Consider the following 60,948-nt stretch of genomic DNA (forward strand, 5'->3'; position numbering starts at 1 on the left):
GCCTTCTACATGGGTCTTTGACATCTGTGGTCTAGACTCAAGAAAGTAATACAGAGGGCCAGCTAGGTGGTACAGTAGATACAGCACTGGAACTGGAATCAGGAGAATCTGAGTTCAAATCCAGCCTCAGACACTTACTAGTTGTGCAATCCTGGGCAAGTCACTTAACCCCAATTGTCTCCCCCATGCCCAAGGTGAGAAAAAAAAAGGAAGTAACGCAGAAGTTAATGATACAGATTAAACTTAATAGTATGTCAAACGTACATTTCCTCTCAATCCCAGATAGCTGGTTGTTAAATATTTGCCTGCACACTTCCAGCTATATCCCATACTGAAAGATCCCTTTTATTTTGTGCATTGTCCCATAAACAGCTTTTTCCAGTTCGGAAAGTGCTCACTTCAATAAGGAGCTGTCCTTATTTGAATTTCTCAACATGATTAAGAGGGAATGGGGTTGGGGGCAGCTAGGCAGCACAGTGGATAAAGCACCAGTCCTAGATTCAGTAGGATCTGAGTTCAAATTCAGCCTCAGACACTGGATACTTACTAGTTGTGTGACCCTGGGCAAGTCACTTAACCCTCATTGCCCTGCAAAAAAAATGTTTTTAAAAAATAAAGAGGGAATGGGGCTAACTCCAGGACTCACAGGGGCACAAACTCAGTTTTTGTGCCAATTTAATCAATTTGGGAGGTATATCATTTGCACAAACACAAACCCATTTAGATACCCAGTTACTTGCATTCTTGCCAGACCTTCAACCATGCTTGTCTATTTTGCATTTTGGACCCCAAAATTCAAACACTGCTGACCAATATTTCTGGAACTCAGACCCAGCTTCTGCTGCTGCCCTCCCTGCCTGCTTTCAGACTGCTAATAACTGACTAGGTGATATTGCCTCATAGAGCTTTATTTTGTCTCCAATCTTTTCATAACTAGGGTAAGTGGTTTCATTGCTTGTTTTACACATAGGAAGAATATGTCTATTTTTCTTGGGAGAAGGGACTCAAGTTGTCACTGTCTTATTGGACATTAAGGGACATTAGCCTCTACTGGACACAACCTTGGCACATCTTTTGCCTGGTTGGAGGATGAACCTCCCTGAACTATCTATTGATTGAAAGGTTATGGAGTTCTCAGAAGATAGGGATTTTACTTAGCTAGATTCCCAGAAGATTGGCTTTGTCACAGGGAAGGGAAAGACGATGATGGGAATGTTTTTTAATTTATGAAATAAAACAAACATTTCTATAAACACAATACAATAAAAAAGATAATTGCACATGAAACTACAAATCTACTATGTATAACTTGCTATTCCTTTCAAATATACAATAAATTATCATGTAAATTTCTTTTTTTTCTTCCTTTCCCCCAACCCCCACCCTAGAGATGGCTACCATTAGGCAGAAATATGTATGTTTGTGTATATATATATATATATATATATATATATATATATATATATATACACACACACACACATACATATATATACGCACATAAACACACATATATACACATTTTATATATATATATGTGTGTATGTGTGTGTGTGTGTCCATATTATTCTATACATACTTCTATTTATTGGTTCTTTCTTTAGATTCAGATAGTGTCTTTCTTCATATGTCCTTCACAGTTAATTTGGTATCTGTGGCTTTCTTGGCACCCTATCAAAGTCTGCAGCTATTTCAGGTGACTCACTTTATACAGCCTCTGCTTTCATCTGAGGCCCACTTTGGTCAATTCTGCTTACCCATGGCCTCCCATGATTGCTGTATCTTCTCCTCTCAAAGTGCTCATTTCCTTGGAACACAGTACCCAATCTTAGACTTCCTTTTTCTCTGCAGAAAGTTTTCACACCCTTAGAACTTAGCACAGTATCCGGCACACACAGGAGATTAATGAGTGCTGAATGACAGATTTTACCCATCACTTTTCCTTCTCCTCTCTAGGTCCCATCTATCTACCCTGCTTCCTTTACAGAGACATTTGCAGTTATCTCTCTGTCTTCCCAGAAACCATAGGCCCATCTATATAGTTTCCTCCATGAAGGAGAACCTAGATGTGACAGCCTGGCCAACAGAGCAGAGAGTGGAAGAGAATTATGGTTACCAAGTAACTAGCTTTAAACCTACCTCAAAGTCCCCAGAAGCGTAAGTGTCCTGGGGATGAGTTGATGGCCAATGTGCACAGTCAAGTTCCAATCAAAATTGTGCAGGCTCTAAGTCCAAGCAACACCAATCTCATTGGAAATAGAAGCAATGCATTGCTCTGCTCTGCTCTGCTCCTATGGTTCCAAAGTAAAAATAGCCTGGGTGATTATGCATGCCAGCTCTGTTACATATTCCAAAGGAAGCAATGGAGAAGTTCCATTTTCCATAAGTCCTTTAGGAAGTAACTGCTCCAGGAAACAGTGGGTAGAAATTCTATTGATGGATTACTTAGATGAGTTTAAAAAGTTTGCTACTTGCTGTACTATTTCTGTTTTAGGACCGTGGTATAAAGATATACAACTAAGGATTCCCTCTCTCACCAATGATAAAGATGTTGCTTAGACATAGTAGCACAAAAGTTAGATTCTCACTTCTAGGGCCTACCAGAATGCCTATGTAGGCTGTGATGTTTAAAATCTATATTGTGGTCACCTTAAATTAGAAGCTTCAGCACCAGTCTTTGGGCATTAAACATTTATTAAAACATACAGATAGTCCCATGGAGTTCAGAAAGTTAAGAAAAAAAGCCTATTTAGCCTAGAGTTCCAGCCTTGTCTGGTTCTTCCTCAAGTCCTCTGCCACAAGCCTGCTTCAATCATGAACTCTCTAGCAAGCTGATTGTGGAAGCTTTTTATAGTCCTTACACACTGCTTCAAGCTGATTGGTTGGTATCATCCAAATCCATTGGTTCTGAAGGTGTTCTCAAGGTGTGATTACAATCCAGTTAACCTGAAGTAGGCTAATCAGCAGTTAATCACTCTCACTTGATTCAATCAGTCTAGATTAATCTCCAGGTGGGTCTTTGAGTATCTGCTAAATCTTATTATTTCATCACAAGGCCTTCTAAAAATGCTTGCTGAATTTAGTCAGAATATATCAAATATATTCTAGAGCTAGAGGAGACATCAGAAGCCATCCAGTCCCACCCTCTAAGTTTACAGATGAAGAAACTGAGGTCCAGAGAAGCTAAGTGACTTGCCCAAGGTCACACAGGTAGTAACCTTGACAGACAGGATTTGAATTTAGTCCTCTGACTATAGGTTGAGTCCTATTTCCACCACAGTATACATCAAAACAAATATGCATTAGGCCATTTTCTCTTTCCTTCAATGAATCAATGTGGCAGTATTGATAAAGGATGATAAAGATAATGGATTTAGAGCCACAGAAATTAAGTGACTTCCTCAAAATTACACCAGGATTTGAACCAGGATTTTTTGAGTCTGAAGTCAGTCCTCTATTGAAGGTACAGATCAGCACTTGTGCATAATTTATAGTTTTAGAGAGTTGTCTAAGAGCAATGAGAGTTTAGGCAACTTAGTCATGGGTTCATTATGACTATAGTATTAGAGGTAGGATTGGAATCCAGTGCTTCTTAGTTCTAAGGCCAGCTCTCTAGCCACTGTATTGTGCTGCTTCCCAGAGATTAAATTAGCTCTCCAATTTAGTTGTTAATTGTTTCAGTCATGTCCAACTCTTTTATGATCCCATTTGGGTTTTTTTGACAAAGATACTGGAGTGGTTTGTCATTTCTGTCTCTAGCCCATTATATGGATGAGGAAACTGAGGTAAGTAAGGTTATTAAGGGACTTGCTCAGGGTCACCCAGCTAGTAAAGGTCTGAGGCTGGATTTGATGTTGGGTCTTCCTGACTCCAGGCCTGACACTATGTCCACTGTGCCATCTAGCTGTCACAAATTCTAGCCAATGGATTTAAGTTGACAAAATTACAAGTATCTCAGTGCTTCTCAAACTCACTTTCTTATTCTTTCCTTTAGCCTGAAGTAGGAGAACTGGTTTTGAAGTCAAGGAAGCCTGATGCTGCTACTTGTCACTTCAGCCTTTAGCAGATCACTTCTCCTCTCTGGGCTCTCTCTCTCTCTCTCTCTCTCACACACACACACACACACACACACACTCACAACTTAATAAACTGCAACCAATTCTCACCTACTAACAATCAGAGCAGTCATGGTCCTACACTATTCATCTGGTTATAATAATAGTGTGTCTCTAAAATATGATTTTAGGGGCAGCTAGGTGGCGCAGTGGATAGAGCACCGGCCCTGGAGTCAGGAGCACCTGAGTTCAAATCCGGTCTCAGACACTTAACACTTACTAGCTGTGTGACCCTGGGCGAGTCACTTAACCCCAATTGCCTCACTAAAAAAAAAATAAAAAAGATTTTATTTAGCTCTCTACTAATGGGTCTGTCAAACTCCTAGGTGAGAGAAAGAACTACAGTGGAAAGTATAGGATTTTAGCTAGAAGTTAAAAGGAAAGTTAAAAGACAGCTGGTGAATAAAGGGTTATGAACCACCAAGCTCTGAAAAAGAAAAACAATTTGTTCTTTTTTTCTTCTGCTAATGTCTGAGTGGATGTGATGCATTTCCAAGAATTATACAAAGTTTAATTGCAGTGCAAGTCCCCTCAACCATTTTGTTGCTTAAATTTTCACCTGAGAGGAATAATAGTGGTGTCCTATTGACTGGAAATTTGGCTTATAAATAGAAGACTGGCCCTTGTTGCCCGTCATGCTATATTTCCTAGGGGAGAGATTTTGGAGGCTTTAGTTATAAGATATCTAGTGACACTGGTCAAAAGGGAATGGCTCAGCAATACATACTACTATTGGGAACATCTATCAAGAAAAAAAAATATCATGGGGATTAAGTATTATGGGATATTATGCCTTCTCATTTCCCCAATCCCTTAGGCATTTGGTAATTAGCAAGATCTGGGTTCAAATCCCAACTCTGACATTGTTGTATGATCCTGAGAAAAGCCATTTATTTATTTATTTATTTATTTGGATCTCAGTTTCCTAATTTGCAGAATTGGAAGGGGGGCGGAATTGGACTCATTCATCTCTAATCTTCCTTTCATCATTAAATCTATAATCCTAGGATGTTATGATCTCATGAGCATGTTACATCCTGCCTGGTTATTTGTTCTATTGCCAAATACATATGAGGCTTAAGAATATATGTCTATACACATTGCTAAGCTCAGGTCATTTCTTATCAGTAACTGCTGCTTAACCAGTTCCGTATCAACTTCCCATAGAATTACACATGGACAAGCATAGAATATCCCACTTGCCCTGGGATATAAGGAGAAGGGAGGGAAGGGAATAATGCATAATATACATCTCATATATTACCTATATATTTATTAATTATGTTGATTATGTAACATATATATTATATGGAGAGATTTTATATATATATAATGAGATAGCATTTGTAAAGTACTATGTGTATATATATATACACATATATACATGTGTGTGCATATATACATACGTGTGTGTGTGTGTGTGTGTGTGTGTGTACACATCTAACTTGTTTTCCCTGGGCCTGAATCCAAGACACTAGCAAAGAAAGAAAAATTTAGTCTCTTGAGGGGTAAGGAAGAAAGATACTGGAAAGACACTAGATGCTATAGAGTCAAATTCTATGAAAGGATCAATCCAAACATGTATTACCCTTGACCTTTAGAATTTAGAAATAGCATTCCAGGGGGGCAGCTAGGTGGCACAGTGAATAAAGCACTGGCCCTAGATTCAGGAGTACCTGAGTTCAAATCCAGCCTCAGACACTTGACACTTACTAGCTGTGTGACCCTGGGCAAGTCACTTAACCCCCATTGCCCCACAAAAAACAAACAAACAAAGAAATAGCATTCCAGAATAAGACCAGGTTATTCATGATGAAGACAGGGGGAATCAAACTGGCTCTTATAAATGCAATTAGGATGTTGTTTCTGGATGTGAAAGGCAATTTCTTTTTTGCATAGCTGAGGTATGGAATGCAGACCTCTGTTTTCAGATTTAGAAGTTGTTCTCAGTTAATATAGTTTCTCCTGTTGCTATTCAGAGACTATCCTCAGATGTTAAAGGTTCAACTAGTTGTCATATTTTCACTAAGGACAGAGTAGGATGAGGGAAAATAACTTTGTAGAAGAATACTGGATTGGGAGTCTTAGGGTCTACTTTTATCTCTATCTCTACTTCCAATCAGCTATGTTACCTTGAATAAATCTCTACTTCTCCCTTACCCGCCAGGTTTTTCATGTGTAAAATCAAAGGTTGGACTAAATGATCTCATGATCCCTTGTAGCTCTAACATGCTATTTCACAGAACCTCAAATATGGAAAAGAGATCCCCAAATCTACTTAATCCAATCCACACCTGAACAAGAATTCCCTCTACAACTAATGGTCTTCAAGCCTTTGTAGGAAGACCTCCAATAAGGGGCAACTCCCTAAGGAAGCTCGTTCTATTTTTGTATATCTCTAACTGTTTGACATTTTTCCTCACTTCAAACTTAAATGTATCTCTTTCCATTTCCACCCACTGTTCCTATTTCTACATTCTCAGACCTAACAGGACCTCCTTCACATGGCAGGTTTTCAAATGCTTAAGAATACCTATCAAGTGCTTCCCCCAACCCTTGCCTCAGTTTTCTCTAAAGGCAAAGGTTCCCGTATTTCTTCAATTTAGCTTCATATGGCATAAGCTTGCAGTTCTTTACTACATAAAACCCCAGCTATGGACTGACCAGGACATTTCACAGCCTTACTATCCTCCTCCTCCCAGGTCCTAGATGCTATGTTTATCTTAGGGTACCCATGATTTTATTGGTATAAGGAGCTCCTGGTGGAGGAAACTCCCTCTGTCACTATGGGTTAGGAGCTTCTCTGCAATTTTTAATCTTAGGGAATTTTCTGGAGCATTGAGAGGTTAAGGGACTTGCCCAAGATCACATGGATAGAATTGTGTAAGAGGTAGAATTTAGGGGGCAGCTAGGTGGCACAGTGGATAGAGCACCCGCCCTGGAGTCAGGAGTACCTGAGTTCAAATCCGGCCTCAGACATTTAACACTTACTAGCTGTGTGACTCTGGGCAAGTCACTTAACCCCAATTGCCTCACTAAAAAAAAAAAAAAAGAGGTAGAATTTAAAACTAGGTCTTGTTGGCTTCCACACTAGCTCTCTATTATGCCAACAGATTCAGCAATTTAAAGATTGTTGATAACTTTGGAAAGAACTATTTCAGTTAAATAATGAGATTATAAGACATATTTCAGAGAGTTTTTAACTGAATTAAAGAAGTAAAGACAAGTGTATATGGCTTTCTCAAGAAATCTAGCCACAAATGAGAGGAGAAAAATATAGGACCATGGCAAGAGTAGAGGGTAGAAAGAGTTGTTTTTAAGTATGGGAGACTCCTAATGAAATATGCTATCCATAGAGGGGCAGCTAGGTGGTGCAGTGGATAGAGCACCAGCCCTGGATTCAGGAGTACCTGAGTTTAAATCCAGCCTCAGACACTTAACACTTACTAGCTGTGTGACCCTGGGCAAGTCACTTAACCCCCATTGCCCTGCCAAAAAAAAAAAAAGGGGGAAGGGGAAGGGGAAGGGAGAGAATTCAAAACTGAAAATAAAATTGTAAAAAATTGAATTATAAAAAATAAAATGATAAAATTGCTGAATGTCTTCTCTCCCCAACTGCACTTCCCCCACCCCCCAAAAAAAGAATGAGAGAGACCTAGACATGTTTGTAGACACAGGAAAGGAGCCAGTAGTTAAGGAGAGATTAAAGATAAGAGAATGGGTGGGAGAAATAATGGAGACAATCTGCTGAAGAAATGGAAGATGAGATCAAGGGCACATATAGAGGTGTTTGCCTTGGCAAGGAGAAAGGCTACCTCTTCATCCTAGAACAGATTGAAAGAGGAGATAGTGGAGTGAGATGTCTGAGCAATGTAAAGTGAGAAAGTGGGAGAAGCAGTGAGCCATAAAAGAATAGCCTTAATATTTTCAGTGAAGTATGAGAAGAGATCCTCACCTGAGTGTTAGAGGGTTCTTTGGGAAGCCTCAGGAGAGACAAGATGTTCTAAAATAGTTGCTGTGGAACGTGTGATAGCAAACTGATTACGAAGGAGTAGATTGATTGCCTTGTAAAAGTGAGGGCCCAGCTGAGATTAGGTAACATAAACTTGTATTCATCACTATTCCAGTGTGCCAATCAAAACTCTAAGGTATAATGGTCCTTCTTGTCTGAAGGTTCCCTAACTTCCACTCCAGCAATGATTGCTTCCATGTTGATAAAAATCTGATTCAGAATTTAAGTTCCTTTTCTTAGTTCCTTCATCTTTTTAAGAATGAAACTCTTAAGGCAAGTAAAAAAATATATATATTATCTGCTTTGTTTGGGCAGAAGGGGAACTGGAATTTGTGTCCAGATAAATGAAGTTATAATATATCAAGTTGTAATATAATCCCATTAGGATTATATTACACCTGTGTTCCAAACCTATGATCTGTGGGCCAAGCTCTGCATCTATATCTTCTTTCTTTCCTGGTTGTCTGTGATGTTTTGATTATTATATTGCCTTTGTTTCTCCTTCTGTTGGTCTTCAACTAAATGCTTTCCTCCTTTGGTTCCTGAATTTCCTCATATTGGTATGTATTCTTTTTTTTTTTTTTTTAGTGAGGCAATTGGGGTTAAGTGACTTGCCCAGGGTCACACAGCTAGTAAGTGTTGAGGGTCTGAGGCCGGATTTGAACTCAGGAAATCCTGACTCCAGGGCTGGTGCTCTATCCACTTCACCACCTAGCTGCCCCTGGTATGTATTCTTAATATATATTTCATTTCAGATATGTAATTGATATCATATTGCTTAGCTTCTCAAGGGGTAGGGGAGGGGCAGGAGGGAGAGAATTTGGAAGCCATTTAAAAAAATTAATATTAAAAATTTTTTACACATAATAGAAATACCTAATGAAATAAAACTGTATTTTAAAATAAGTGGTAGGGATACAAATGCATGTGCATAAATATATACAGTAATATATATATGTGTATTCATAAATATATGTAGTCACATATATGTATATACTCAGTCACATGTGCATGTGTGTGTCTATACATATATGCATACACAATGTTACTCTTTTTACCTTCTTTACCTTTCTATCCTGGTCCTTCTGAATAAAGTATACCCTTCCAGAGGACTAGTCGAATCATGAGGCTTATCCCACACCAACTCTCATGGATATACATGAAGTGAAATTTGCCTTCTTGTATTAGGATTTCTGGTTCAACTTGCTTGTTATTTGTACTTTGTGGATTTGTATATGGACATTTGCATATACTGTTGGAGTTTATTGCTGAGTTCTTCCTAGGATTGTGTCACCTATGAATTTCTGGACATCTCAACTGCTATTCTTCCTATGTTGTAACTACTCTCTGTGATAACTACCATTGTTGTTGTTTGTCTTTAGTTCTCAAAGAGGACCATGATATTGGAGTGATGTCATGACTTGCACTGAATTGGATTTAAATGACGGAGGTCTGTGCATAGTCACTAACCTCACTCTCTCCTCCAGAGCCATCTGGGTCCAGTGGCAAAATATACAACAGGATGATGGGAGATGGCCCCCGGATGTTTGATAACTAGCATGGTGGATTACAAAGGAAGTTTTCTCCCTCCTCCTTTCTTTTCATTTTAAAGTACTTTTGATTAGTTTTTTCCCCCCAAGATAGAATGCAAGTGCATTTCTATCATTTCTTATTAGGTACACTATATCCCTGATAAGGAGTCTGCCATTCCTCTTGCCTTCAGAGGATAGCAATGAGGAAAACACCACTTGTGCCCTCAAGGGCCTGAGTTTTTTCTCCAAATCTTCATAATCTTTAGGAATATTTTCTGGATTCCATCTGATAGTATGATTTGGGTCCGTGTTAATTATTAGAAGTGGGTATTAGATATTTAGTTTGACTATCACATGAATGTGCCTCAGGAAGAAAGGAAAATCTCTATTGTTATGAGGACAATAAATGGCAGCCTTAGAAGCCTTAGCAGAAAGTCACCTATCACCACTATTCTAGGCAATTCATGTCTCCAAGCATGTAGTAAGTACCAAGAATAAGCTAGGGTCAGGGGGGTACAAAACCATAAATGAAACAGACCTTTTATTCAGGAAGATGACTCTTGTCTTTTCCTTTATTCTCTTACCAGATGATCTCTCATCTGACAGCACTAGTGATTCCACAACATTCGTCCTTGGAAGACTAATGTTTTTCTTCTCAGTGGATTCAGTTCTTTCCTCTTCAAGCAAGAGCATCATAATTGTTGCATATTCCAGAAGTGTGCTGGTACTTGTTTAGTAATTGGCTCTCTGGGAAAAGAAATGTACTTTGATATATTTTGGGGGGGTGGGGGTGGGACAATGAGGGTTAAGTGACTTGCCCAGGGTCACACAGCTAGTAAGTGTCAAGTGTGTGGGGCTGGATTTGAACTCAGGTCCTCCTAAATCCGGGGCTGGCACTTTATCCACCGTGCCACCTAGCTGCCCCTTGATATACTTGTAAGTTTAATCTTCATTATTAACATTTTCTCCATCACTATTTTAAGTCTTGTTATGTTTTAGTTGTTTTTCAGTCATGTCCAACTCTTTGTAACCCCATTTGGGGTTTTCTTGGCAAAGATACTGGAATGGTTTGCTATTTCCTTCTCTAGCCATTATACAGATGAAGATACTGAGGTAAGTAAGGTTAAGAGACTTGCCTGGGATCACCCAGCTAATAAGGGTCTGAGGCTGGATTTGAAGTTGGGTCTTCCTGACTCCAAGCTGGAACTCTATCCACTGAGCCACCTACCTGCCCCTCATTTTTCAGTCATGTCCTACTCTTCATGACCCCATTTGGGTTTTCCTTGACTAAGATACTGGAATAGCTAGCCATTTCCTTTTCTAGCTCAATTTACAAATGAGGAACTGAGGCAAACAGGGTAAAGTGACTTGCCCAGGGTCACACAGCCAATCAGTGTCTAAGATCAGATTTGAACTTACAAAGAAAAGTCTTATTGAATTCAGGCCCAGCACTCTATCCACTGCACCACCTCTGCCTTTACAGCTAAGGAAATTGAGGAGTAGAGAAGTTATGTAACTTTACCATAATTTAGAACTTACTATTACCACAACTATTTAAAAGTGGGTTGGGGGGGGGAAGTCTTACAAATATTACAGCTTTTTTGAGCGACTCCTAAAGAACCATAAAAATTTCTAAAAGAAAATTATATTGGATATTCAGCAGTATTAGAGCTCAGAGCCTTTATTTGAACTAGGGTCCTCTGACTCCATATCCAGAATTCTTTGCATCATCATGCAAGTCTTTCCAAATTTTTCCTTCTTTAAATCACTCTCTGGCTTTCCCAATTCCCAGATATTCCTTCTTTCACAATTCCTTCTCCTTCTCCTCCTCTGCTTTGTCCTTCATCCACATTTTTCATCTGTTCCTTTCTCCACACAGCCAGAAGTAGATAGAGCATTGAAGATTATAAGAGTAAGTTGGGGGTGCAGCTAGATGGCTCAGTGGATAAAGCACTGGCCCTGGATTCAAGAGGACCTGAATTCAAATCCGAACTTTGACACTTGACAGTAGCTGTGTGACCTTGGGCAAGTCACTTAACTCTCATTGCCCTGCCCCTCCCCCCAAAAAAGAGTAAATTGGCTTCACTTTAGAGCAATGGGTGGAAATGAGGTTTGAGGAAGAATTTCATAAGGAAGTGTTCTTAAAGCATACCTTCACTTGGACAGACCTCACCTATTTTGTCTCCACCCTAATAACTTCCCACCTGAATGCCTTTCAACCTACTTTACCCCCTCCCCCCAAGCCTCCTACACTCAGAAACAATCATCCATTGTTTTCCTCAAACAGTATTTGGATTTTTGTGGATTACCATTTCCGAAAGCTGTTTTGAATGACTCCAGGAGATACAAAATCCCCTTGAGAGAAGAGATTGAATCTTCTTCCAGGCATTTATTGCTCAATCATGGATGTCAGGAAAGTATAGTGGAAAATGCATTGGATTTAAAGTCAGAGAATATGGATTCAAATCCCAGATAAGCACATCTCTTTTGACCATGGGCAAGTCATTCAATCTCTCTGGGCCTCAGTTTACTCATTTGTAAAATAATAAGTTTGAACTAGATAACCTTTAAGTTCTTCTCAAGCTCTAAATCTATGGTTTTATTCTTGTACCACTTTCTCATGTCTCTTGGATTGTTTTTTATGTAAAACATGACCATATTAGTTATTTTGTACAAGAAAACTTGAACAAAAGGAAAAAAATGAAAGAAAGTGAAAAATAGCATACAGCCATTATATGTTAGAAAAGGAACTTCAACTCAGGCCATCTTGATTCCAAGAACAGTTCTCTATCCACTACTTCATGGGGACTCTCTGTTTTGATTTTCTATATATTTAAGAGTGTGTGTGTGTGTGTGTGTGTGTGTGTGTGTTTGTGTTTATCATGCCCTGGATTCTAGGACAGTGGCTTCCAAAGTGGAAACCCAGTCTTCCTAGGGGCTATAGGAATGACCCCAGGGTCATTGGAGTCTGGTGGTGAGACAAAAGTCAAGATGACTGACAATGGCCCCTTGGCTTCTTTGATATCTGACCAAGCTTTAAGCACTACAATGCCTGTTTCATCCATTTGCATAGCTGTTGGGACCAATTGTTCTCTCGTGTCCATTCCTCTGGGTGAAGTCTTCACATGCTTGGGGTATACATCCCCCTAACTCAATGATGAGTTTGAGGCCTGTTGGTTACCCTCAATCTGGTTCAGCCTGTCAGCTGAGCTGATTTACTGCTGTGTGGCAGCTGAGCATGCTACAGCTTCTTGGAATCACAAGTGAGAGTTGGGTGAATCAGGTAGACACCAAAGATGAAGAGCACTGAAAAGGACAGCAACCCCCACACCAGAGGGCATCTACTAAGAGCAGATACCATGTTGTTTTTCATCTTTGCATTCCTAGTATGTGTACATAGTTGGTACTTAATAGTAATTAAGTGCCAACCATTGTTGGATTAAATATTCTGTAATAATAGCCTATTCTCCCTCCCCACCCCAGTCCTGTCCCACTTCATGACCCCCATTAAGGAGAGAAATTTCCTGAGGATTAGGGTCATGTCTACCACATCAAACCCTATACTTCTTTCATTTCCCTTCTTAGGGTCTTGAATCCTATTAGGTGAGTAGCATTTTTGGAAGGTCCAAAGTACATTGCTCAAAGGGGTTTCCAGTTACAAGGAATGAGGTGAAGCAATTCATTCCAAAGCAAAAGGACCACCCAGAGAACCTAGGCAACTGTGGTCCAAGTGTCAAAAAGCAGACTCAGAATTTATAGCCATTTAACCAACATGAATTGTGATAGCTATCACTGAATTTCTTCTCCAGCCTCATAACCACTGTGCTCTCCACCTCCATGATGTCTAGGTCATGGATTGTGTATTCAGTCAACTTCATCCTTGGCGCTTTGAGCCTTTTCCCTTCATGGTTATGTCTTGTACTTCTTCTTCCTTCATGTACCACAATACACTTATAGCCACTTTCCCTTCCCAATCCCTTCATCAAAACCTGGTCTCTCTAGATAGATGTAGTTTTCTAGGTCTAGGGATTTCAGAGGTCATCTAGTCTACCTCTCATTCTCCCTGCTATCCCCTGCCACTTTATAGTTGAGGAAACTAAGGCCCAGAGAGGTTAAGTGCTTTCCCCAGGTCACAGAGAGAGTAAGCATCTGAGGTAGGATTTGAACCCAGGTTCACTGCTTCTAGGGCGAGTGCCTGCTTCACTGTAGGATGCCTCCTCTAATTTGCTATCATTCACTGATGAATTTAAATCACTCTAGTACCTCTACCATGGGGTATTAATACTTTAAGCAGAATCCAGGGCTGTGAGACCTCATTAAAATAATTTCAGGTATCAGGATAAGGAAGTACTATTTTTAGTTTTGTTGGAAGAAAGGATAGGAAACATTCTTGGTGCTGTTGAAAGCAAACCACATAGAAATAACTTTGAAGTTTTCCATTACACACCTCAAATTGTCAAAGATGATGAATAGAAACAGCCAATGTTGGAGAAAACTTTGGGAAGTTGAGCACACTAATACACTGTTGGTGGAGCTATAAATTGGATCAGTGGTAGTAAAAACCAATTTGGAATTATGAAAAAAAATCACTAAACTATTTATACCTTTTGACATAGCCATATATCCCAAGGAGATCATGACAGAAAGTTCTGATATATAATAAAATATTCATAGCAACATCCACCAGAACAAGGTGGGTACCCATGGTTTAGAGAATGAATTCAATGGAATATAACTATAGCTTTAAAAAGAGCATATAAGGAATTCGAAGAAACACTGGAAAACTTGTATAAGGTGATAGAGAATGACAAAATCTGAGCCAAAAGAACAATGAATGTGACTTCTAATAACACACCTGGAAAGCAACACAGAAAGACAGATGAATTCTGATTAATTACAATAAAACATCTTGATTTAAGAAAACAGAGGATGAACTAGCCCTACTTTTAGTAGAGGCATGAAATGTTGCATGTATTATGAGATCAGCTGAATATCAGTTAAGTTTTGCTTATTTCTTTTTCTTTGTTGCAAAGGAGGGCTCTGTGTGGGGTGACTATATGGGGAAATAACTATAATGTAATAAATAAAACAAAAAGCAGTAATAAAAATAGAAGAAGAAAAAAAAAGAATCATGTAGGCAGCTCCCTATCTTCCCTTTGTGCAAGGCTAGTCTTGCCTGAGATTTGTTTAGGGTTTTCTTACGAAGAAAACAAAATTATTACAAATCTATGAAACCTTCCCAGTGCATGCTAATCGAAACTCCCCAAATACTGCCTTATCTGCATCCGTACTTGCAAAATGAGGATCCATGGTTCAGCTCTCTGTTCAGGCAAAACCATTCCTTGAAGAACAGTGTGATGTGATACAAAGAATGGTAGATTTAGAGTCAAAGGGCCTGAGTTCAAATCCTCACACTCTTGCTCCCTTTATGATCTTGACTTAACTTATCTGGACCTCACTTTCCACCTCTATAAATAAGGGGTTTGGGCTACATGACTCTAAAGGTCCTTCCTAGCTCTAGAGAGACATGTAAACCACATCTCTAAGTTGAATAACTGACTCTTTTTTGAACTTTTAAAAAATTCTTTCCCAAACTTCCCCATGACTTTCTCCCAGCCATCCAGGCTTACAAACTCAGTGACCTCCTTGACTCCTCACTCACACTTACCTGCCACCTCCAATCTGTTGCCAAGTCCCATCATTCCCACCTTCCCTACTAGGACGATCCTTCTCTCCTCTCATACAGCCTGAAGCAGGCCCTCCTTACGTTCTGGGCTATTGCAATTATAGCCTGTTGTTAGTGGTCCGCCTGTCCTGAGATTCTCCCCGTTCCAGTCCATCCTTCCCTCAGCAATGGAATCTTCCTAAATTACAGGTCTGACTATGTCACCTCCTTCTCAGTGAGTCCCAGGAGCCCCCTATCACCTCCAAGAACAAATATAAAATCCCCAGATTTTAAAGACCTTCCTGACCTTGCCCTTTCTTTCTTCCCTACTTAAGCAATTTTTTGTTTGTTTTTTTGGTGAGGTTAAGTGACTTGCCCAGGGTCACATAGATAGGAAGTGTCAAGTGTCTGAGGACAAATTTGAACTCAGGTCCTCCTGAATCCAGGGCCAGTGCACTATCCACTGTGCCACCTAGCTGTCCCTCCTAAGCAATTTATACTTTGAATCCCTCTGTGTCCTCTATGATCAAGCAACACTGACTTTAATGCTGTTTCTTGAACAGGACACTCCATAGCCCAACTCCTCCTTGGCACTGACTGTCCCCCATGCCTGGCATGCTCTCCTTGACTTTGCCTCCTGGCTCCCTTGGCTTCAAGACTCAGTTCAAACCCCACCTTCTACAGGAGACCTTTCCCAGGTCTCTTCACTCACTGCTGAAATGATATCCAGTTTACCCTACTTACACCTTGCATTCAGTTGTGAGCTTCTTGTGTGCAGGGGTTGGTTTTGCCTTGGTTTGCATTCCTGTGACTTATCGCAGTATGGCACATCATAGTCAATCAATACAATGCTCATTGACTGATAGTCTCAAAAAGACAAAGAAAAAGCTACATACAAGAGCATTCACTTTTTCATGTAAATGTCTGACAGGCATAATGTTTATTTGTAACGATGTCTTTTTTAATAAAGAAAATATGAAAAAAAGCAAGGAGTGGATTCTGACAACAGGTGATGGTTAGGCTTTCTAATTGGTCAGGCATTCCTGGCCCTCTAACAGCAGGACGTGATGGGGGGTCAGACGGACACTTCAATTCTGCCCTTCTTGATGCTAAGTTCACTGGACCTTCTTGAAGACTTGCTTGCATATGACACCTTGCACCCTCATTTCCTGGAAAGCAAATAGGATGCATATATACCATTATTATTATTGCCATTATTCCCATTTTATATATAAGGAAACCAAGACTGAGGAAAGTTTAGTGATTTGCTCATAGTCTCATGGCTAGTATGTAATTAAGCAGACTTCTGTCCAGCGATCTTTCCCTTATACCAGATTGTCTTTCAAGAAAAAAAAAAAATCACAGCTTTTCGGGCCTTGTGTTGTATGCCCACTGAGGTGGTCCTTAGAAGACCAGGAGAAAGAAGCCCTTTTCTCCACCATCCAATCTCAGCTCTTTGTCCTATAAGTTCAAGCTTATGCTAATTTTAGTTTGCATTACTCGGTAATCACTAATATGGTAGCTAGGGAGCCACACAGCCTGGCCTCTGACACTGATCACACTTGAATTAACTAAAATCCCATCCCAGAGCAAAACTTTATGTATTTCAGGATACATAAAGGGAACATAATGAAGTTGAAAGCAGAGTTAATGTAATTTATCGGCCGCCTGCCTTGGTTCCCTACTTCAGAGGCAAAATGAAAGCAGCAGCAATGCTTGATTTCTCCCCATTCCATCCTGGCTACATACCATGTGACAATGATTACTGTGGGTGTGGGGAGTGGGGTGGGGGTGGGGGACAAACAAAAGGAAGGTACTTAGCCTGTGCTTCAGGAACATACCAGATGCAGCTCATTGCCTTCGATCCATTGTGTCCACCCTCGGCCTTCCTTCTCACCTTTTTGCACACATTGGAGTTTGTCACCTTCCCAGCTCACCTTGGTCTGTCGGACAAACACAGTGAATAAGTGGGGGAGTGAATGGAGAACAGAACCATACTGGGGTTCAAATGCCCCTTTTATCTACTGTGCTAAAGTCAGTTTCATTAAAGGCAATCTAGTAACAACACAGTGGCCAATCTAATCACCCTTTCTAATTAAAAGCCTAAATCATTAAAAAATCTTTATTATGAAGCATTCCAGAAATTTCATTTAAAAAGAATAATTAGCAAACAGGGGTGGGGGGGAGGGAAGACTTTGCTGCTGGAGTCTGACCACCTGATGATATATAAAAGCTGAGGAAATAGGAGTACCCCGGGGTGAAGGAAGAATTTCAGAACTTTGACATTAGCATTAGCAGGTGAGGATGGTTGAATAAAACAGCCACTTAGTGTTAAAGCTCTTTGTCTTTTTCCTGCACGGTTGTCAGAGGTGGCCTGTGTCCATCTTTGGTCACTTTGTTTAGCATTCATGTAAGATACTGTGCTGGGCACCAAAGGGGATGAAGATTCAAAGACAGGCAGGACAAATATTCAAGTTGCTTCTAGTCAAAGAAAAGAGATAATATATAAGCACAAATATCTTTAAGAAACAATGAACAGGGGCAGCTAGGTGGTGCAGTGGATAGAGCATCGGCCCTGGAGTCAGGAGGACCTGAGTTCAAATCTGGCCTCAGACACTTAACACTAGCTGTGTGACCCTGGGCAAGTCACTTGGCCCCAATTGCCTCACCAAAAAAAAAAAAGAAAGAAAGAAACAATGAACAACAACAAGGAAACAGATCATTTTGTAAATGACACAAGGGGAAGTAACAAAATGCCATGAGAATTCAGAGGAAAAGAAGATAGTTTTTTTTTCTTTTTTTTTTGCAGGGCAATGAGGGTTAAGTGACTTGCCCAGCGTCACACAGCTAGTAAGTGACAAGTGTCTGAGGATGGATTTGATCTCAGGTCCTCCTAAATCCAGGGTTGGTGCTTTATCCACTGCACCACCTAGCTGCCCCCAAGAAGATCGCTTCCATATAAAGAAATGGGAAAGCCTTTCATGGAGGAGGTAGCATTGGAGCTGGGTCCTAAAGGATAAATAGAATTTCAATAAATGGAAGTAAGAGGGATGGGCATTTCAAAAAGAAAGAATAGCAGAAATCAAGGAGAATTGGCAACAGAGTGGAAGATACATTCAAGGAAGAGTGAAAAATCTAATTTGATTAGAGGGATGTAATGGAACGTAAGGGACAGCTACATGGTGCAGTGCGCTCTGGGCCTGGAATCAGGAAAACTCATCTTTCTGAGTTCAAATCCTGCCTCAGACATTTATTGGCTGTGTGACCCTGAACAAGTCACTTAATCCTGTTTGCCTCAGTTTCCTCATCTGTAAAATGAACTGGAGAAGGAAATGGCAAACCATTCAATGTCTTTGACAAGGAAACCCCAAACAGGGTCATGAGGAGCCCAACAGAACACATGACTGAACAACAACAATGGAACTAAACATGAATTTGAAAGATGGCTGAGCAGCAGAGAATTTTCACACTTTTCCCTTCATCTCCTTTACTCACCCAACTCCTACTTATTTATTATTTTTTTTTTTTGTGAGGCAATTGGGGTTAAGTGACTTGCCAAGGGTCACACAGCTAGTAAGTGTCAAGTGTCCGAGGCCGGATTTGAACTCAAGTCCTCTTGAATCCAAGACCAGTACTTTATCCACTGCACCACCTAGCTGCCCCCCCCACCTATTTTTTTTAATGGGGCTGCCAATGTGGTAACTCAGAGAAGTGCCTCAGATATAGTTTGTTTAAACTTTAGCAAAACATTTATTAAAGTATCTTACACTACTCTTGTGGGATTGATGGATTGAAGTGGACTAGACTACAATGAAATAGTAGTCAGATGGACTGGGAACTGTTTGAATGGCTAGACCCAGGGTAGTGCATGGATCAGCGTCAAAGTGAATGACTGAATAAATATTAATGAAGCACTTATTCTATGTCAGGCACCTTAGCCTTTGGGATACAAGTAGAAAAAGCCAAATAGTTTTTTCTATGTTTTCTCAAGGAAACCACACTCTAATTGAGGAAGACAACAAATAAGGGAAGTTTGTTGGAAGAGCAGAGAGAAAGGTCTGGAACTCTTAAGGGAATCAGTAGATGTGACTTATCAGATCTCCAGAGAGTGACACTGGAATGTGAGTTTAGTCCCATGTTGTGTATCATTTATAACACTGGCTTAGATGGTGGCATAAGATAGCATGCTCAACAAATTCACATGACAAGAAGTTGTAAGGATGAGCTAAAATACTGAATGATAGAACATTCAATAAATGCTTATTAAGCACCTACTATGTTCCAGGCACTGTGCTAAGTGCTGGAGACACAAAAAGAGGAAAAAGACACCCTTGAGGAGCTCACAATCTAATGTATCAGTCACAGTATCCAAACTGATCTTGATAGACTGGAGCATTGGGCTGAATCTACTGAGATGAAATTCAGAAGGGGCAAATATAAAGCCTTTTACTTGAGACCTAGAAATCAACCATGCAACTCTAGGATAGGGAGGAGGCATACTTAGCACTTTGAGAAATATTTGAAAGTTTAAGTGGACTCTAAGCTGAATATGAGGTATGAATCTTTCATCAATATGAAATGATTTGGCAGTCAACAAAGCTAATGTGATCTTGGGTTGCATTAAGAGAGAATTTTGTTGTGGTTGTTCAGTTGCTTCGGACTCTTTGTGACCCCATCTGAGGATTTCTAGGCAAAGATACTGGAGTGGTGTGCCATTTCCTTCTCCAGCCCATTTTACAGATGAGGAAACTGAAGCAAACAAGGTTATGTGATTTGCCCAGGGTCACACAGTTAGCAAGTGTCTCAGGCTAGATTTGAACTTAGGAAGATAAGTCTTCCTGACCCCAGCCTGAAGAGAGAAATAGCTTATAGGAATAGGAGGTGATAGTTCCTACATTGTTTGTTCTGGTCTCATCAATTCTGAGATATTGTGCTTAGTTCTAAGAACTGAAGTTTAGGAAGAAAGGACATAGCTAAAATGAAAAGCATAGAGAGGGTGGCAACCAGGAGGGCAAAGTCCATGCCTGAAGATTTGATGAAGAGGCTAGGAACATTTAACCTGGAGCGGAAAAGATGTTTGAGGGACATGTTTGATCCCAAGTAGGCTTTTCCTTCCCAGAAGATAGAGAGAGAGAGAGAGACAGAGAGACAGAGAGAGAGAGAGAGAGAGAGAGAGAGAGAGAGACAGAGACAGAGAGAGATGGAGAGACAGAGACAGACAGAGAGACAAACACAGAGAGACAGAGAGACAGAGATCTAGAGTTCACTGGTTATCTGGAACACTTCCTACATTTAGGACCATCAAGTATGATGAAACTAGCACTGGATTTCAAATCAAAAGATCTGGGTTATAGTCACAACACTGCCACTTTATGCCTACACAACTTCTCCTGTACACAGTCATAGATAAGGTCCTCACCATTTCTTGCCTGGACACCAGTCTCATAATAACCATTGCTGCTTCTGATTTCTTCCTTCTCCAATAATTCCTTCCACAGCTGCTAAAATGATACCTTCCAAAATGCAGGCATGATGTTCATCTAAAACTAAAAATCTTCAGTGATTTTCTTTTGCTTCTAGAATAAAACAAATTCCTCAACCTGTCATTTAAAGCCTTCTACAAACTGGTTCAACTCTAGCTTTTCGGATTTATTTGAAATTATTCCCCTTCATTCATTATATGTTTCAGCTAAAATAAGTTACAGTAGCTATTCTTCAAATTTTCATTCCTTCTCTCATATTTGACATGTCTGCACCTTCTACCAAAATGTCTCTCACTCTGGAAATTCCCTCCTCATCTTTCACATCTTAAAATTCCTATCTTCCCTCAAAGTTCAACTCAGGTGCTAAGTTCTATGAAAACTCTTCCTTCCTTTTCTCCCTCCTTGCTTCTCTCCTCTTCCCTCAATCCTTCTTTCTTCCATCTCTCCCTTCCTTCCTTTTTCTTCTCCTTCCCTTCCCTTCCCTCCCTCCTTTCTTCTTTTTTGTCCTCCTTCCTTCCCTTCTTCCCTTTCTCCTTCCTTCTTTCCTCTTCGTTTCTTCCCTCCCTCCCTTCCTCCTTTCCTTCCTTCCTTCTTTCCTTCTATTAGCTGAGTGATCTTGGCCAAGTCATTTTCATTCTCTGAGCCTTAATTTCCTCATTTGTAAAATGAGAAGGTTGGACTTAGTGATCTCTAGTCTTATCCAATTCTGACATTTTATGATGAACTTATGAGTCTATTCAGTACTCTATCAATCTAGTATTCCCTCTAATACCTTTTTATTTTTTAAATGACATCCATGTTTTAGAACTTTGAGCAAAGCCATGTGTTGGATCTTTGGGGTCAACTACTTCCCTCTACTGGCTGGATTTAGGCATGCAGAAAAACAGACCACGGAACGAGCAGATTTTTTTCATGGGCTAGAAAATGTTGAGGAGGATTTTGTTTTGGTCTATGAATTCTCTAGTTTGTCTTCCCACTATGGTTCTCAATCATGGAAGAATTCTTTCAGGTTCATACAGACATTTTACAAGTGTGTACCACTGATCAAAAGGAGAACCAGGCAAAAGAAAAATATCAATGGTTCCCTATCTGCAATTCTACCATCACTAAAAAAAACAAATTATGATCATGATCAACAACAACAACAACAACAACAGACAACAACTACCAACCAACCAACCAACTCACACTTTAAATGCTATGTCTTCCATGAAGCCTTCCTGGATGTCCTTGTTGGTAGTGACCTTTCCATATAGAATTCATGTAGTATCTTGTTTTGTATTTATCAAATAATATTGTGCATTATTGTTATCTGGCTTTGTATTTTCTCTTTATACCAGTCTAAGTTCCATGAGGGCAGGGACCACATCTTAGCAAATTTTATACTTCCTAATCCAATGAGAGACAAGTGATCTGCTGATAGTAGATGTTCAACCAATGTTTGTTGAGTTGAATTCAATTGAAAAAAGTATTTATAGAATTGACAGTAGATAAACTGAACCATCTGACACATTAAATTTGGAACAGGCAAAGAATGACTAATGATTTTAAGACAGAAGAACAACTAGCTAATTTGTACACTGATCTTATTCTATGGACTTGTTTTTCAATGAATTTATCTTGCCTTAATTAGCACTATTAACACATGTGTATTTATTGAATCTTGCTTATAAAAATACAAATACTTTCATTTATCGATGGCCAGAATCAAGTTTTTATATAAATACTTAGTTTTGGGAACCAAACTATTAGCAGTATGAGTTTGCTAATTATCCTTATTTCAAGCAATATATAGATATAGAGTTAGATAGAGATAGAGATAGAGATAGATGGAGAGATGGAGAGATAGAGATAAATATATATATACACACACACACATTTTCCCCAGATTATTAGAGCAGGAACGGATATTAGAGCTCATTTAGACCACCTTTCATCTTATAGATGATGAAACTTGGAAGCACAGAGGTTAAATGATTTCCCCAAGGTTAAATATCTAGCTAATGGCAGAGTTTAGGCCCCAAACCCAAGACTCCTGACTCAGCCCAGTGCTCTTTCTACTAATATAGGTGGACACAAATGAGTCATAGGTATTGCAGGGAACTTGAGTATTTACTTAATTTTAATCCATCTTACTGCTTTCAATCAGGAACATCCCTACCACTAATTACGTTAACCTTAGCAAATTGCTTCACACCTCTGGATCTCAGTTTATTCACCTATAAAATGAAAGGTGTGGACTAGAAAATCTTTAATCCCTGCAAGATTACAAGGGAAGGATAATATGTGATGTAATTGATGCATGCTACATGCATTTTAAACAATAATTATCATAAACACATGTAATATAAAGAATCCAGGTCTAAGGGGAGGAATCAAAATGCAAGCAAACTGAAGTATCCTGAAACTGGGAAGTGACAAGAGACCATAAATGAGATCAATATCAAATGATCAATATCCACTGACTTCAAAGTTTAGCTCAGAAGACAGCTAGAAATGGGCCAACAGCACATCAGGTTGGGAATGGGGAGGGTGTGTCTATTATGGCAACCACATTAGGGGACCAGGTTTTGGGAGAGGTATCATTAAGGCCTACACTTATGGTATTGATGCCACATGCCCTAATATCAGTGTAGAACAATGAGTAGAAAAGGCGATTATACTTAATCACCATAATTCAACTAGGAAAATTTTCTTTAGGTGGATGGACCAACAAAGAATAAATGGAGAAGATAGGAGGGTAGGATGAAGAACATCCAAAGCATGAAGATGGCCACAGGAAAAAGAAGAAGGACTGAAATCCAAGATGGGGATAGTTTGGGAGGTCAGATAAGGAGTATGTCTTGTCTGGGAGTCACAGAAGTGGGAGGAAGGATGAAGAATCTCATCCAGGACCAGGGCCAAGGACTCTAGAGTGAGGGAGCAGTTCCAAACTGTGCATTCCTGAAGTCAATGAGAACAAGCTGAATTATCAAACCTGTAGGAAGAAAGTTCTTGCTCAAGGTCCTGGCTTCCCAAACACAGAGCTAAAGGTCAGGCAAGGAAGGAAACAAACATTTTAAGTGCCTACCATGTGCCAGGCAATGGGCTAAGCAGTTTACAAATATTATCTCACTTGATTCTCACAACAACCCTGAGAGTTCATTGCTGTTTTTGTTTCTATTTTAGAGTGAGGAAACTGAGGCAGACAGAGGATAAGTGACTTGTCCAGGGTCACATAGCTAGTTAGTGTCTGAAGTGAGATTTTAACTAATGTCTTCCTGACTCCAGGCCCAGAACTCTATCTACTGTGCCACCTAATTGCCTCTAGCAAGAAGATTTTAGAAGGCCGAGAAAAGGCAACCAGCTTTGCAAATCAAATCCAGTAGGCTAAAGCCACACTAACACCAAGAGCAAAAGCATACAGGCTAATTGGGATGCAACAGGTTGCTCAGAAAGAGTGAGGCCTGGTTCCCTATAGTTGGTTTGTAGTACTAGATTACCTATAAGACCCTCATAGCTTGTAAAATTTACCTTGGGATGCTTTGTAGTAAATTCCTTTTAAAATGTCAAGGAGAAAGGTATGCTGCCTTTGAGGACAGGATAAGGGAAAACAGGGGGGAAATGCTCCCTAACCTTCTTAATAAAGAGGGCAGAGATTATGGATAGAGAATATTATTATACATTGTCAGATATATTTGCTCTGTTAGCTATTGTTGCTTAACTGTTTTCCTTTTTTTTTTTTTTTTTAGGGCAATGAGGGTTAAGTGACTTGCCCAGGGTCACACAACTAGTAAGTGTTAAGTGTCTGAGGCCGGATTTGAACTCAGGTACTCCTGAATCCAGGGCGGGTGCTTTATCCACTGTGCCACGTAGCTGCCCCTACTGTTTTACTTTTTATAATTACAAGGGAAGAAAATATATGTTAGAAAATGACTATGATATTAAAAAAAAATAAACAGCAACCAAAAGCATTAGTAAAAAATTATTTTTATAAAGAAAAAAAATTCAAGTGGAATTGGAAACTAGATAACATGAGAGAAAATACAAGAAAAGATTAGAGGGTCCTTCTCTGACCCAAATAGGCAGAGAAAGTAGAAGTAGCTCCCATTTCCTCAGTCCAAGGTGGGTCTATGTCAGGATAAGCTCAGTGAGAAGGATAAGGCTGGTTTCTCAAAGTCCCCAAAGAGAAGCCAATTTGTGTAGTCAGCCAAAGAGCGCTCTCACTCTCCTTTTCAGGTCCTTCCTTCTCTCTTTCTGTGACTTCCACTCCCATCATTCAATCAACTACACAGAGGGAGAATACCCCACTGAAATCCCCACCCCACCCCTTCAACCTCCTCTGGCTCTTTTCCGCTCCTTCTCTCCTCCCCATAATCTAATTGCCTCTTTTCCATTCTCTCAGGGTTTTGTTCTCCATTAACAGATGTAGAACACATATACAAACATATACTGCAAGAACAAAATGCATATGTGACCTGAATGTATAAGATCATACCATTAAAAAAAAAAACAGCCCTCAGAAGACAACAAAATTAGGTCCCTTTCACAGCAATGACTAGAGAGAGAAGTCTTAACAACAGAAAGCAAGGATCCCAATCCCTCCCAGATATTATTCCCCTTTGGAGTCTTTTGGAAACAATATCTTAGCTCCATATTCAGTACAGTTTAATCAAACAAATATTTGTTAAATTGCATACTTTGTATTAGGGTTAGAGATACAAATATGAAAGAGAAATAGTCCCTGCCCTCAAGAAGCTTTATACACTATATGAGGTTAGGAATGCAACAAGTAAGGGGCAGCTAGGTGGCGCAGTGGATAGAGCACCGGCCCTGGATTCAGGAGAACCTGAGTTCAAATCTGACCTCAGACACTTAACACTTACTAGCTGTGTGACCCTGGGCAAGTCACTTAACCCCAACTGCCTTACCAAAAAAAAAAAAGAATATTGCTTTAAAGGGGCAGCTAGGTGGCACAGTGGATAGAGCATTGGCCCTGGATTCAGGAGAACCTGAGTTCAAATCTGGCCTCAGACACTTGACACTTACTAACTGTGTGACCCTGGGCAAGTCACTTAACCCTCATTGCCCCATAAAAAAAAAAAAAGGAATGCAACAAGTATATAACTATGAAAACAAAAGGTACTTGGAAGAATAGATCGGAATGGCTTCCCAGAAGGTGATACTTGAGCTAAGCCTTGAAGATAAGGATTGTGAAAAGCAGAGAAAGAGAAGGAGGGTGTTCTAGGGATGGTGGAAAACATGCAAATGCATGGAGGCAGGAGTGAGAACGGTGAGCTGAGGAAGCAGTTAGTAGCCCAATCTGGCTGGAACACAGAGTGTGTGATGGGACATAAAATGTGATATGTCTGCAAAGGCAGATTGCTGCCAGAATGCCAAGAAAGGAATCTGTCTTTTGTTGTAGAGGGGAAAAGGAGCTATCGAAGACTCTTGACGAGAGTAGTGATAAAGTCATATACCTAAGGAAGATCATTATGGTAGTAGTGTGGATGACGAATAGAGAGGAGAGTGGAGGCAAGAAGACCAATTGGGAGCCTAATGCAATACTCCAGGAGAGGGGTAAGTAGGGCCTAAAGTAGAGTAGTGGCAATGTAAGTGGAGAAAAAGGGGGTGCTATATGCTACAGGTAAAGTAACAAAGTCTAGATAGACGACAGATACTTAGTGGAAAGGCAACATTTAGAATACTGAGGCCAAAGGAGGTGACTTAATCTGCTGAAGATCACAAAGGTAGTAAGTAGCAGAGACAAGATCTGAAGCTAGGCCCCCTCTCTACACTTCCAGTGCTCTTTCCATACTACATGGCATTTCAGTGAACCAAGGAGGTCTTGCCTTTAGACAATACTTCAGAAATATTTATTGAGTTTGAATAGGTTGCTTGTTGGTGCTATGGGGATTGAAAGTCAAAATGAGGGGGCGGCTAGGTGGCGCAGTGGATAAAGCACTGGCCCTGGATTCTAGAGTACCTGAGTTCAAATCCAGCCTCAGACACTTGACACTAGCTGTGTGACCCTGGGCGAGTCACTTAACCCCCATTGCCCCTCAAAAAAAAAAAAAGAAAGTCAAAATGAAATAAAAGTCACATGTAGTTTCACTAGTACAATCTCCTCTAGAAAAGTTGAGGTATCTTCTGGACTCCCTCTTTTTTTCCCTTTTTGTTCCTGATTGAACTTGCTCATCAAGGCTGGGGAAAGAAAAACCACATATGGCCATTGTCCTTTCTTTTATGATGGTTTAGAGATTCAGGAAGGGACCCTGCATGGATTCTCCCAAGCCTTGAGACAGAGATCACTGAGACTTTGCCTTCCTGAGAAACTTAATTAGTCTTTGTTTAACTAGAATATTTATTTAGTGGTTCCCAACGGATAGCTACTATTAATCTCAGAATGTAATTTAGCTTAGCTGGCTTACCACCTCCAGGCCTTGTTCCACATTTGATTTTAGTAGAAGCAGAAGATTTTTTTTTTAAGTCTTTTATTCTCTTGGGAGAGCAGGGACATGTTTAAAGGAACATCACATTTCATCTTGAACCAGGAAAGAGTAGATTGCTTATGTTCAAATAAGAGGAACTATTGCTCTGAGATTTAGGAAGAGGAATTTGTAACACCTGACAATGACATTCTTCAGCCCTCTCCCACTGCCAAGATGCAGCATACGGTCAAGTGATCTTGGGGACACTGAACACATTTAGTATATACATTGTCACGTCTGCTAAATACAGGAAACCAAGAGAGGAATCTAAGTCTTTGAGACTTTTAGAGCTGTTTAATGATGTGAATTAACTTCATAGCATCCTAGAGTTAGAAAGATCTTTAAGAAGTCATTAGTTCCAAGTGCCTATTTCCATATAGGTGAAACATTTCTAAATGATCATGGTTGGCCATTTTCTTCTTAAAGAGCTAGAAATGACATATTTTCCCTTGATCATTCAGTTCAAACCTCACTGCTTCATCCTGTTAGGAACACTATCCCTTGGCGGACCCACTTGGGCGGCAGACCAGTAACTAGGAATCTCAATGCCTGGGGAAAATTTAGTTGAAATGGGTGGAGGAAGGAGTAGAAAGATAGGAAACTCTGTGTTACTTGCCAGGAAAGTCAATGTATACTAGGCCTGGATTGTGGACATCCTGGGGATCATAAATCCTCCGGGTCCAGTGGGACAATGTGTGCAATCTGCCCTGGTTAGTTATAATTATGCCAGCATAGTGATGATGGGACCCTTGAGAGGTGGGGGAAGGTTGTCTCAGTCTTTGTGGAGGACTTCCATTCATTAGAAGAAAATGTACTCCCACCCCAGATGTTGGTGCTCTGGATTAAAGCCGTAGTCACCCTGTGCTAGTTACAGTTTGTCTCAGGCAGATAAACAGGCCCAAATTGACACATGGCAGATGGCTTGGATGGAAAGCCACATGTTGTTCTCTGAGGCATGAATGCATGACCCTCCAAACTTGCCTTAAATGAGTCCTCTGGCCCTATTCCCAAATTAAAGATAATTCATTCACACTTTTTGGTATGAATTTTTAAGCCACAGGGGATATTAAGGATCATTTGGTCAAATCCCTTCAGAATCCAAGGTTTCTGACTCTAAGTTCAATCTTCTTTACCATGTTTCCCACCCCAGATAAGAACTAGAACATAGGCCTTCTGACTACTTCAGTGAAGAGGAATACAAGATATTTCTAATTAAGAAGGTGCTACAATTGTCCAATGATGAGAAATGGCATACATTAAAACACTCAATCCATAAGCATTTATTAAATATCTACTAGGTGCCAAGCGTTATATTAAGTTCAAGGGCTACACAGACCAAAGAGAAAAACAGTTCTTTCCCTCAAAAAGCTTACATTTTAACAATGGATATAAAATGTACTTATATACACATAAATGTATGTATACATATATGCATGTTTAATAGAAACAAAATGACTACAAGGTTGTTTGGAGAAGGAATTCACTAGCAGTTGGGTGTGGTGATGTAGGAAATCTGGAAATGCTTCATGGGGAAGGTGACACTTGACCTGAGTCTTAAAGGAAACCAGAGATTCTGGTAGGTAGAAGTGAGGATGGAGGGAATACATACCAGGTGCACAAGGACAATCACACAGAGATAGGAAATGGAGAGATTTGTGTATAACAGCAAATAGGCCAATATGAGGCAGGGAATCACAGAATGGGTAAGGAAAGTAATATGTAAAATGAGTGGAAATACTAGAAGGCTCTGGGTTGTAGGGAGCTTTAAATGCCAGAAATAAAGGTTTATATTTGATCCTAGAGGTAGTAGGGGATCACTGGGATTTATCAAGTATGGCAGTGGCATGGTTAGATCTATGCTTTAGGAAAATCACTTTGACAATTCTTGGGAGGGTTGATCTGGAGTGGGGAAAGGCTAGAGGTAGAGATATGTACAAAAATATTTAGGTTTTTGATTTTTTTTTTGAGGTGGCAAAGAATGAGAATCTGAGAGGGTGACCATCAGTTGGGAAATGTCTGAACTAATTATAGTATATAAAATGTGATAGACTATTACTGTACTGTAAGAAGTGATAAAGGTTTTGAAGAAAACTAGGAAGACTTTTTTGAACTGATGCAGAGTAAAGTGAACATAAGTAGGAGAACAATTTATACAATAAAAACAACATTGTAAAGACCAACAACTCTGAAAGACTTAGGAACTTTGATGAGTGTAATGACCAACTATGATTTCAGGGACTAATGATGACACCTTCTACCCACCTCTTTATACAGACGTGAAAGACTTAGAGTACAGAATGAGTAGGTAGGTAGGTGGGGAGGGAGGGAGAGAGAGAGAGAGATGGATAGATGAATGGATGGATGGATGGATGGATGGATGGATGGATGGATGGATGGATGGATGGATGGATGGATGGATGGACATATATATGTACATATACATATGTTTTCTTTTGGACATGGCCAATTTGGAAATTTGTTTCTGTTAACTATACATATTTGTAACAGGGATTTAATTTTTCTTTCATTCTCAGTTGTAGGATGAGGGAGAAAAGGGAGAATCTTTCTGATTGCATGTTACCTACCCCCTGACAGAGAGGTGACATACACAAGGTGGAGAAACATGCATTTTGGAGTATAGCCATAGGTTTTGGGGGGTTTTTGGTGGGGGAGTTGCTTGATTATACTTATTTGTTACAAGGTTATTTTTTTTTCTTGTTCTCAGTATTTAATAGTGGTGTGGTTGGGACAGGGAAGGAGAGTTAGTAATAGTGATTCCAAGAAAAGGGGAGCCATTTAAACATTTTAAAATGCACAGATGAGAACAAAAGGAAGTTCAGAAGGAAGTACCAATAAGCCAGAATATTTTGAAAGTAATGTTGAATTTATTGTATACTTTTTTAAAAGCAAGAAGTATGAAATGGAAATTCATGGCTTTATATACAATCTTCTTTTTGTGTTCTACTGTGTATGTAGAAATACTCCTTTTTTGTCTTCAAATTCAGCATAAAAATCATATAAACAACAAAGAAGAGGTCATTATATTTGGCAATTAAAACATCATTGTTAACTTGGAAAAGGGCTGTTTCAGTTGAGTGATGAAACTGGAAGCAAGATTTTGCAAAGTTAGGAATGGAATAAGAAGAGAGGAAATGTAGGCATCGAGAGTAATAGTCATTTGGCTGAGAAAGGGAAAAGTATAGGATGATAACTAACAAAAATGGTGAATTTTAGTGAGACTTTTTTCTCTAGATAATTTCAAAATTATCCAAATACTGGATTTAGATTGAAGAGATTTGGATTTATTTTAAAGAAGTAGACAAGGAACTAATAAGTAGGGAAAGGCAAGATTAAACAGAGGAGAGGATGGTAGTTGGGATAATGTGCTGGAGAAGATATGAGGATATTAGATCAAGGGTGTATGTGTGTGTGTAGGGGGGGGCAGCTAAGTGGTGCAGTGGATAAAGCACCAGGCTTGGATTCAGGAAGATCTGAGTTCAAATCCGGCCTCTGACATTTGATACTTACTAGCTGTGCAACCCTAGGCAAGTCACTTAACCCTCATTGCCCCCCCTGCTCCCCCCCCCAAAAAAAAGAGTGTATGTGGAAGGATTGGTCTTGGAAAGAAGCACCAACTCTTCTGAAATTAGAGTAAAGGAGTATATGACTAGGGAGGATGTCAAGGGTCTGTGAAATGAGGAGGGAATAAAAGGGAGTCCTCAGTCAATGATCTAAATTTTTTTTTTCCATAAAGTATGAAATGAAGACTTCTACTGAAGGGTGGGGAGAAGTAATGCTTTAAAAGACTTGAGGAGAGAAGATTTGGAACAGTTGTTGTGGTAAATAGGATAGACAATTATTCATGGAGCAGTAAAGAATGCCTTGCTGTAGTGAGAGCCCAGTAATGACCTGTCAGCATACTTGTGTGATTTCCTATAGCTCTGCTCAGCTCCATATGAGGAGGGGGAGAGAAAGCAGATGGTAGGAGTACTCTACCAATTAAAGTTGGAGGTTGAAAAGTCTGAATGATATAAAGAGAAGGGAGCAAGTGATTCAAGAATAGAGTGGTTTGATAGTTTAACTGCTTTACTATAAAGTTTTTGTTTGGTAAGGAAGTGGAGCACAATCAGAGCAGGGATGATAGTCTTGCAAAGTACTGGGGGTAGAGGGATTATAGGTCATGGTGAAGATAAAAAAGTTTCAGAGTAGTAAGTCATAAAGAGAATGATAGGAGATTGTAATTAGAAGCATTTCAGAGTTCTCTGATGAATATGTGGCCTCACCTATATAGGTAGTCTCCCCATTTCTGCATATTGCAAGCCTTGTCACCCTGTATGATTCCTGTCCATTTTCTCCATAACTTCTCAAAGTACTAGAGAACTTTGTCTAGTTCTTTTAATATTTTGTTGCTACCAGTGTCAAACTTGAATGGTCCAACATTTATCATTCACAATGCTATGTAGAATTTTATTTATGGTAGGTCGCATTCTATGGCTATGAATTTCAGTTGAATTTTTCACTTTAAAAGAAAAAGTATTTAATTTTCTTCCTTCAAACTATGATCAACAACTTCCATTTCTACTAATGCCGATGGCTTTATATGATGGAAATACTCAGAGAAGGCTTTGTGTCTGTGTGCAATGGATCTTTACACCAGTTGATCTGCCATTTATTTATCACTATTATACAATAATCAATCACAATAACCTTCACCTTATGGAAACCTAGAAGGGACCTTAGAGGTCCTTGCTCTTGGGAGGGAAAACAACAACAACAACATAATACCAGCATCCAGAGTTTCACTCAATGACTCAGGCAAGGATGAAGTATGTTCTGAAGATTAGTGAATCATAGGATTTTCATCCTTATCCACTATAGAGTTTTTTGTTTTTATTTCTAGGTCCTAGAAACCCAAATACAAGTTTGCTCAGATGGTGTGAAGAAATGAGGATGTTTTTTAAAAATGAAATGAGGAAGTTGGGAGAATGGGAGCTGGGCAATCCTTGGCAAAAATTATGAAGCTGATCAAAAGTTGTCTTGGGTCCCTCCCCACCCTAGTCTTCACAGTCCATTCCCTTTTACCTCTACTTGGTGTTCTTGCTCCCATCCACTTTACATCATCCCTTAGGAGAACAGTGCTATATTTTTTTTAAAAAGGGGGGTGGGGAATGGGGGCAACTAGGTGGCGCAGTGGATAGAGCACTGGCCCTGGATTCAGAAGGACCTGAGTTCAAATCCGGCCTCAGACACTTAACACTTACTAGCTGTGTGACCCTGGGCAAGTCACTTAACCCCAATTGCCTTACCAAAAGAAAAAGGGGGGGGGAACAACTCAAAGGAGAGACTTTCTAATAATGATATTCTAGATGTATAACAGTTAATATAGTGCTGTCTTCTCTATGGATGGGTAGGTGAAGGTTGGGGAGAAGGAGAAAACATGGAACTCAAATTTTTTTTTAAATGAATGTTAAAATTCTTTAATTAAAAGAAATAATTCTGGCATTGTAATGTGCCAATAGAGGAGATAATTTTGGGCAGGGAGATCTTCCTAGGGCTCTACATACCACAGAACTGACTTTAACTCTCTTGTCTGTAGGTATTTCCAACCCTAGAGGTGACTGAGAATAGGAAAAAATAACCACTTATCAATAAAGAAAATGGAAGCCAGTGTCTCCAGAACAAGCTGGAAGCACTGGAATTACATTGGAAGCCCCGGACCCAAAAGCAGCAATTTCACAAGGCCAAGAACTTGATGACAACCCAAGCCGGTGATGCCTGGAAATTGAGCTAGAGTACCTCCTTCCTTCTCTTCCTTTTGTCCCTTACCTTCCCCAGCAAATAAACTGCTAGAACTCCAGGCTACTGAGCAATCCATTTCTCTGTGGTTCCCCACGTCGCTCAGAGAAGGACATATGAGAAAGGAGAAAAAGGAAAGCTGACCTAACTTTTCTGTTAAAACTACTAAAAGAAGCCCACATGCACCCATATACTTTTGCTTCCCTAGCAACTTTTCCAGGAAGAAAGGCAATGACAGCCCAGGGAAGACAGATTTACTTTGGTTGGATGAATGACATATCACCTTAAAAGCCATCACACTGTTCCCTTGCTCCCTTTAAAGCAGCAAGAACCCAGTGACACAGAAAACCTGGCCTGGGATCAATGACACAGAAAATCTGGCCCTCTATAGCCCAGATGCAGGAAGTCCATCTCTGGGGATACTTTATTCAGACAGTACAGCTGTCTGAAAAGTGACAGGCAATTCCCTCAAAATGTAATTTCTCATGCTGCCCCATGAAGTAGTTGGGTCTTGGGTCTGATATAAAAGTCTAAAATTCTGTTCTGGCACATAAACTTCAAATATTTTAATTTCTAATATTTCAAAAAGATCCATAATTTCAATGGTGTTAGCACTCTCTCAACCAAGAGCCCCTCTACACCTTAGAAATTTGTTTTTTAGTGGAGCAATGACGGTTAAGTGATTTGCCCAGGGTCACACAGTTAGTAAGTGTCAAGTGTCTGAGATTGGACCTGAACTCAGGTCCTCCTGAATACAGGGCCAGCACCCTATCCACTTTGCCACCTAGCTGCCCCAGGAAATGAGTTTCATGAATTGTTGGTACAAAGAAAAAAAAAATCTGGTGGCAAATTGGAAGAATTTGCTACATTAAAAAAAGCAAACAGGGGCAGCTAGATGACGGAGTGGTTAAAGCACCGGCCCTGGAGTCAAGAGTACCTGAGTTCAAGTCCAGCCTCAGACACTTGACACTTACTAGCTGTGTGACCATGGGCAAGTCACTTAACCCCCATTGCCTTAAAAAAAAAAAAAAAAGCAAACCAAACAACAACAACAAAAAAAAACCTGATGGCCACAATCTGACAATATACCTTAGCTAAGGTTCTCCTCAGATGACAGTCAGTATACGCCAGAGCTTCTTAAACTTTTTCCACTCGCAACCACTTTTCACCTGAGAAATTTTTATGCTACCCCAGGTATATAGGCATATAAAATAGGTATACAAATCAAACATTTACTGCCCAATTTTTCATGACCCCCATGTTCAATTATGTGACCCCATGAGGGATCTCAACCCACAGTTTAAGAAGCTTTGGTATACACCATACAATAATGGCAATTTTAGGCAAATTGGCTCACCTCTTTGGGTCTCAGTTTACCCGTCTGTAAAATGAGGTGGTTGGACTGAATGATTTCTAAGGTGTGTTCCAGCTCAAAATCTGATCCTATGACCTCTTGATTTTGCTTGGCATTCCCAGATGACTGACCAGTCTCACCAGGCTTGTACCTGAAACATTTCCAGTTTGATAGGACCTGGCAGAATTTGGCCTACCCCTCAGAAACCCAGGGACATTTCCACATCATGATGAGGCAAGGAGAAAGACCTTGATGAAGGAAACCTACAAATATGTGTATATATACACACACATACATATACATACATATGTATATTCCTATATGTATGTATTTTTCATACATATGCATATACATATATACATATACATACATTTCAAAGATCATTCCAGTCTTCTCTGCTCAGCAACTAAAACAATCTTGCATTTAACGAAATTCTATATTAGTCCCTGGCAACAAATTATTGTGATAGTACCTAAAGGGTATTTGAGATATGAATAAACTGCCAGTGGTTCCCCTTCCTTTGATCCTGATCCATTCAATTCAATTAATATCTAAGAATGGTCATGGTTCCCACCCCCAAAGAACTTCCTATCTAGTGGGTAGGAAGGGAAGATGGAATAAGATATGCACAGACATAAGTATATTATAGTAAGCAGCATGAGAAATACATAGAAAAGATGGGGGAAGGAGAGATGATCTCTGGCTGGGGGCCTCAGCATGCTTGTTTCCCCAGGAGGTTTTTTATTGGACCTAATGGTCTTATAGCCCATTAGTGAAGGGTGTCAATCTCCTCAAATCAATCCCTCCAAGTATGCTCAGTGGAGTGATTATCAGGGTACTCTTCTTCCTATTGTTATTCCTACCAGCACAACTACCACCACCACCATAACTCCCTCCAGGCAGCCAACTGGCTGGTTTGTGAAATTCCATGATAGAGGGCCATCCTCTTGGCTGAGGACTTTGATCCCTGTCAAAATGGAAACTCTCCAAGAAGAGTTCATACTTTTAAGAGATAAATGAGATGGGCAGCTAGGTGGCGCAGTGGATAAAACACCAGCCCTGGATTCAGGAGGACCTGAGTTCAAATCCAGCCTCAGACACTTGGCATTTAATAGCCGTATGACCCTGGGCAAGTCACTTAACCCTCACTGCCCCACAAAACAAAAAAAAAACCAACAAAACAAAAAAAGAGATAAAGAGATATTTGTAAAGTTCTTAGCATGGTGCCTGGCATATAGTGGTTCATAATAAATGCTTGCTTCCTTCCCTCCCCTCCTTCTTAGTCATTTAACTTCTCCCTCACTCAACTTCCTCCTCTATAGGATGGGAATAATAATAACACCTACCTCCCACTGTTGTTGTGAGGATAAAATAAGATAATGTTTGTAAACCTTAAAGAAGTATATGGGGGGCAGCTAGGTGGCGCAGTGGATAAAGCACTGGCTCTGGATTCAGGAGGACCTGAGTTCAAATCCAGCCTCAGACACTTGACACTTACTAGCTGTGTGACCCTGGGCAAGTCACTTAACCCCCATTGCCCCGCAAAAAAAAAAAAAAAACAACAAACAAAAACAAAAACATACACACACAAAACCCCAAGTATATGAATGCTAGCTATTATTGTTAGTTTATTATTATTATTATTCATGATCATAGTAGAATTGTTCCTGGATCTCATATCACAAGGAGGCTCCTAAAGGGGCTTGGTCAAATGCTCTTTCTGGGGGGAAGAGAGACTCATCAGCAAGCTTGACAGCTACAGGCCAAATTCCAATGACTCAAAGCCAGTGACCATTCTTATCTCCCAGTGTTTCTTAGCTTCAGCTTAGTTGGTTCATTTGATGTGGGCTGAGAAAGGCAAGGGACACATTCTCTCTGACATAAGGCTTTGCTACTTCCACAGTGGTCATCAGGTCTCTTGCCAACCAAGCATTTTGGGACAGAAAATCCAAACCTGGATGCTAGAGGTGAGCTGCTACCATGCAGGGTCAATCTTCAACACTTGAAATCAATAATTTCTGAAATCTCTGCTCAAAGGGTGAAGAAAAAGATAGGAGTGATCAATGCATAGAGATCAATGATTAAAGGGAAGGAAAACACCCTGAAATGAGTGAAAGTGGAAGATAGCAAGACCACACCAAGATAGGAGTATGAGAAGGTGATTGAGCACCCAGGAGAAACCCAGGGCAAGCTGAAGCAGACAGAGATGAAGTAAGCCTTGGAAAACTATACCTCAAATGAACTGTTTCCTTGAAAAAGTTTTCTTCCACTGAAGTCTCAGAATGTTTTTTCCCCTTTTGCCAAGTGAAAAAAAAGCAATAAATAGCTTCCTCTACAGAAGCTGAGCTGGCTCCTTGCTTCAGAAGGGGAAAAAATGCAAAGGCTCAGCGCTGCTCACCTCTGCTGCGAGACAGGGATTCCATCCAGAAACCATTATTACTTCCTGCATACAGTAAATGGCATCCTCTGGATGTCCTAAGGGACTGAGTATATCATACAATTAAGGATGTTATTAAGTGTCCATTAAAATATTTGACAGATGGATGGGTCTGGGCACTAGACCTGAGACTGGTGAATATTTTATCAAGCATGTTTAGTTGAGGCAGAATGGTTACAAACAATGAAGGTGTTTGTTCTAAACAGATGGTTGACACTAAAATAAATTAAAAAGATTTGGAACTATGCCCTCAAAGTGACTAAATCATGCCAGCAATACCATTACTAGGCCTCTACCCCAAAGAGTCTAAGAAGGTGAAAAGGGCCCACATATGCAAAAAGATTTAGAGCTGCTCTTTCTGTACTGGCAAAGACCTGGAAACTAAGGATGTGTCTCTCAAATAGGGGAATATCTAAACAAATTATAGCATATGAATTTGATGTAATAATATTGTACAGATGAGAAATGATGGAAGGATAATTTCAGAGAAACTTGGGAGGAGTTGTATAAACTGATGTAGATTGTCGTGAACAGAAGCAGAACAACTTTACATAGTAACAATAACACCATAAAGACAATGGCTTTGAAAGACTTGGAAACTATGAACACAATGGAATGATCAACCATGATTCCAGAGGATTGGTGATGAAGCACATTACCCACCTGCTGATAGGGAGTAAATGTACTCAAGAAGCAAAATGAGGGGCAGCTAGGTGGATAAAGCACTGGCCCTGGATTCAGGAGGACCTGAGTTCAAATCTGGCCTCAGACACTTGACATTCACTAGCTGTGTAACCCTGGAAAAGTCACTTAACCCTCATTGCCCTACAAAAAAAAAGAAAAAGAAGAAGCAGAATGAGACAGACGTTTCTGAACGTGGCCAATAGGGAATTTGTTTTACTTAACTGTGCATATTTGTTACAAGTCTTCCCCACCTCTCTCCCCAAGGGAGAGGAAATAAGTACTAGTTGATTTTAATGTTTTTTTAATTTAAAATGAATTCTAAGCCTAATGCTTGATGTCTGCAAAAGCATCTGGCAGACAGATTCAGTCAGCCAATAAAAAACATGAAGCCTCTTGCAAACCAGAGGTTCACCTCACCTGGTAGGGATGCTCAGGTGTGTTCCTGCCTAGAGATGGTGATGGTAGGGAAGGAGATTTTTATAGCACCTACTATGTGCCAGACAGGGCAACTAGGTGGTACGGTGGACAGAATGCTTGGTCTGGAATCAGGAAGATTCATCTTCCTGAGTTGAAATCTGGCCTCAGACATTTACTAGCTGTGTGACTCTGGGCAAGTCCCTTAACCCTATTTGCCTCAGTTTCTTCATCTGTAAAACGAGCTGTAGAAGGAAATGGCAAACCACTCCAGTATCTTTGCCAAGAAAACCCCATGAAGGGGTTTTGAAGAGTTGGACACAATTGAAACAACTGAACAACAACATGTGCCAGGCACTATCTAAGTACTTTACCTCAAAATGTAAGGTGGATGAGGTAGGCACTATTATTATCCCCATTTTATAGTTTAGGAAACTGAGGTAAACAGAGATTAAGTAACTTGTCCAAGGGTTATACAACTAGCGAGTGTCTGAGGTGGGATTTCAGCTCAGGTCTTAGTGACGCTGGATCTAACACCCTATCCACTATGTAGTCTGGCTGCCTGCTGGTAGTGGTAGATTCAGTCAGTAAGGCAGAGGGAGGTTATGTCAGTGCATGACTGATATGGAATGGATATGGAGGTTTACTAAGTCTTGGAGGGCATGGAATTCATGTTGATGAGGGTATCAGGGTCTTTGTTCACGTTTTGTTTTCAAAGAGGATCAGTGACATCATGATGTTGGGGTCAGAATACAGTGTGTTTGGCTGTGGCTGATCAGTCCAAGACATCACCCATCATCCACTATTTTACTATTTAACTATCAGGGTCTTCAGTGTCATTAACGATAAGGAGGACAATGAGGGTGGAAAAGGGGAGGAGGGCTAGGAGACAGGCTGTTGAGAGAGGTCTGGAGATACAGTAGACAGCAGAAAAGTTTCGGGGGTCAGGACAGATGCCCTCCGAATTCCCTTCCTTCTCTGTAGTTTATGATTCAAAGAATTGGAGTTCTTCTGAACCCCCTTAGATCCTTACTTGTGCTTCCAAGGAATCAAGAGCCCGTCTTCATGCTCTCAGTCTTTAGTTATTGGAAAATCATGATGGACACAGCAGAGAGCCCTTGGGCAAGTATTCTTTCCTCTCAGTGACTCTGGCAAAGTTGTAAGGCAGGCTAAAGCATGTATAGTTTTCTAATTCCTCCCATATGGTTCTCTTACTCTTTTCATAGCAGGTCTCTCATTTAGTACCATCTTGCTATCTCAAATCAGTCTCCTTGAAGGAAAGAAGGGAGCTAAGAGATGTTGGTGAGGAGTGGGTATGTTCCAAGTATGGAGAAAATCCTATGCAAATAATGGAGATGGAAGATGGCATGAGTATATAATAAAGTTTGAAAAATAGGAGAGTAGGGTATGATAAAGTTTGGAACCTCTGAACACAAAGTAATGATCAACCATGTAAATGTAAAAGTGTCATTAGCCACCATCCTAAGTCAGATCCTCATTACCTAGGCTACTTCAATAACCTCCTCATTAGTCCCCTTGTCTCCAGTTCTCCTGGCTCCAATTTGTCCTTCACACAGCTGCCAAAGTCATATTCCCAAAGCCCAGTGGCTTCTCTTCCCAACTGACTCCAGTGATTTCTATTTCCTTTTTTTTTTCTTTTCTTGGTGAGGCAATTGGGATTAAATGACTTGCCCAGGGTCACACAGCTAGTAAGTGTCAAGTGTCTGAGGCCAGATTTAAACTCAGGTCCTCCTGAATCCAGAGCCGGTGCTCTATCCACTGTGCCACCTAGCTGCCCCGGTTTCTATTTCTTTTAGGATCAAATATGAATTCTCTCTTATTAAAGTCGTTCACAACCTGGTCTTCACCCATCTTTCTGGGTTTATTATCATTACTCCCCATGAATTCTTCAGTGCAACCAAATTGGTTTTCTTTCTGTTCCTTACACATTACCTTCCATCTTCTCTGTCTGCTTTTGCCTATGCTCTCCCCCAACTCGAACATTTCTACTCCTCACTACCATATCTTACATCCTTAGTTGCCTTCGAAACTTAGCTCAAGCAAGCACTACCTCCTAAATGAAATCTTTCCTCAGTCACCCAGCTAGCCTAGCCTAAAAATTACCTAAAATAGTTCTTTTATATACATCTCTCCCGCTATAGAATGTTTACGTACTCCTTAAGGGCAAAAACCTTCATTTTTGACTTTGTATTTCCAATGGCTAGCACATGATATGAATTAAGAAGTGCTTGTTAATAGATATTCATTCCACCTCCTCTCACCCCACCCCCAACAAAAGCTACTTTTAGGAAAAGATCTGATAAGTTCATTCACGATGAATTACAAATAAATGTGAAACTTGATGTGTTATCTCTTCCATGGATAGTTGTATTTTTTTTTAAGTTTCTTGAGCTGTTGAGTCTCCTATGGTAGGATTTTCAACATAAATAAATTGATCTTGGGGGAGTGAGGAGAGGGCTTTTCCTGAGTCCAAACCCTGTAGGTGACCCTGGCTTTCACTTCTAGATTTGTTTGAAAGATAGAAGGTCATCTTAAGCACCAGATACTTCAGCTAGATCATTTATACCCTCCTCAATAAGAGGCCAGACTAGGTACATGAATCTCTCTCTGAGGTACTCTTTATTTTGCCTTTGGAGTGCATAGAGGGCATGGTTCCTGACCTTTAAATGATTACAAACTGTGCCTGATCCAGTAGCAGGCCACCAGGGTCTCAGTAGTAGAGAGATACTTAATGAATTTCTTAAATATTTTAAAGTGTGAGTGAACCTTCATCTAACACCAGACCTATAATTCAAGACTGAAAAGGGAAAAACGATTCCCCCAAATTCCCAAATCCAAAATTTTACTCAACCTTTCACCTGTCCTGTCCTTAATAAAATCAGAGAGCTTAATGACTCTGGACATCCCCATTTTTCCATTAACAGGAGAGGATCATTTTGTGACCCTACAGACATAACATCTATGAGTTATGTGTCTTTACACCCTCCCTCAAGCTTCAGTTGACTATACGGGAGTCTGAATAGCAATAACAACAATAGACTTTCCCATTTTACCTATGAGGAAACTTGGGTTCAGGGCCAATAAGTGACTACCTTGGGATGGCAAAGCAAATACAGGTTCGGCAATACAAGTTCTATGCAGCAAGCTCTGCGTGTGTGTGTGTGTGTGTGTGTGTTGTTCATTTTAAATTTCTATTCGTTTACAAGGTCTCACAGACTGATTCATGTCAAGAGAATTTCTGCTTTGTGGACCAATGAGAATCTATTGTGTCGAGTTTATGAGAAATGAAAACTACTAAATCTTAACCATGTCTCAGGACTAACTTGTCTCCTCCACAAAGTTGTCCCAAGTAATTTCTTTCTTTTTTTTTTTTTGAAAGTGAAATTAAAATTTATTGATTGGTCATGTGACTAATTCAGGACAAGTAATTAAACAGCAAGATGCATTCTGTAGTTACTCCTCAAGACTGGGGTTCAGGTGCCTCTTCATATTTGGGGTCTTCAAATTTGAATGTTGGAAATGTATTCATGTCTACTTTACCATACATCTGCTTAAGCTTGAACAGTTAGTTCTCTGTCCAGATCTTGTTGATATTCTGGACCTATATCAACAGGTTGGTGGCCTGTCTCTTGGATTTATATTCTCTAATCTTGTCTACAAAGAATTTTTGAACAGGATCAAGTTGCTTGTTAAATGCAACAGTCGTAATACCAATGTTCCTTTGAAAATATACTGAAGTTGTGGACTGAACAAGAGATAAAAACCTGGAAAGCCTTTTAAGAGCCATGGTGATCCTGGCCACTTGCAACTCGGTCTTGTCCAAAGTAATTTCAACCCAGAGTGCACCCTGCCTTCCTCCTCTCAAATCATATAGGCCTTGCTGGCTAGAGCACTCATTTTGACACTAGATCACATGCTGCTTTGTACTGCAGGTTTAGTTTCCATCCTCGCTGAGGGAGGGCAGATATCAGTATCACCTAGGTGCTAATTCTTGTCCTTGCTTGAACAATGACTCCTCTATGTTGCCCTATCACTATGATCTGTAGTTCTTAACCATTTCAAGAATAAAGATGCTTATTTGGAACTATGCCTAAAGGGCTATAGAACTGTGCATACCCTTTGCAATACCACTGCTAGGTTTATATCCCAAAGACATCCCCCCAAAAAGAAAAAGACCTATTTGGACAATATTTATAGCAGCTTTTTTTGGGATGACCAAGAATTGGAAATCAAAGGATGCCCATTAATTGGGGAATGGCTAAACAAGCCCTGGTATATTATAGTGTTGGAATATTATTGTGCTATAAGAAATGATAAGCAGAATGATTTCAGAAAGATATGAAAAGATTTGTATGAACTGATGTATAGTGAAGAGAGCAGAACCAAGAGAACGTTGTGCACAGAGATAGCAATATTGTTTGATGAAGAACTGTGAAAGACTTAACTATTCTCAAAAATACGAGTCAAGACAATCCCAAAGGACTATTGATGAAATATACTATCCACCTTCAAAGAAAGAACTGATATTGACAGAACACAGACTGAAGCATGCTATTTTTCACTTTCATTTTTTTCTTTTATTCAACTTTTCTTGTACAAAATGACTAATATGGTAATATTTTACATAATTGTACATGTATAACCCATATCTGATTGCTTACCGCCTCAGGGAGGGAGAAAGAGAGGGAAGGAAGGAGGGATAAAAACTGGAACTCAAAACTATAAATAAAAATGTTTATTACTTTAAAAAGTATAAAGATGCTTTTGTAACATTAAAAAAATCTCAGAACCCCATAGATTTGCATTGAGAAAATGCTTTTAAGTTAATTTCCATTTTATTTCAATATTGACTACATACATTTGCAAAAAGAATCTATTGTGCATATTGTGGTGATACTAAAGGCTAAAATTACAAAGTACAGTATACATTTGGATTTGGGAACCTCTTGCAATAGCTCTCTCCCCTTCCCTATATCCCTTGGGAATTGACCTTTCCAATTATCCAATCAGAAACCCAATCATCTCCCTCTTTATTCAGAAGGCTCTTCATTCAGAATCTCATTTCACTCTGTAAGAAGTTTCCTTCCATTTTCCCTATTAAGGGAGCTAGAGAGCATAATAGATAGAACACTGGGCCTGGAGACAAGAAGATCTACATTCATATCAAGCCTCAGACCGTTATTAGCTGTGTGACCCTAAGCAAATCACTTAACCTATGTTTGCCTCCATTTTCTCCTTTTTAAAATGGGGATAATAATAACACCTACCTCTCAGTAAATAGTAGGTGCTATATAAATGCTTATTCTCTTCCAAATAAAATGATGTTTGACACTTAATAAATACTCTTTTTTTTTTTCGTTCCCTATGTTTTATCAGAGATGGGAAGGATAAGAAAAATGGAAAGGGGAGAGGTTTTCCCTTTTTCAGACAGTTGTGACTGGGCAATTTACTAAATCATCCTAGTTCATTCTCGTTGGTGGTGATGGTTTTTTAAACAATCAAATCAATGAAATGCTGTTCTTACCTCTTTGTTTACTCATCTCTGTGTAACTCACTCACTAGCAAAGAAGGTTGGAGTTAAATCACCTGCTTCCTCTTTCAGTTCTGTCACTCACTAGCGGTGTGACTTTGGACAAGTCATTTATTTCTCTTCTCTTGGCCCCTTTCGGGCTCTACCATTCTATAATTCTATGCTTCATCTCTACTTTCATACACAATCACACTACCATCAGCTTCTTGTCAACTTTTTTTTTTTGCACAAATCAACTTTAATAGATTATTTTGTATTTATAGTGAGCCATTCTCCAAGAAGCTCAAATGTTTTACAGACATTATATCTAATTAATTCCCACAATAACCCTGTGAGGTAGGTAAACAGGAATTAAGTATTGCTCCCATTTTACAGATAGGGAGAGTGAAGCACAGAGAGGTTAAGTGACTTGCCCAAGGTCACACAGTTAATTTACTGAAGAGCAGGATTTTTGTCAACAAGTTCACATGCATATAGGCTAGTAAAAGACACACAAACCTGAGAGCCAAGAGAAAGGTTTTTGACCAGCTATGCCATGTAAGAAAGATAATGGGGTTTGGAGGGACCCAGAGGCCCCCCACTCGAGGGAGCCTAGCCTGACCTCTTTTAAGGCCAGCCCAGAGTCAGTAAAGTTGGAGCTCAGACTCTGAATTGAATTGACTCTGAATAGAGACAATAGAGATTAGAACCACACCTACCTAAAAGCTTTGCCCTCAGAGGGTCTGTCTTTCATAGACCCTGGGCAGCAGGGTCATTTTGATATGGACCACCCTCAGGTCATGCCAATCAATGGACTTGAATGTTACTGGCCAATTAGCTTGGGTCAAGGTGCAGTGACCTGCCTCTACCTGAGAGGATTAAATTCTTGGGGAAAGGGAGGTGGCTCTCTCTTTCTCTCTTGGCCTGGTATGCTGGAGGGGGCAGCCATGCATCCTACTTGGGTCTCCTCTCTATCCTAGGTAATGTAGGGCTTCTGAACTTTCAGAGCCATGTACTCTCTCTTTTACTAACATTTTATATGATTTAATAAATGCTTAATACCAAAGACTGGTGCTATAGCCTCTAATTTATAAGTAGCAATATTTTAGTAACCCCAACTAAGTTCCCTATAACTTAGGACAGAGATAGGCACCCCAAAAATATTTCAAACAACATACCACTAACCAGTAATGTAACCTTGGAAAAGACATAGAAACCAACCTAGGTCTCTGTCCTCTTCTGAAAATTGGGGATGACAATGGCTGTCTCCATTTCCCTTAGGGGTGATTGTTGGGAGGTTAAAATGAAGTCAAGTGTGAAAATATTGTGCAAAACTAAAAGCACTCGAGTACCCATTCAATCTCGAAGGTCCAATCGTGGAAAAATCACTAGATTTGAAATGAGACACTTGAATTTGAAACCCAATCTAATACTTAATAGCTATCAATAAGATCAAGTGAAATAACACGGAAAGTGCTTTGAAAACTTTAATGTACCATATACAAATGCTATTAAAATGCTATATGAGGCATTATTATTGTTATTGCTATTATTGTTGTTATTATTATTATTATTTCCCTATGGCATCAACAAGTCAACTCACTGGTCTGAGCTGCCCATGCTTTATCTACAGAATAGATATAACTGCAGTACTTTCCTCACAGGACTACTGCAAGGATCAAATAAGATGATGTATAAAAAGTGCTTTGATAATCTTAAAGTGTTATTCAATTGTCATCATCACCACCTATAAAATGAAAAGGTTGGACTAGATAACTTTTGAATGTCCCTCCTACCTCCAACTTTTATGATCTTACGATTGTTAGACATCATCTCATCCAACTCATTTATTTTTAGTGATAAGGAAACTGAGTCCCTGAAAGGTGAGATGCATTGCCCCAAAATGCAGAGAGCTATTGACAATCTTGGGTCAGAACTCATATCCCATGAATTCCGGTCTCCTGCTCTATTTAGACTATACATCCTTAGGGAAAGCATAGTCCAAGTGTATATTTTTATTATCTCATGAATTGAATCACTTTCGTCATTCTTTATGTAATTTTAAAAAATGTTATTGAACCGACATCACAGAGTCATTCTGTTTTAGGGAATTATCCAATTAGTCAGAGATATACATTGGACAATATTAATTCTGCAGTTAGTTGTCTTTTTTTTTTTAAGTGAGGCAATCGGGGTTAAGTGACTTGCCCAGGGTCACACAGTTAGTAAGTGTTAAGTGTCTGAGGCCGGATTTGAACTCAGGTACTCCTGACTCCAGGCTGGTGCTCTATCCACGGTGCCACCTAGCTGCCCCTGTTCTTTTTTTTAAGACAACAAAAAAGGAAAAAAAAATGAATGCTTGTGTCCGAAGACAATGGTGCCAACAGGATTTGAAATTAAATGAAATGCAATAGAAGAGTTAGTATGAGGACAGGACTGAAGCAGGCTGGGTCACATAGATGAAGCATTAGATGAAATTGTAACATTGTCCACTGGAGAAAAAGGTCAATGCAGGAAGCTATATATGTGGATTGGTAAATCTCAGTCAATATTATCATTGAAATGAAAAATATATTTGGATACTGCCACCAGACACAAGCTCTTGTTTTCATTTCTGCAATTCCTGGCTTAAGTTCATTCTCCTCCCTCCAATCCCCCAAAAGCCCTCAGCAATAAGCTAAAAAAATATGGGGAGCTTAGGGAAGAGAAGTGATTAATAAATTCCAGAAGAATTTCATCCTACCACCAAAAAACTACTGTATTTGTTAACAGTTAAATGGAAAGAGAAAACTGAAATTAGATGGTAATTTAAAACAATGCTGAATCTTAATTTTGTAAATTGCAAATCAAGAGGAGAAGATATTTGTGACCTAAAAATATTCCTGCATCTATTTAACACAAACATGGCCTTTTTCTATTTCCATGGAAATGAAGGTCAAATCAACTCTCAGTCCATTCAGTATCTATTGGAGAAAAATCCAAACAGGAAAAGGAATGATCAGAAGTCAGCATAATCACCCCTCTCCCACATTGGACTTTGAACTTATTCAGCTTTTCTGGTTTATGAAGAAGCACCAAGGAGGGTCAAGTTTCACTATTCTAGAACTACCATTTATGCCTTCACCTAAAAAAAGAATGGGACATTGGAGTCAAATATTAAATACAATATTAGCAAACAGTCTGTAGCAACATATTGAAAATATTATGCACCATAACTAGGTTGGCTTTCTACCAAGGTTCATTTAATATGAAGAAAACTGTAACCTTAATAGGCCATATAAGTAACAAGGAAAATAACATGATTGTATCAACACATGCCAAGAACTCTTTTAAGGAATAAATGAACTCTGCCTTAATGTGATACTCTAAGACCAAAAGTTGGTACTACCTGTAAAGGAGAAACACTGGAGGCCTATCCAATAATATTAGGAGTAAAGCAAGGATATCAATGATCGTAACTATTATTTGATATAGTTCCAGAAATGCTGGCTGTAGCAATAAGTCAAGGAAAAGAAACTGAGGAATAAGCAGGGATAAAGAAGGAAAAAAGATCACTTTTTACAGATGATACGATGCTTATGATTTACCACCATGCTTCAGCTGTCTTCCCCTGTCTCTGTAGACCAACCTCCTTTCCCATTAGTGAGTTCTTCCCAGAACCTCTATTTCGAGGAAGGGTTCAGAATAGTCATGCTTTACTGGCTAGACTTTGCCACATCTAGGTGGTTACCTTTCTTTCCCCTTCACTATTTGACATAAACTATTTGGAAAACAGTGGTGTGAGAATGTAGGCATATACCAACATCTTCACACTGTATACTAAAATACGCTCCAAAAAATATGTGACCTAGCTCTAAATAGTCATAATATAAACAAGTTAGAGGAGCAAGGAAAGAGATAACTTTCACAGCTATAGAGAGTAGAAGAGTCCTTGAGCAATGAAGAAATTCAGAGGATCACAAGAATAAAAATGGACGATTTTAATTACAATAAAATGTAAAAGCCTTTGCACAAATAAGACTCATGAAATCACAACTGGATAGGAAAGTTAATTGGGAAAAAATTCTTGGAGTAAAATTTTCTGACAAAGATGCGATACCCAAGATACATAGGGAATTGATACAAGTGTAAGAGTAAAAACCAATCTTCAATAGATAAAAGGTAAAAGAATTTAAACAGGATCCTGAAAAGGGTCTCAAAAGAAGAAATTATTATGCAGTGGTGCAATGAAAAAGAAAGAAAATAGTCAAGGAAATCTTTTTTTTTTAAATAATACGTAAGAGCAAAAACAAGTTCAGAATGAGACACAGAAAAGGTATTCTTAGTATTACCATGTTAAATTTGGCATATACTTAAAGATAAACTGTATATTACAAGCATAGTTTCATATACAATCCTCTTTTTTTCTGCCCTTTTTCATATATGGAAATGTTTATGTTTGTTGATAATGATTACATTCACAATAGCAAATGAATAAATAAATGCATTGTGTTTGTGTGTGTAATGAGGCAAAAGCTGCTGTGACCTAAAGAAGTTAGCTTCAACCCCAGACACCCCAAATCTCTTGATCCTATGGGAAGAATATCTGCATCATCCCTGGGCAACAGCTCTCTTCTGTCTTTGGATAAGCCAGTCAGTGGTCACGTTTGTCCCCTGTCCTAATAATAAAGTGGCCTTTTTCTGAGCCCCACCTCTTTCCTATTTGTTCCTGATACAGTACACTAAATGCAAGGTAAAGGAAAACAGAAAAGGCGGGTGGGCCAATATTGGAGAGAGAGAGAGAGAGGGCTCTTGATCATCCATTTCATTCCCTAGCACCAAATCAAGTCCAAAACTACCTTTACCTTGACATTCAGTGACTTCTGAAATCTCACCCTACCCTACACCAGTTCCCAAACTAAGCCCTATAATTCCTGTAGGTCAATCTTCTCACTCTCCCCTCCAATGTGCCATGCTCATTCTTTCTTCTGAATGTGCATCCCTCAAAAGAACAGCTTTCCTTGGAGAGAGATTAGCACAGAAAAGGCACACACAAAACTATGGTCAGTGATTTTATTCTCCAGGCTCCTGGCTCTTCAGTATACCTAGTATATATAACTACAGTCCTACTTCACCAACATTCTAAGGAGATCCTGACCTTTTCCAGGTTGGGAAACAACTGAAATACAGGACAAGGAAAAGGGCCCATCTGTGCTACTTCAACTTTATTACACACACACACACACACACACACACACACACACACACACACACACACACACACACACCCCTTCCAATACCTCTGACACATTTCTTCTATCCTTTGACTAGCAAATCCATGGGCACCACTGGTATGGACACCCAATTTAGTAGAAGGCATCATGCAACCCTTGTATGTCAATAGATGCTCATAGGGAGTTTCTGTGGCCAAAAAAAACTTTTCACTTGCTGGCCAACTTCTGGTGATATGCCTTCCTGAAGTGAGCTAGATTAGTCTTCTGTTGACAGACTTGCACTGTCTACTCCTGAACCTATTCATGGAGTCTTTCCAGCTTAATAGAACATATCAATCTGTGAGTTGCATTGGCATTGTCTCAATCAATCAACAAGCATTTCTTAAGAGCCTAGCATGTGCCAGGTACTGTGGTAGGTGCCAGGGACATAAATACAATTAATGAAACAATCCTTTCTCACCAAGAGCTTACAAGCTTACATTCTAATAGGAATGACAACAAATACATATGTAAGGATATCCAGAACAAATATGAAGAGAATAAATGCAAATAAATACAAAGTAGTTGAATAGACGGTGTCTTAAGAGGAAAGGATCACGGGGTGGCTAGGTGGCACAGTGGATAAAGCACTGGCTCTGGATTCAGGAGTACCTGAGTTCAAATCTGGCCTCAGACACTTGACACTTACTAGCTGTGTGACCCTGGGTAAGTCACTTAACCCCCATTGCCCTGTTTAAAAAAAAAAGAGGAAAGCATCAGGGAAGGTTTCATGTAGAAAGTGGCTTTTAAATTGAGTCTTAAAGTAAGAGAGATTCTATGAAGCATGGTATGGGGGGGTATTCAATAGACACACTTATGTACAGATCCTTATGAAGGCTATGGCCCCACCCATTAATACAAACCCCTCATGTTCTCTTCCCCCTTTCAAAATCATACGAAGTTATCAATTACTCATGAAAGCTTAAATAGTTCCTCAGAATGATAATGCTCTAATGTTAGAATCCAAACATTGAGAAGGAGTTTAGTGCTATGATTTTGAGAGTCAGCAGGGACATTAGAGCAGTAGTGTCAAACTGAGATAGAAATGACGGCTACCACATTATATACAAGGATCCCTGTGGGCTGCATATTGACTCAGAAAACCCCATATTAGCATTATCCATGTTTTATTACATTTTTACTTATTTGGTTAAATATTTACCAATTCCATCTTAATCTCGAACAGCAGCTCTGCAGAATTATGGGCCACGTGTTGTATGTGTTGAATGAATAAAAGAACCCACTAGATGGTGCAGTAGACAAGAATGCCAGACCTTAAATCAGGAAGACTCATCTTCCTGAGTTCAAATGTGACCTCAGACACTTACTACCTGTGTGACCCTGGGTAAGCCATTTAACCTTGTTTACTACAGTTTCCTCATCTGTGAAATGAGCTGGAGAAGGAAATGGCAAGTCATTCCAATATCTTTGCCAAGAAAACCCCAAATGGGGTCACAAAGAGTCTGACATGACTGAAACTGTAGTAGCAGCCTGGTAGACCTGGGCCCAGTTAGGGATACTCTGGCTGTGAGGACACTCTGACTATGAGAAATAATACGGTTGATCAGCTTGCTGGGGTTAGTTTCCTTGGAAAGACAAAGTAGTTAACTAACCAGGTAGTGGTTAGTCAAACAGATAACAAAGCAGACATGTCAGGGACACCCAGAAAGCTGGGCACCTTGAAATTTATAGCATGAGCTTAGTTGGGAGTCAGTCATGTGATTAGGACCAAGTAGTGACAATAATCTCAATTCAGAAATTGGAATTTTTATTATTCTTGTATCCAACTCCCCAAATAGCTAGCATTATCATTCCTCAAACAGCTGTAACTTTTCAGTCCTAAGTCTCTCCCCACACCCCCTTCTCTTTTCTATAAAATTATTACCTTCTCCTTTGTTCCTGGGAGCAACATGCCATAAATCTGTTCCTCCCCAGGAGTTGAAGTTTAGACTTCTCCTGGCCATACCTCTGTGTGCCGAATAATAAAAACTTTTATTTAAATTTTGATTGAATCATGTGTGCGAGTAATTCTTTTAAAGAGGAATATTTTCAGACTCAGTTTCGAAGTGACAAAACAATTGAACAATGACAAAGAAGCCCAATAAATTTTTCATGAGAACTGTCTCTGTCTAACATTTTAAAGACATTTTTGTTTGATTTAGGTCATAAAATGATAGATCTAGAACTTTAGAGTCCCTGATGTCCACAGATGAGGAAACTGGGACCCAAGAAATTTTAGCAGCTCGCTCAAAGTCATATATCAACCAAGAATGTAAATTTTGAATCCAGATCCTCTGACACCAGGGCCAGGGTTCCTTTTACTATGCCTTGAGAAAATGGGACTCAGAAATTAAGTGATTTACCCAGAGTCATACAGCTGATAAGAGTGAGAAGTGAGAGCCAAACCCAGACATTCTTTGACTCCAAGTGTCTACACTTTATCCACTCCTGAAAAGGAGGGAGACATCTTTTGGACATAGCGTTTCCCCAGCAGAAGAGGCATGAATCCAATGATGTGCTGGTAAATATGTAACAATGGGGGGGGGGGAAGGGAGAGATATGCATAAAAGATACACTTTTAAATTTAATTTTCATTCTAAATATTTTCTCCCTCCCTGTCCTTACATATAGACCAGCGGTATGAAACTCAAATAGAAACTGGACCACTAAACTGTATGTAAAGATCCCTGCAGTAGCATATTGGCTTATGCAAGAAAATAATTATTCATAATGGGTTTTGGGGAAGACCCAGTGATCCTAACCCCACTCAGAAACTCTGGCTGGTTTCTCAGAGCCAGCCCCAAAGGTATACTAGCGATCAGATTAACTCAGTTAGACAATAGAAACCACACAAGAAAGCCTTTGCCCTCAGAGCAAAGGTCAGCCCTAGAGCTCAGCCCAGTACTGCTCATTTTGGTATGGACCACCTTCAGGTCCCGTCAACCAATAGAATTGAATGATGCTAGCCAACTAGGCTTTTTTGGTTTTTTGCTTGTTTTTTTGTGGGGCAATGGGGGTTAAGTGACTTGCCCAGGGTCACACAGCTAGTAAGTGTTAAGTGTCTGAGACCAGATTTGAACTCAGGTCCTCCTGAATCCAGGGCTGGTGCTCTATATTTCTTTTTTTTTTAATTTCTTTTTTTAGTGAGGCAATTGGGATTAAGTGACTTGCCCAGGGTCACACAGCTAGTAAGTGTTAAGAGTCTAAGGCCGGTACTAGCTGTGTGACCCTGGGCAAGTCACTTAACCCCAATTGCCTCACTAAAAAAAAAAAAAAAGTCTGAGGCCGGGGGGCAGCTAGGTGGCACAGTGGATAGAGCACTGGACCTGGAGTCGGGAGGACTTGAGTTCAAATCTGGCCTCCGACACTTAACACTAGCTGTGTGACCCTGGGCAAGTCACTTAACCCCAATTGCCTCACCAAAAAAAAAAAAAAAAGAGTCTGAGGCCGGATTTGAACTCAGGTACTCCTGACTCCAGGGCCTGTGCTCTATCCACTGTGCCACCTAGCTGCCCCTGCCAATTAGTTTTGAACAGTGTGTAAGGGCTGCCTCTTGTGGGGTCCACAAAGAGCTTTCACTCTGGCTGGGCTACTGAAGGAGGCAGCTGCATCCCCCCTCCTCTTCTCTCTCTAGCTCTAGGTAATGTAGGACCTCTGAAATCTGGAGCCATGGGCTCTATCTCTATGATGCTGGGGGTTTTCGGCTTGTGTTAAATGCAGTCAACTCTTTACTAACATTTAATATGATTTAATAATAAATGCTTGCTGCCAAAACTGTTGCAGTACCCTCTAATTTATAAGTAGCAATACATTAGAAACCCCAGCTAAGTTCCCCAATAACTTAGAACAGAGACAGGCTTCCCCCCATATTTCAACCGACACACTTATCAACATAATGTGTTCTATTCTTATTTATTTCATTAAATATTTCCCAATTGTATTTTAAACTGATTCAGGCCTCACTCTGGAGTGTTGCTAGCTGCCTATTGGATACCTCTGGTCCAGACAATTAACAATAAGATAGATCAGGCCCTAGTTTGTAGTGTTTGCTGATTTTCAAGGCATAAATGTTCACACTAAAAATTTAACTATGGCAATTTAATTTAACTAGCTGGCTCTAGCACACCCTTGTATGGACACCTTACTTGCAGTAGTTTATATATAGCCAAGAGGCCTTGACAGAGGAGGACTCCTTCTGGTTGGTACAAAATAAGGGATACAAACCTAGAAGGGACTCGTGAAATCATCTAAGCCCCAAAAAGTCATCTATCAGACAATGTACCACCGACATTTGGATGCAGATTCCAAATTCACTATTCCTTCTACCACACCATGCTGCCTCTCCACTCAAACTTAAGACAATTTAAGCAGGTAGATATGAAACTATATTCCAAGAGGTAGCTACAGACAACCTGTGAGGTTTTTTTGGTGAGGCAATTGGGGTTAAGTGACTTACCCAGGGTCACACAGCTAGTAAGTGTTAAGTGTCGGAGGCCAGATTTGAAAACAGGTCCTCCTGACTCCAGGGCCAGTGCTCTATCCACTGCACCACCTAGCTGTCCCCATAGATTGTTAATACCATCACATCTAAGTTAAGAATAGGACAGAATTCCAGAACTCATATGTCTGTTAGTTAATGTTAACCCTAAGAAAGGCACTGTCTCAGTGCTCATTCCCCAAAAACACAGTTCCAGGGTGCAGTGGATGAGTAGATGCAACTGGTTTCCTTTCTCCTACAGACATCTTAAATGAAGTCATAAATCACCAACGTGCTGTAAATATTAGTCCCCTAAACTGTGTGGCTCTGACTTTGGATCTTTTAGGTCCTCCCCAGTTATAGACATGAGAAAAGGGCAAATCAGGCACAGACCTGTGCCTGGGTTTTGGGGGAGACCCAGTGATCCTAACCCCACTCAGAAACTCTGGCTGGTTTCTCAGAGCCAGCCCCAAAGGTATACTAGCGATCAGATTAACTCAGTTAGACAATAGAAACCACACAAGAAAGCCTTTGCCCTCAGAGCAAAGGTCAGCCCTAGAGCTCAGCCCAGTACTGCTCATTTTGGTATGGACCACCCTCAGGTCCCATCAACCAATAGAATCGAATGATGCTAGCCAACTAGGTTTTTTGGTTTTTTTGCTTGTTTTTTTGTGGGGCAATGGGGGTTAAGTGACTTGCCCAGGGTCACACAGATAGTAAGTGTTAAGTGTCTGAGGCTGGATCAGAGGCAATCCCAACTCATTCAGGGCAGTTGGCAGTCCAGACCTCCCCAGATTCTCCAGACTAAGACCTTCACTTTCTTTTGTTTGTTTGTTTTTTTTAAGTGAGGCAATTAGGGTTAAGTGACTTGCCCAGGGTCACACAGCTAGTAAGTGTTAAGAGTCTGAGGCCGGATTTGAACTCAGGTACTCCTGAATCCAGGGCCAGTGCTTTATCCACTGCGCCACCTAGCCGCCCCAAGACCTTCACTTTCTAGTCCAAATTCATCTTTCATGCAAACTCCTCTTTTTAGAGGCTTTCAGGATCACTTAATTTGTAGATCTTGGATTTAAGTTCTTAATCTGTTCCTCTTTGCCCCTGTCCCTTTGCATGCCTTGCAATTTTTACCTGGACAAGCCATAGGCAAGGAGAGGTCAGGTTGATCTCTTCCTATTTATCATATTCTGGGCAAACCAGAGGTCCTTGAGGCCATGATGAATATAACATCATAAAATTTCTCCCAGAATCCTTTATTTCAACTTCAAGCACTTATTAAAAACAATAGCTATTCAGAACTAGGCTGATGATGATCTGGGACAATATAGTCCTAAACTATCCTTCTCATGACAAGTTATTGGGTTTTTAAAAAATCTAATTAAAATTTTGCAATACAATGCTCTGTTCTCAAATTTTCCTATGGCACGTTGTATTTTTTCCTATTTGTATCATACTTAACCCATGTCCATGGAGCATCTCTTTCCCTTACCCCATCCCCAAATCTAGTGGCAAATAGTCTCCTTGAGGACCAGGACTACATTATGTCATTTTTTTATATTCAAGTACCCAATGCTTAGCAGTGTGCCTTGTACATATGTTATAGATATCTAATGAATTAATGGAGAAAAATAAATGGGAGTGGGTCCTTGGGTAATTGTCACTTTTAAAATTTATGTTAAGCAACCTGTGGTCCAAAAATCTTCTGGAGGAATTTATAAATCTGGTTGGAAAATAAAAACATTAGAATTAAAATAATAAAAAAACCATAAAAATGAAGCATGAAATTCATCATCATTTATTTAAAGATAATAAAGCTCTATCTTCCCTCTTCTTGTCCATTCCCACTGACCCTCTACTCCTCAAGCCAAACTCTCATCTCTAACTCACAGAAGGAAAAAAATTAAAAACTTGGAGGAGTTTCTGGAAGTCATCTGTCTAGTCCAACCCATGCCAGTACTGGCACTTGACTTTAAAACATCCCCAGTCAATGACCATGCAGTCTTTATTTGAAGACCTCTAGTGAATATGACCCTCCCAGGGGCATCCCATTTGGACAGCTCCAGTTCTTAGGAAGCTTTTCCTTACATGATACTGAAATTATCTTCCATTCATTGTTGCTATTTCTGCCCTTTGGGGCCAAGCAGAAAAAAAAAATTAAATTCTTCTTCCATATTATGGCCTATTTGATACTCCATGTGGTATTTTGCACAGAGTAGGTGCTTAGAAAGTGTTTGTTGAATTGAAGACAGCTATTCCCCACTAAATCTTTTCTTCTTCAAGCTAAATAAACACCCTTAGTTTCTTCAAGTAAAGTCCTCAAAGTCCTCATTGGTTTTCTGTGGATGCTCTTTCAGTTTAACATCCTTCTTAAAATGGGAGTGAACACATTAGCTTACAATGGAGTAACAAGGGCAAGACATGTCTAAACATTATGCCTTTTTTCTTATTTTTTTAAGTAAGATTCAACATTTACTAAGCACCTTTAGTGTGAAAGGCTGGGCATCATACCAAGATACAAAGACTATGTTTCTTTCAATGTGAAGTCTGCCTTAGGCTTTTTTAGTTGCCATACTGCTCTGATGATGCATAATTTTTTTTTTTGTTCTCTAAAATTTCCCTTCTCTCTCCCTCTCTAAATCACATCACACCCCATCACCAGATTAAAAATTCTAAAACTCTATTTACATCTTTCTTCTGTTTAACTTTCCAAGAAATCTAGAACCAATCTAACCTTCAATGTGGCTTTCCATTCTATTCCCTGATGATAATATGCTATGAGCCTGGACAAACCTCAGACCTCTTCTCTAAATCTTTCCGGGCTAGATCAGATACCATATGCTCCACGAAGCCTTGACTCAACTATGCTAGCCTTAGTTGATTATCCTCTCTTAATTTCTATGGTGCACAATTAAGCTCATAGTTACTTAAATATGTCTGCTATTATTTTCTAATCATTTTAAATGTATAAAACACCCCCAATTAATTTGGAAACTCCTTTAAGGTGGGATTATTTTCTGTTTACTCCTGTCACCCTACCATACAGTAGAAACCTAATAAAATGCTTAATAGTGATATTGCTCTGCATTTCAAAGGACTTCCATATCTTTCTGGCTTCCTTAGCCTCCTTCAAGTCAGAACTAAAATCCCAGCATTTATAGGAGGTCTTCCCTAATCCCTCTTAATTCTGGTGCCTTTCCTTTGTCTATTATTTCCAGTTTTTCCTATACGTAGCTTGTTTTGTACAAATTCATTTACACATTGCCTAGTATATTAAACTGTGAAGTCCTTGATAGTAGAAATTGTCTTTTACATTTCTTTGTATCCCTGGCACTTAGGATACATAGTACCTGACACATAGGGGGCAACTTAAATGTTTGACTGATTGAATGACATAGTTTCCTTTTAAGGAAAAGCATTTCAATCTTGTTTGGGGATAATATTATTCTCATTGCATCAAGTCCTGGAATACTTTGGTTTTATCTGAGATTCCTAGCTATTCAAAAGGAATCTCCACAGCACAGCAATCACCTAGGAGAAAGCCATTGGACATAGAACACTTGTATTGTCCAGATTATAGCATGCAATCAGATAGGCAGCCCATTGACTTAGTCTGTCAGGACATATATCTTGGACAGACACTGCATATGAACAATGAGCTGGACCCAGAAGCTAGGGGATTTGGAAATTGCACAGTGCTTCTAATGATCCCATGGGCTCCTTGATTGAAAAGCCCCATTTTCAACAATATTCCTCTGGTGATACAACATAGCTATTAATCATGGAATATCATGATCTCTTGTGAATCAATTTCAGGTGATTCAATGGATGATGGCGAAATATCCACTGGATGTCAGTAGGCCTGAGCACATTAGCATGTAAGAAGTAGATAAAAAGGCATCAAGGACATGCATGACCAGTCAAGTAGGTGATCTGGACAAAGGCTAACCGATGAACAGCCTGAGTATCTCGCACTGGTATTGATGAAATATTAAGAGATGTAGAAGGGTTTTAGAGCATTGAATAGATCTTTGCAAGAAAGGCATTACACAAGAATTACACAGGATGAGTCAGTAGAGAAACTGATGAGAACATCAAAATATAAAGGACAATATTGTTACAGCCTTGAGGGGAGAGGGAGGGAAGATGAGAAAGGAATAAAAATAGTACTAGTCCTCCTTCAAATTAATATGGCAGATATAAAGTTAATATAGAATTTATCAATCAGAGGAGCTAAACTCCACCCCCCCCCATCCCTGCCCCATTTCTCTCCCCTTTCCATTATCACTACTCTCACAGGAGATGCAAAGAGCATTGAAGTTTTTACTTATTCTCAAAGATAGTCTTTCTCCTACCAAATGTCCCAACTGAAGGAGGACTATGACTGAATTTCAAGCTGGAAGGAATCTTAGAGATCATCCAGTCTAATCCACTGGTTTTTTTGTTTGTTTTGTTTTGGTTTGGTTTTTTGGTGAGACAATTGAAGTTAAGTGACTTGCCCAAGGTCACACAGCTTAGTAAGTGTCTGAGGCTGGATTTGAACTCAGGTTCTCCTGAATCCAAGGCCAGTGCTTTATCCACTTCGCCACCTAGCTGCCCCTAATCCACTGGTTTTTAAAACGAGGGAACTAAGGCCAAGAGAGGTTAATTCACTTTTTGAAGGTTATACAGTTAATACATTTTTTGAAGGTTATATATAAATAACAGAGATAGGATTTTAATTCAACTTCAAATCCAACACACTTTTTAGGACACCTCAAAGTTATTTAAAGAAAAATCTTCACAGTACTTAATACATATCGATGTATATATGGCCAAAAGGGATCTTATGCTTCCTGTTTATTCTAGAGGCCAACAGTGGAAAGATTCTGGCCTTGGACTTTATTGTCTCTGGCCTATAAGCTGCCCAGGCTGGAGTTCTCAAGTATTACAGAATGGTTTCCAGAGAGAGACCCGGGGAATTAATGGGAGGAAAGCATTCTGACCTCTGAATGACTCCAGGGAAACAGTCATCATCCAGCCTTGAACTCCGGATATGGTCTTCTGGTCTCTGGTACTGCCACTAATTGGTGTCCTAATGGTCACTGATTTCCCAGACAGCTAGGGGAGGGAGGGATGAGTGGGGCTGAAGGAGGAGTTTGCTTGGCACTGATGTCAGGAATGTCTGGTGGCTTTGTGGGTTTATAGGGAAAAGTGCCTGAGGGTAGGTGTTCACTGCCAGCAATTCTAAGGAAGCACCTCCACCTCCTCTCCTTCCCTTGAAGCATGGGGGGGGGGGCGGGTTAAGTATTGTTGAGGGTTGAGGTGGGAACCTTTGCTCTCTGGTGGCTTGTTTCTTTATTTTTTGTTGATATATTTTGGTTTTCCTTTCCCTGAATTTCTATTGTGGTTTATGCTGAAAGCAAATTCAAATGAATGACTTGGTTTTAACTGAAATCTTTTAAAAACAAAATCCTCTTGCGCCTGTTGCCATTGTTTTGGTGGTAAAGGGGTAGACTTTAAAAGAAAATACAAGCAGTAGCATAGAGATAGGAGCGGAGGCCTGGGATGGCGCCCTTTTCAAAGCAGAGCAGGAAGAGAGCATCTCAGTAGACACACTACTACTACTACTACTACTACTACTACTACTACTACTACTACTACTACTACTACTACTACTACTACTACTACTACTACTACTACCTAGTTCGAATCCAGGAGCCCTGCAACCCAGAGCAGTAGGAGACAAACAACTAGATTCTGGAGCTCAGTAACTCTCATCCTCACCAGACATTTGCGGTCGTCCACGCCGGACAGATCTTCCTCAAACTCCTGCCCTACATCGAATTCCATGATGTAGTTCCTGAAAGTGCTCAGAGTGCGGATGATCATATGGTCGCCATTCTGGACGATCTCTTTGTCCGGTTTGAGTAAGCTGGCGATTTTTCTAACAGCCACATTGACATCTGCAGGGGCCAAGAGGAGAATGGGTAGGGAGAGGAAGAGTTTATAAGAAAATTTACAATAAGCTTTCCTGAGAACCCAGAGGTGGATTACCATAAAGTGAAAGCGCACCGAGAGTTCTTCATAGGCATTGTGCAATTGTTTTTAATTTTTAAACCAGCTCCAAAAGTTGCAGCAGCAATGGGGGGGGGGGGGGCGCAACGCATTACCAAAGTTTAAGAAAACAACAAAAACAACCCGGCTCGCTTTTCCTAATGAAATTACCAATCTCCTCGGGCATGCATTCAGATATTCGTCACTAATTAACCCCAATAAAATTTAATTTCTCTTCAAATCTGCAGCACAAAAGACCTAACCCCAAGACCTTGCAGCAAATTCGGTTTCTGCTGTCTTTGCAAATCTCAGTTCCTGGGCTCCCTTGTGTCCCAAGACGAGAGAAGCAAACTTTAAAAGTGCTACTGTATCACCTCAGACTTACGAGTTACTTTTTTTCAGCCAGGCTGTGTTCAATTCAACAAAGGATTGTGTTTCGGGCCAATACACTGTTGCGAGTTCGCCCGACAATTTCGCACAGATTCATCCTAAGTGGCGCTTTGATTATTAACAAAATAGCAGGCGAACTATCTTACCCAGGGCTTTCAGATACTCCTCGAAATTCTCATTGCTCAGCATTTTCCAGTAACCATTGAAATCGGCAGGCATTTCAGGTGTCAGCAAACTGCAGATGCCTCAGATCAGAAAGGGTCTGCTCCCCGCAGCTTGGTTTCTCTGGGATGTGGCAGGCGGGACTCGGCTCAGCCTTGCTTTTTATCAGCTCTCCAAGGGCCTGCACTCGGGTTGCAAGTCTCTCTAATCCGATTACTGCTCAAGTGCTACCATTTAATCCCCTAACAAAGAGGGCTCCTTTGGCTTTATAATGAGACGACAGCTTGATTTAAACCTCGCACACAAAGCCAGAAGATCAATCACTGGTTAGCCACCATCCTTTTTAATGGAGTTGCTCCTCCCTCCTTAATAGGGGAAGGGGCGGGGAAGGGGGGTGCGAATTAGAATGCCCGGCCCAGTTTGCCCGGGGGTGCTCTGGTAACCTAAGTGTAGCTTGTTTCAATTATATATCCCAGTAAAGAAAAATAAAAGCCGGACGGGGGCGGGGGGGGGGGCGGGGCGGAGAGACCTGGAAAGAAGTAGAGGTTAAAAGGGTCTTTTATTAGTTCTAGCTGGGAATACTGAGGCCCAGTAAAAACTGGGGAGTAGGGTTACTGCTGAATCTTTCATATAATTTCCAGAACTTCTTAGACTATTCTTAAATCATAATGCTAGGGCTGCCAGAAAAAAACACACCCATTGATTGGTTGGGGGGAAAGGGGGAGGAGAGGTCTTTGTTGCTCCAGTTATTAGAGAAAGAGGCAATTCGCAGCCCTTTGTGAGACTCTGCAGTAGCGGGTCTGGCTCTAGGTTGCTAGTCAGTTTATTGCCAGATAAGAGGGGAAGCTCAGGGCTTTTCTTGTCGTGAGCTGTTAGACAGACCAGATCTTGCTGAGAGGAGTGGGACACAGTAGACAGGTCACCCATGTGGTGTGATTTGAAGAAATCCAAGAAAGGGCCCACCCCTTTGAGATCCCACCCTAAGGGCTTCATTCCTGTGGATTAAGACATTGACTATGTCTGGGCAGAACAAACCATTATCAGCAATTGATGGAGGTCATGTAGCCTGACGCTTTCATTTTACTCATGAAGACTCAGAATTAGACATGTGAAGTGATTTGTTCAGACTGTCATAGATAAAACTG

At 40.0% G+C, this 60,948-nt stretch overlaps 1 protein-coding gene and 1 pseudogene across 1 annotated transcript; both read right to left on the reverse strand.

Moving 5' to 3' along the window:
- Positions 1–16,227: 16,227 nt before the first annotated feature.
- On the reverse strand, positions 16,228–60,173 carry RBP1 (retinol binding protein 1). Its single transcript, XM_043991115.1, has 4 exons — positions 59,788–60,173; positions 58,982–59,160; positions 17,166–17,267; positions 16,228–16,493 (listed from the first exon to the last, which is right to left on the reverse strand). The coding sequence occupies exons 1-4, from the start codon at positions 59,858–59,860 to the stop codon at positions 16,440–16,442; spliced, it is 408 nt and encodes a 135-aa protein (XP_043847050.1). The 5' UTR covers positions 59,861–60,173; the 3' UTR covers positions 16,228–16,439.
- Positions 41,444–41,777, reverse strand: LOC122745697 (annotated as a pseudogene).
- Positions 60,174–60,948: the final 775 nt, after the last annotated feature.

This window comes from Dromiciops gliroides, chromosome 3 (assembly GCF_019393635.1).
Source record: "Dromiciops gliroides isolate mDroGli1 chromosome 3, mDroGli1.pri, whole genome shotgun sequence".
NCBI lineage: Eukaryota > Metazoa > Chordata > Mammalia > Microbiotheria > Microbiotheriidae > Dromiciops > Dromiciops gliroides.

Bases quoted from the DNA above. Each gene is read 5' to 3' on its own strand.
- RBP1 (XM_043991115.1), bottom strand. From the start codon at position 59,860: ATGCCTGCCGATTTCAATGGTTACTGGAAAATGCTGAGCAATGAGAAT. The intron at 17,268-58,981 runs GTGAGGATGAGA...TTTGTCCGACAG, and splicing joins TGGACGACCGCAAATGTCTG to ACCAAGGTGAGCTGGGAAGG. The intron at 16,494-17,165 runs GTATGTTCCTGA...TTTGCTTTCCAG, and splicing joins AAGGCAATGAGCTGCATCTG to GAAATGAGGGTGCAAGGTGT.